The sequence below is a fragment of the Sturnus vulgaris genome, unplaced genomic scaffold (assembly GCF_052056855.1).
Source record: "Sturnus vulgaris isolate bStuVul1 unplaced genomic scaffold, bStuVul1.hap1 Scaffold_194, whole genome shotgun sequence".
NCBI classification, from domain to species: Eukaryota; Metazoa; Chordata; class Aves; order Passeriformes; family Sturnidae; genus Sturnus; species Sturnus vulgaris.
Genome location: NW_028276164.1, coordinates 264176 through 334529, shown reverse-complemented (window position 1 = coordinate 334529; position 70354 = coordinate 264176). Strand labels below are relative to the sequence as shown.

The 70354-nt window shown below is 50.5% G+C and overlaps 2 protein-coding genes across 5 annotated transcripts; both read left to right on the top strand.

The window, feature by feature from the left end:
* The first annotated feature begins 17093 nt into the window (after window positions 1–17093).
* On the top strand, window positions 17094–23166 carry LOC148218168 (class I histocompatibility antigen, F10 alpha chain-like). Of its 3 annotated transcripts, XM_088157977.1 has the most exons (8): window positions 17094–17201; window positions 19201–19464; window positions 19720–19995; window positions 20186–20458; window positions 20551–20658; window positions 20757–20792; window positions 20912–20943; window positions 21954–23166. In XM_088157977.1, the coding sequence occupies exons 1-7, from the start codon at window positions 17126–17128 to the stop codon at window positions 20935–20937; spliced, it is 1059 nt and encodes a 352-aa protein (XP_088014103.1). In that variant the 5' UTR covers window positions 17094–17125; the 3' UTR covers window positions 20938–20943; window positions 21954–23166. The 3 variants fall into 3 exon arrangements, with proteins under 3 accessions (XP_088014103.1, XP_088014102.1, XP_088014101.1); XM_088157976.1 differs by having other exon boundaries at window positions 19838–20458; window positions 21968–23166; XM_088157975.1 differs by having other exon boundaries at window positions 19838–20458.
* Window positions 23167–23565: 399 nt separating this feature from the next.
* On the top strand, window positions 23566–30770 carry LOC148218167 (uncharacterized). Of its 2 annotated transcripts, none has more exons than XM_088157909.1 (2): window positions 23566–23665; window positions 29355–30770. In XM_088157909.1, exon 2 carries the CDS (start codon window positions 29481–29483, stop codon window positions 30135–30137), a length of 657 nt encoding a protein of 218 aa, XP_088014035.1. In that variant the 5' UTR covers window positions 23566–23665; window positions 29355–29480; the 3' UTR covers window positions 30138–30770. The 2 variants fall into 2 exon arrangements, with proteins under 2 accessions (XP_088014035.1, XP_088014036.1); XM_088157910.1 differs by lacking the exon at window positions 23566–23665 and adding an exon at window positions 28896–29263.
* The last annotated feature ends 39584 nt before the right edge of the window (window positions 30771–70354 follow it).

Here is a 70354-nt window from a genome sequence, read left to right as displayed (position 1 = left end):
TTGGGGGGGTCCCTGGTGATAACCGGAGGAGGAGAGGGGGGAACGCAGCGAGCCCCAAGGGACGCCCCCCGGTGCTGGGGACACCCCGGTGCCCCCCCAGCGCACGCCCCCCCCCATTCCCGCTCCTGTTCCCGGGAGAAGTCAAAGGGGAGGGGCGGAATCCCCGGGATGGGCAGGGGGGGGCACAAAGGGGGGTCCGGGCCCTGTGCACCGGAGGGTGGTCGGTACACGAGGGGGGGTCCAGTTCCGGTGCCCGAGGGGGCGTCCCGGTGCCCGGTGATTCGTGAGGGGGTGTCCGGTGATTCCTGGGGAGGTCTCCGGTGGTCCTGGTGCATGACGGGGGGGTCCCGGTGACTCATGGAGGGGTCTCCGGTGATCTCGGTGCCCGAGGCTGGCGATGTTTGAGGGGGGTCCGGCGGTCCCGGTGCACGATGAGGGGGTGTCACTGCTCGATGGTGGGGGGAGTCCCGGTGCACGGTGACGGTGCTGATTGATGGGGGAGGTCCTCTGGTGGTCCCGGTGCCCGGTGATTGATGGAGGGGGTCTCCGGCGATTCCTCGGGAAAGAGGGGGCGGTCCGGTGATGCCGGTGCACGAGGAGGGGAGAGAGGAAACTCGAGGGTCCTGAGGGGTCCCGGTGCACGAGGACGGTTAAATTCGGGGGTCCTGGTGCTCGGAGGGGGGGTCTGGTGTGTGACACAGAGAGAGACCCCGGTGACACTGGGGACCCTGGGACGGGGCTGGTGACACTCAGGGGCTCCCGGTGGCACAGAGACTCTCCCCAAATTCTCTGGCACGAGGTCCTGGTGGCACGAGGGGCTCTCGGTGATACGAGGAGCTGGTGACACTCCAGGGGCTCCTGGTGGCACAAGGAGCTGGGGGCACTTGAGGGGCCCTTGGTGACACAGGGCTCTCGGTGTCACTCGCAGGGCTCTCGGTGACACTAGGATCCCCCAGATTCCTCTGGGTGACACAAAGAGCTCCCCAAACTGGTCTGGGTGACAAAAGGAGACGGTGGCACAAGAGGAGCCCTTTGCACGAGGATCCGTCGCACGAGGATCCCCAAAATTCCTCGAGCGAACCCCCCCGAAATCCTCGCGCGGGACCCCCCACTCAGCGCGAGCCCGACCCCCCCCCCCTCCTGCTCCTCACCCCGGGGGTCTCCGGGTGATCCCGCCCCAGGTCCTCCCCTTTCCCCCTTTCCCCCCAGGACTGGGAAGGTCGGAGGGACTGAAGGGGGGGTGCAGGTGCGGGTTTTTTCGGGGGGGTCCCGGCGGCCCCCGGGGCGGGGTCAGTGCTCAGCAGCGGGGCCGCGCCGCTCGCACCCCTTGGCCGAGATCGAAGGCGGGGGGGGGGCGGGGCGGCCCGGGGACCCCGCTGGGCCCCCAAATCACACCCGGGTCTGCTGCTTTAGTCCTGTGCTCCCAGCGCTGATTTTTCTCCTAATTCAGTCTTTTGTTGTATTTTTTTTGCTAAGGTTTAATAAACCTATATAATTTTATAAAGTGAGCGTCGTTTCTCCCACCCTGCACTGCCGAGGTAGGAGGTACAGCTGGAAGGAGGGAGGCGTGTGGAAAGCTGGTTTGAAGGGTCTCCATTTACTTCTCATGCTCTGAGTTTTTAGAGTTTTCTGCCAGAAATCTCTCCCCTCTCCCACTCATCCATAGGGGTTTGGGGCAGTTTTCCCTTTTTGTGCGGGAAATCAAAGCCATGCACTGATGCTCCTAATTAGGAGGTAGGAGAAGTGAGACTCCTGGGCTTCCCGCTGAGCCGGAGGCAGCGAACACGCGGGGCTGGGAAAGGCGTGCCGGGAACTGCGGAGAACTTTGTTTGTGTTTCCAGGCCAATGGCGGCTCGGGCCCGGGCCCGTTCCAGGGCTGTTCCTCATCTCCGCCTTTGCCCTCGCACAGCCCGGGGGGCCCTGAGAGCGCGGGCCGAGGCTGGGCCGTGTGCAGAGCCCGGCCCTCGCTGCCATTGGCTGATTGTGCCAATGTCACTCCTGGTTGTCGCGCGCTGATTGGGCAGAGCAGCAAAGGCGCCATTGTGGCAGCGTCTGTGCGGGCCCGGCAGCGGCGGCAGCGGCCGGAGCACGGGGAGGCGGCGGCGGCGGCGGAGCTCGGAGGCGGCCCCAGCGCAGGTGGGAGCCGCGCTCGGTTGTGCGGGGGCTCGGGGCTCGCTGCGGGCCGAGGGGGCGGCAGGGGGCTCTGGCGGGTTGGTTGTGCCGGTGCCGGCCCGTGTTGGCGCTGGGCTGAGGGCGCTGCGGGAGCGGCTGCCCGCGGTCTCCTTGCCGCTGGGGCCTCGGCAGGAGCCGGTGCCGGAGCAGCGCTGGCTCGTCCCGGTTGCTGTGGGTGGCACAGAGGTGTCTGCCCTGTGCCCGGGGCTGTGCGGGAAAATTTCCGTGGCCAGAGGTTTGTGTGCCCGCAGGAGACAGAGGAGTCCTGTAAAAGTGACTTTATTGGTGTTATGAATGATGTTCTATTTTTCTCAATTTATCAAGCAACAAGATTAAATTTAATAGTAAGTTTTTAATAGTAACAAAATGAATACAATCAAAGTATTGGAGATGACAATTAAAGTATTGGAGATGAAACAATCAAAGTGCATATATTTAAGAATATACAAAATTTGGCAGTAAGTAATTTAGTATAATTGAGGTTCGTATAAAGCATAAGCAAAACCGACCGGGGAGGGGTCCCCCTCCGACCGGGGATACGGGGAGTGGTTCGCCATTCCTCACGTATCAAAGCATCCAGGCTAACAATCCCACTTATATACTGTAGGCTACAAAAGTTTCTAGAAAGCTCCTCCTAGTTTCTATTCCTAAGATCTACGTAACTATACTGCACGGCGCATGCTCTACTAATGGGTTGGGGGTCTCTTATCCTTTTAAGGGTCTTATTTCCGGTGAAGGCTCATCATCTTCATCAGTGACCGAGGTGTGACCTGCAGGTAGCGCAGGCGCCCTGTGTGACTGAGCAGATGTTTTCCATAACATGACTTTAATTAAGTCCCATGCTTGTGATCATTCCATTTTTGACAACTTCAAGGTTGAAGCTGTATTTCTAGATGCCGCTTATCAGACCTTCGTCCTTCGACTATTCTTATCTGACTTTCTTCCAACCTCCTTCTTCGACTCCCAACATCTGGGAGATGTCTTTTATCCTGTCTCACCCATCTCCCCCTTCTCACTCTGTAACAATTGTCTTCTATTGATCTAAATACAATTTTGTTAATATAGTTACAACTTAATTAGCACGAATCACATTTATCACAATTCCCCCATTTCTCTTTTTGATTATATTGATTCGTGCTCTAAAAAGTTGCTACTTCGTATTGTCTATGTTTTTTTATACTAGCTTTTAATTTTTTTTTAACATTTTTCATGTGGCATCTAGCTCTTCACACTTTTTCTCAAATTTGGTTAACATTTCTCATGCCAGGGTATTCTCTTTGCATTCAGTCACTATTTTCTCGATTTTTCTTCTTCGAGTGCAAGTGGATTGTGCTTTCAGTACCATCAAGGAATTTATTTTTCCTTTTGTTGTTAATTCTGGATCTATAGGTATGGCTGTAAGTTGCATTCCTTGAATTACTGAGTGTATTAGTCTGATTAGACATGGTATCATGCAAGGCAGAAACAATAGACCTAAAACAGAACACAATAGCATGAATCCTAATTTTTTCCACCACACACCCCCAAAAAGATTATTCCACCAGTCAGCTTTCAGGATAGAATTCCATTTTTGAACTGGTACATGTGCCACTTTTTCGCCAGCAAGTTTGGTGATGGCTTCCCCGTGGTCATCCATTTCCACACAGCACTCAGATTCATTAAACCTCCCACAAACTCCTCCTTCTTCTGCCAACAGATAGTCTAGGGCAATTCTGTTTTGATATACAAATGCTCGCATTTGTGAATGCTGTTTGGCCAACAACTTTAAAGCGTCTGCTGTGTGGTTTGAGACGACTTCTACTACGGCCTGGAGCCTTTATCAACCGGTTTAATAGGTAAATTGGAGTTCTATATCCCCAAGACCCATCCTGAGTCCAAGTAGCAGGTTTATAGTATGCTATAATTCTTTTTGCAGGCCATTCTTCATCTTTCCATTTTTGGTTTCCTCCTGCCATCGGAAAGTCGAGATTTAATTTTCTTTTTTTTTTCTTTCTAAGGTTTCATAAAGTGGTGTTCCTAGTACATTGCTCTTAGACCTTGGTATGACAAAGAAGGAGGGTCGTATAATTCATAAGGTACAAGTTGTCTCCCATTTTCAGGGTAGTTCACTGTATGCTCGTTGCCCAAAAACCCAATATATTCCATCAGGGGCTTTCCATCTTTCTTTTGTATTTTCTGGTTGTTCCCAATAAGATTTCAAGTCTTTTATGGATTGGTAGGGGTTAGCTCCAGAACTGTTATGCCAGCACAAATTAGTTTGATTATTCCACTTGCAATTCATTTCTTTTGCTATTCCCCAATATCCAGTAGGACTCTTGGGTTGCCAGGTCTTTGTGTTATTGTCTGAATTTACTACTAAAGTAGATAGGCAAGGAGTATATCCTACCACTTCAGTGTATTTTCTCCCTTCCTGAGTTATACAAACTGTTCCAATGACTTGATGACTCAGGACCCAGCCTTCAGGCCGTCTTAGGGTCTTAGAAATTTGTGTATGATTCCATTTTAAAAATTGTTCTGGAGCCAAACCTTCACCTCTCCATGGCCATCTTTTAGCCATTCTAAGTCCTCCACAAACAAAACATTTAGATAATCCCAATTCTGTGGCAATTTCTTGCATCAGATCTACAAACAAATTTTTGTTTGAAGTTGGCAAATCCCAGTGGCTATAGTGCTGTTTTAATTGTTTATACAGCTCATTCAATTTCCTTAACTCTTTCCTTTTGATCTTTTCCTATCTTTTTTTTTTTGTTTCTTTTTATTTTTCAACTTCCATTATTATATTTTTCAAAACAAAAGAAAATTTTATATCTAGGACAAAGTTGATTATTGTTAGGATAAGGAGTTCACTCATTGAATCCTAAATTTCTTCTTACTCAATAGAATTTTGGACTTTTCACACAATTTTCTAAAAAGCTGGTACAGTCATAACAGGCAGCAGTAACATGTGAATGTGCCACAAAAACTGATTCCATCTTATCCTTGACCCACAGGGATCAGGAATAGTTTGTTTCTTTACTGCTGGCTCTTGCATTGCTTGTCTTCTTGTAATTTGTTCCTGCATGGTCTGTTCTTTTTTGCTCCATGCTGTCTTATGGTTTTAGCCAGTTGCCAGGGGTATTATAGTAAGCACAATGAAAATAATTCTCAGGAATTTTAACTTTCTACCTGTCTCAAGGCTCCTTGGGTTGCAGCCAAGGGCCGAGATGTCAATCTTCTCGGTAGCAAAGTTTTTATCCTGGAATTTGTTTCTTTTTGATACCCTTGGCCTCATAAGGTTCGTATGAACTATTTTAACTTTTTTGTTGTTGTTGTTGTTTCAAAGATGGCACAAAGTATTCGTAGTTCTGCAGCACTGCCTTATCTTTCTTCTTAGATTGATCAGCTATTTTTCCTAATCCACTAAAGCTCTGGAGATATGCCAACTACAAGATTTGTTTTCACATAACTTGTTCTAATAACATTCAAAAAAAATTACAAAAAAATTTTTTTTTTAAAGTTAGCTGTTTACATACACAACTTAAACAAACCAATTATTATTTTTTTTTCACTCTAGTTACTTTTTACTACAAATTAAAACAATAGGTACAAATAACACAAATTTATGGACAACACTTTAAGCCATGGTTAGTACTTTTCCAATGTGTTAATTATGTTTTTGACCCTCTTAATAACAGGTGTTACCAGTCTTTTTTTCTGGAGTTGTAGTTCTTCAAATAAATCAGTTAATGTTGACTGTTGGAGGCTCTTGGAGAAATTTTTCAATCCTCCTGGGCTGTTTTCATTGATCAACGAGGTGTCTGATTCTTTCCCATCAGCGCTGTTCTGCCTTCAGGTTCAATGAGGTTGCAGCTGGCAGCTAATTCAGGATGTCCAGACTTTGATAATGCACCTTTTAAAACAACTTTAAACTGGTATTTCAAACAGCAGTAAAATAATATAAAAATCACATTCTCCCTTGGTCCCAAAGTACAGTGGTTCTATGCTAACTCTATATGGACTGTAGCTTTTGGCACCCAGTACCCTCCTTAGCTTTATTCGATTTATTACAATTTGAGTAATTTGTTTTTTAATAAAATTTTACAAAATGGTCACAAAGTGCTCTCGTGCCCCAGTGAATCCCCCCATGTGAGCTGTCTGGGATCTGTTGGGCCAAAAGTCCTGGCACCGCTCTTTTACTATTGGGCAGAAAAATTCATCCTTTTTTCAGGGTTACCCCCAGCTTTTTCACAGCCTCCACTTCTGCCAAGGAAAAGCATGTTGCCCCACCCTGTGCTTTTGCTTCCCGAAAAGCCACACTCACACTGCCGTTTTCTCCTAGGGCTCCCCCCCTGCTTTATTATCAGCTAAATTGTTTCTTTTTATTTTATGATGCTTGTATCTTTAAATAGTCTGTTCAGTCGGTGTTGAATATTGAATTCTGCAGCTTTAAGACTGATTCCAGGAGTGAAAGAGGAGAGAAAAAGTGCAGAATTAGTTATCAGAAACTACACTGACTCCCCCGCATTCCTGCTCACAGACCTAGTTGTCTGCAGTGGACAGCGGGAGAGAACTCTCTTTTGCTTTTTGGTTAGGTTTTTTTTTTTCTTCTTAACCAATTAAAGTAAAAAATTCCCTGGAGTCTGTTTTTCTTCTTTTTTTCTTGAATTATTCAATTTTGCTCTGGACTGAAAACCCAAGAAAGCACTGGAAGCTCACACCGTAGCCCACCTAGCCTGGCCTGGGCCAAGGCATTTCCCAGCACTGAAGGAACTGATACCAGACTAAGTAAGTTAAGCTGCAACTTACAAAAAAACCTTCTTTTGAATCTGTCATCTTTTTGAAACAATAAGAAGTTTTGTTGTTTAATATTGTTCATTTTTATACTGGAAAGTGTTTTGCCTGTTAAATAGTTATTTTTCCCACTTCTCTCTGAGGAAATATTTTTTCTTTAACTAATTAAAAAAAGATTGCTTAAATTTGTTTCCCAGAAAAATTCTATTCAAAAGTTTCTTGCTAAATTTAAACTAAATTAAACTAAAACAAAGTCCTTGTGTCTACTAAAAATATGATTTCTTCATTTTGAGAATCTACTTTCAGCTTTATCAAGGGGTCTTCTGGTATTTTGGTTCATATTAAATAAATGAGCTCCTGACCCCCCCTTAGTTTTCTTGAATTAATATTTTTTTTGCTGTTGTTTGGGTTTTTTTTTGTGTGTGTGTATGTCCTTTTTTTGTGACAAGAAAAGCACATAGGCCTTGTGTCCTCAGAAGCAGGACCTGATTTTTCTTTCTTCTTTTTATTCTTTTCTGATAAATTCTTTGTGTTTGTGGCTGTTTGTATTTCTTGGATTGCTGTCATTAGAATCCTGGCTTTAATTTTCTTTTCCTCATCTCTCCGAACATACGCTTATTGTGCTTCCTTTAACAACTCCTGAAGCTCCTATCCTGCCAATCTTCCAATTTTTCTAACTTTTTCCTGATGTCCCCCCCTAAGACTTAGCTACAAATTGTGTTTTCAAAAGGACCTGCCCTGCTGGTGTATCGGGGTCTATGCTTGAGTATAACTGCAATTCCTTTTTTTTTTTTTTTTAGTCTCTTTAACCATTCTGCCAGGCATTCATCTTTCCCTTGGTGCTCACTCAGAGATTTCCCTATATTTTGTCCTCTGGGCATTGCTTCCTGAATACCTTGGATAATCATTTACTTGAAATCTCTCATATTTTGCCTATGTTCTACTTCCTGATTATTACAATTTGGATCTGCCATAGGCCATTTCTGATCTTTTTGGTTTGGCTTTTAATGATCTCTATTTTAAGCCTGTATTCCTGACTATCTAATCATTTCTCTCTTCCACTGTAAACAAGATTTCTAAAATAGACTGCAATTCCACTCAGGTGTAAATATTCAGTCCTAATAACTGATTTAGTTTCTTTGCTACCTCAATATGATCTTCTGGCATCCTGCCCATCTCTTTCTTAAATTTCTTAAAGTTCCTAGTATTCAGGGGAACACTCACGTAACCAATAGGTCCCTGTCCTGGGGCCAGATTTGCCATTGGAACCTCTCTAAGAGGGTATAATCTATCTTCCCTTCCTGCTTCTTCATCCTCTTTGTCACTTTCTTCCTCTTGTTCCCTTCTGCCTCTAGTTCTGTCTGCTACTGGCTCGTCCTGAATAGGGGGTGCATCAGGGACCAGGGGCTGGACAGGCTGGCCAGGCTGTCTGTATGGGGGTGGGAGGTGATTTAACGAGTCCCATGGCTTTAGCCAGTCCCTTCTTGCTGCCCGTCCTTTAGTTTGCAAAGGGTATAACGAATAACCTTCTTTTTCTTGCCTTTGAACTATAAATTTACCCCCCACACACTTTTTGGAAGACACAAAGCAGCATATTCACTTTCTTCCTAATTAAAACGTTGTTTTGAACTCATATATAGATTTAAAACCTGACAAATCTAATCTTCAAATGATTTAAACTCTGGCCAGTACAAATTATTTGCACAAATCTTTTCTTTTGTCCACTCAAACATACAGTACTGTATAATTTTCTGCTTACTTTTTCTCTTTGGGATTCCCTTGTACTTTAGTATTGTAACACTATCCTCAGGGGGCTGTCCTGAGGAATCTCGCTCCCCTTCTGGGAAACCCCCTCTCGGTTCCCAGGCACACCGGGTTCTCGTGAACTATTCTCATAATTCACAACCCCTGGGTCAGAGATTTTACTTTTCCTCTGACCCATCTCTGGCGGCAACATTTCCCTTGCTCTCTCTCATTCGTTCTGCGGTTCAACTCCTTCGCTTAATATACCAATCTCACTTCTTTTGCCAAACACTTGTTTCACACCTAATTCCTTCTTTTCCTTTTATTCTCTCCCCAACCTCTCTTTCTGACTATTTTCCACAATCCTTTCTTAATCACGTACTGAAACTTCCATCTATTATCCTCCCAACAGATAGTTGAACCTGACTCATTCACTCCCTTCTTACATCACTTCTCCGAGCATCAGCTCCCTTCTCAAAGACTTTTCTCGTGAGTTCTCGGGCTGGGACTTCCCTCCCAGTCCCTCCCGGGGTATTCACTCGCTCTCCCCTTTCAGACATTCCTCACTCACACACAAGCACACAGCCGCCCCCTTTACCCAACCCCATGGTACTCACACAGCCCATTTTCGCACAGGGTTCTTGTGCACAAGACGTTTTACGGGCACCTTTCCCTTTCTGCCGGCGTTCTCACGGGAGCCTTCTTCTTCTGGCGCGCCTCCTTGTAGCGAGCTTCTTTTGCTTATGCTTTATTTTAATTTGGAACTCCTTTTCCAAGAGAGCCTGGTCTAGCCTTGGGACCACCTTAACAATTGGTGGGGAGCTCCTTCCCAAAACTAGCCACTCTTCACTTGGACTGGAGTTCCCGGGTTTCGGCACCAAATTGTTATGAATGATGTTCTATTTTTCTCAATTTATCAAGCAACAAGATTAAATTTAATAGTAAGTTTTTAATAGTAACAAAATGAATACCATCAAAGTATTGGAGATGACAATTAAAGTATTGGAGATGAAACAATCAAAGTGCATATATTTAAGAATATACAAAATTTGGCAGTAAGTAATTTAGTATAATTGAGGTTCGTATAAAGCATAAGCAAAACCGACCGGGGAGGGGCCCCCTCTGACCGGGGATACGGGGAGTGGCTCCCATTCCTCACGTATCAAAGCATCCAGGCTAACAATCCCACTTATATACTGTAGGCTACGGAAGTTTCTAGAAAGCTCCTCCTAGTTTCTATTCCTAAAATCTACGTAACTATACTGCACGGCGCATGCTCTACTAATGGGTTGGGGGTCTCTTATCCTTTTAAGGGTCTTATTTCCGGTGAAGGCTCATCATCATCATCAGTGACCGAGGTGTGAGCTGCAGGTAGCGCAGGCGCCCTGTGTGACTGAGCAGATGTTTTCCATAACATGACTTTAATTAAGTCCCATGCTTGTGATCATTCCATTTTTGACAGCTTCAAGGTTGAAGCTGTATTTCTAGATGCCGCTTATCAGACCTTCGTCCTTCGACTATTCTTATCTGACTTTCTTCCAACCTCCTTCTTCGACTCCCAACATCTGGGAGATGTCTTTTATCCTGTCTCACCCATCTCCCCCTTCTCACTCTGTAACAATTGTCTTCTATTGATCTAAATACAATTTTGTTAATATAGTTACAACTTAATTAGCACGAATCACATTTATCACAGTTTCTCTGGCAGCGGTGCAGTTACTGGGAGCAAAGGCAGGATCTTAGAGACTTCTGGCAACAATGCAGCTTTGCGAGTTTCTTCATCAGCCAGTCGGTTTCCTATTGCCTCCTCCCACCATCCTGCCTGATGCCCCTTAATGTGGATTATCGCCACCCTTTTTGGTAAATTCACTGCCTCCAATAGGCGAGAGATTAAGTTCTCGTGAGCTAACGTCTTTACTCTGCAGCTTAATAAACCTCTTTCTTCCCATCGTTTTCCAAATGCATGTATTACCGCATATGCATATTTAGAATCAGTAAATATATTTACTATCTTGTCCTGGTATAATTCACAGGCTCTCACAAGCCCGTACAGCTCTGCTGTCTGAGCTGACCAGGTGTGTGGTAACCTCCCCCCTTCCTTTAATTGCTTCCCATTCACGATAGAGTATCCTGTAAATCGTTTCCCTTCTACCACCTTGGAGGACCCATCAATGAACACATTCTCTCCCTCAGGCCAGGGAATATCCCGTAGATCTTCCCTAGCCCGTGTCTGGAGGTCTATAACCTGGATACAATCATGGATTTCTTCCTGGCCCCCCTTTTCTCTAGGGCCATTTAAATAAGAGGCTGGATTAAAATCTTCTCCACTTTTGAATTTTAAATCCTCCTGTTCCATTAAACAAGATTCTTACTGTAATAATCGAGCACTCGTCATCCACTTAGAGGCTCTCTCAGTTAACAAAGCTTTAATCTGATGTGGGACTTTAACAATGAGATTCCCTCCCCTTGTCAGCTTTCGGGCCTCAGCCACCATCAGAGCTGTGGCTGCACAGTTCTGCAGACAATGGGGCCGCCTCTGGCCACCGGGTCTAAGAACTTAGAAAAACAGGCAACAGGCCTCCGTGTTCCCCCATGCTCTTGCACCAAAATTCCTTTAGCATGACCCTGTTTGACATCCACATATAGCTGAAATTCTTTTTCTGCGTCTGGAAGAGCCAAGACTGGGGCCTTAACCAATTTGTCTTTTAATTTCTTAAAGCTTTTCTCTCCTTCTGGTGTCCACACCACGACATTAGGACTGTTTTGGGTTAAAAGTTATATAAAGGTCTGACCACCACAGAAAAATCCTCGATCCATGCTCTGCAGTACCCCACCAACCCTAAAAACTGCCGTAACTCCTTTTTAGTCTGGGGTAATGGTACCTGTAAAATCCCTTGTATCCTTTCTGGATCAATACACCGTAACCCTTCAGACAGAATGTGTCCCAAATATTTGACCTTCTTTTCTACCAACTGTGCTTTCTTTTTGGATACTCTAAGTCCCTTTTTTGCAAGAAAATTAAGCAGCTTTACAGTAGCCTCTTCAACCACCTTTTCCTGTTCCCCTGATAAGAGCAAATCATCTACATACTGCAACAACTTGACTCCTGAGGGTGGAGTAAACTCTCTTAATATTTTCTGCAAAGCTTGCCCAAACAGAACTGGTGATTCTGTATATCCTTGAGGGAGTACTGTCCATGGCAATTGTTGTTTTATCATTTTCCCTCCTTCCTCCTGTTCCCACTCAAAAGCAAAATACTGTTTACTATCTTCTGTGATTGGACACCCCAGAAAGCATCCTTCAAATCCAGTACAGAATAATACTGATGTGAAGAAGGGATTTGATTCAGGATTGTGTATGGATCTGGAACCGTGGGATGCCTTGGTTTGACAATATCATTTATTATTCTTAAATCCTGCACCATTCTGTAGGTTCCATCTGGTTTCTTAACCGGCAGGATAGGAGTGTTATAGGGAGACACACACGGGTCTAAAAGACCTGCTTTTAGCAGGGACTCAATAACAGGCTGTAACCCCTTCTTTCCCTCCCTTGAAAGAGGGTATTGCTTTTTAGACACCACTTGTCCTGGTTGCTTCAAAGTAATTTGGAGAGGCTCTATGTCCAGTTTCCCATATTTCCCTGGAGCTGCCCATACTTCCGGATTTATTTTAGCATAAGCCTTTTCAGACATTTTACACAAAGATATCACAGTTTCAGACTCCGTGTCACTTCGTACAATACTAATTTGCATTCCCATTCTAGCCATCAAATCTCTTCCCAGTAAATTACAATCACAATTAGGAACAAACAAGAATTCATGCAGTTCAAATCTGTCCCCCACATCTATTAACAGCGGTTGAATAAAATGCACTCGCTCATCCTTCCCGCTTACTCCTTGAATAACCAAGGATCTTTTTGACAATTTCCCCCCCTTAGGTATAAAATTTAAGGTGGACCGAGACGCCCCCGTGTCTACCAAAAAAACACACCTCCTCTCGATCCGGACCCACCTTAAAAGTTACCAAGGGCTCCTGAGTGGTGGGTCTTTGGTATAATAGGAGTCCCTGACACCCCTAACAATCCATTTCTATTATTCTCTGGACTTCCTCCTCCTGAGGGTCCAGTTGTTTCTGCAGACACTCGTTTTTCCAATGCCCTTCTGCCCTGCAGACAGCACTCTGGTTATTCCCCAGCCGCTGTTTGGGTCGGCTGTCCCCTGCCGAGGAGGGAATCCCTCTGCCACTTCCTTGTGGCCGACCCCGTCCCCTCTGTCCCTGGGACCCCTTGGACCCTGCGGTTTATTCCTCCGGGGCTGCAAAAACTCTGCCATCATCCTTGCTTTAGCTTCTGCCTTTTCCTCATCCCTTCTTACACATATCTGCTGTGTTTTTCTAACCAATTCCTCTAGAGGCTTATTCTGCCACTCTTCATCCTTCTGTACTCCTTTCCTTATATCAGGCCAGGCCTTAGTAACAAATTGTACTTTAAGCAATGTGTTGAAGGCTGGCCCTTCAGGATCCATCCCCCCGTGCTTCCTCAAGGCATCCCTAATCTTCTCCAACCAATGAGGGCTTTCCTGTTTCTCCTGTTCTAACGACAGAGCCTTAGCTATGTTGTTAGTTCTGGGAGCCACTGACTTGATTGCCCTGATCAAATAAGCACGGCAATCACGGTGAGCCAGACTGGCCTGGTTATTTGGGTCCCACTGGGGGTCTGCCTGGGGGATGGCATCACCCACCGTAGGTGCATTGGGTCCAGCCCCCCCTGCTGCTTGTGGGTGTTCATCCTCCCACAGCTGCCGAGCTTTCTGCAAAATCATTCGTTTCTCTGATGACCCAAACAAAATTCCCAAAAGAAAATCCCAATCCTTCCATGTATAATCCGCATTTCCCAAATATTCCTCTATCTTTTCCCCCACCCCTATGGGATCATCCAAATATGGGGGTAATTCTTTTTTCAACCCTCTTATATCCTGGGTAGTAAGTGGTACAATTACAAACCCAAATCCTCCCCCTTGACCCCCCAAAGGAACTTGACAGAGTGGCATCTGGTGTACCCCTGTCTCTTGGGGGGCTTCTGATGCCCTAAACTGAGTTCCTCTTCTAGTTCTGGGGGGTGATACAACATGCTGCTCCCCTCCCCCTACACCATTATCCTTCTCAGGTGGGGCTGTAGGAATAACATTTCCCTGATCCCCTTGCTCTGGAAGTTGAGGATACAGAAGACCTGCAGCTGGCCCTGGGTCAGCTGGCAACACTGGAGGACAAGACGGGGGAAGGAGCTGAAAAACATCCCAATCCTCACTACTTTCCTCTTCCTCCTCTTTTTTCTTAACATATACATTTCTCTTGTTTCTTGTCTGACCCATATTAATCCACATTCCCTTTCAATCCATCCTTTCCAATTCTCCTCTAGATACCTCCACAAAATTCGACACAAATGAATTTTATCTGTTCCATAAGTAGCCATATAAGTCCCCTTGCCAGCTTATACTCTGGCCACACAAAATAACAATATTTTACCATAATTTCCACAGTTACTTCTGGGTGAATATACAATCTCTCCCAAGACCTCAGCATTCACCCCAAGGGACTCTCCGGGGGTATTATGGGATCGTCATCCCTTTTGCCGGGGCCCCTTCGCGGCTTCACCCTTCCAACCCTCTCTGGGTGCCCCGTTTTACCTGTGCTGCCCTCCCTGGGTGCCCTCCCAGGTTTGCTCCCCGAAGATCCCATTTTACTCACCGGTGAGATTTTCAGTGGTCCTTCCCTGCGGACTCTTCACGGACCCCCCTGGTCCGCCACTCGTCTGTCTCCTGGACAGTCTCGGGAACCCAATGGATCGCCCGGTACCGGCCGGCACCAAGGGGAGCTGATCACCCAAACTGGGTGAGGCGCCTTCAGCTCCACTCGCTGCCCCGGATGGTGGAAAGATCCCGGACGAGACCCCAAATTGTCAGGAAAATTAATCCACAAACACCAGAGGTTTATGTCCAAAAAGGAGACAGAGGAGTCCTTTTTGCTTTATTCGAATAAAGGGAGAGGCCATGGGACATTCCCCTGGCATCTCTCCAATTTTCGGAGGACGCAGCCTCCTTTTTATCCTATTTTCCCGGCCGCATTTCCCTCTCTCTTTCCCCATTGGCTTAGGTACTTGAGAGGCACAGACTTCCCGGAACGCCTGATAGCTGAAATTCCCCTCTAATGTATAACCCTCCCTTTTAATTTTTAATTCTTATAGAATTCATAGTTTTCCCCCCGTTGCTTCTTTCATCTTTCGATATCCAATTTCATTTATCAGCAGCCCTACAGTTGTTTGTAAAGGCAAATATCTCTTTCCATTCATCAATCAGTGGAATCCATCCCATTGTTTCTTTTATCTCTCAGTGCTAGCCTTATCTACAGGCTGATCCACAACTCATTTGTAAAGACAAATTCAACATTCCTCTCAGCTTTTTACCATGCACGACATCTTGCGCCAAAGAGGACACAGGAAAAGAGTTTGAGTCAATGGAAATCATGAGTTTGTAAAGGCAATTCTTGAGTAAATGAGAAAAGGAAGGATTGAAATCAGTAAGATTAATATCGTAGTAGGAGTGCATATTAAGAGGGACATGCAGTAGGCGGATCGGGAAGTCTGAACCTTCCAAAAACGTCAGCCAGAGGGGAATGGGAGAGGGAGATGCAGACGGGAAAATGAGGATAAAAAGGAGGCGGCGCTTTAGAGACCGCATGGCAAATGCCGCATGGCCTGTCCCTTTGTCCATCAATAAAGTCACTTTTACAGGACTCCTCTGTCTTCTGCGGGCACACAAACCTCTGGCCACGGGAATTTTCCCGCACGGCCCCGGGCACAGGGCAGACACCTCTGTGCCACCCACAGCAACCGGGACGAGCCAGCGCTGCTCCGGCACCGGCTCCTGCCGAGGCCCCAGCGGGAAGGAGACCGCGGGCAGCCGCTCCCGCAGCGCCCTCAGCCCAGCGCCAACACGGGCCGGCACCGGCACAACCAACCCGCCAGAGCCCCCTGCCGCCCCCGAGGCCCGCAGCGAGCCCCGAGCCCCCGCACAACCGAGCGCGGCTCCCACCTGCGCTGGGGCCGCCTCCGAGCTCCGCCGCCGCCTCCCCGGTGGTTCCCAGTCTCCCCCTGTATGATCCTGGGCATTCCCAATATGCTCCAAATCACTCCCAGTAGGATCCCAGTCGCCCCCAGTCATTCCCAGTATGGTTCCTTTCACTCTCAGTCCCTCTCCATAAGAGTTCAGTGTCGCCCCGGTTCCAGTATGAACCCAGTCACACCTTCTATGAAGCCTTTTCCCCCCCCCCGATGGTTTCAGTTGCTCCCAGTATAAGCCTAGTCACCCCAGTATGATCCCAGTATCTCCCAGAGACTTCCACTATGAGTCCGGTTTGATCCCTGCCACCTCCAGTATGATCCCAGTTACTCCCAGATACTTCCAGTGTTATTCCAGCCACTCCAAGTTGGACGCCGTCAGTCCCAGTATGACCCCAGCCTGGGCCAGCTGCTCCCAGTATGATCCCAGTTACAACTGCATTATTCCAGTTTCTCTTAATCACCCCTGCTACAGATCTGATCACTCCCAGTATGATTCCAGTCAATCCTAGGATGATCCATGCCACTGCCAGTCTCTGCCAGTATATATCAGTTGTCCCCTGCGTGCTCCCAGTAGCCCTCAGTGTGGTCCCAGCATGATCCTGGTGCCCCAGTTCTGCTCCCAGTGGGTTCTCGTCCCAGTCCTGGTGTACCTCGGTGTCGCAGTCTGTCCCAGTACCTTCCCAGCAGCCGTCGTCGTTTCCCAGATCCTGCCCTGCCCTATTCCCGGGCACTGAGACCCCCCCTGCACCCCCTTTCCCGGGAATCCTCCTCTGCCAGTCCCTGGCTCCCCTGTTTCCGTGTCCCCGGGGACCCCCAGACCCCCATTCCCGGCCAGCCCGGGGCACCTCACCCCCAGGCCTCCTTTTCCTGGGAAAATCTGAACTGGGCACGGGGCTCTCCAGCTGCTCTGGGATGTATGATCATCCAAAGGAAAAATAGAGAACAGGAGAGGGATAGAGAGAAGGAGACTGGGAATCAGGGATCGGGGTCACTGCGCCCAGTCCTGCTCCGCCAGGGGTGGGACCAGCACCCGCAGGAAAAATTGGATCGCGGAGCTCCCCCCGCTCCGGGCCGAACCCGGCGGGTTCCGGGCAGAGTTCGAGCGCAGGGTCCGGGAGCGCAGCACAGCCCGGCCCGGGGGTCCCGCAGTGCGGGGCTGTGAAGGGTCCCAGGTGGATCCCTGAGGGATCCAGAGAGGTCCCAGGTGCGGATCCGGGTGAATTTCCTGGAATTCCCCCTTTTCCCCTCCCCCCCGCGCTCCCTCGGGCACTTTCACTTTCGCATCTCTCGAGCTGCGCCACAGCAGCGACCGCCGACGGCAGCGATGGCTCCAGCGCTGGGTCTGGGGCTGCTCTTGGGGCTTCTGGGGCTCCTGGGGGGCCCGGGGGGCGCGACAAAAGGTGAGTGAGACCCTCCGAAACCGGGACCCCCCTGAACCGCAATTCCTGGGCACCAGGATCCCCCTAAATTTCCATTTTCGGGCACCGGGAGCCCCCTAAAACTCCGTTCCCTAGCACGAGATCCCCCGGAATCCCCATTTTAGGTCGTGTGACCCCCAAAAATCCCCTTCCCCAGCACCGGGACCCACCTGTACCTCCTTCCCCAGGACAGGGACACCCCGTAGCCCCTCTTCTGGCACGGAGAGCCCCTTGAACCCCAATTTCTGGTCACCGGCACCCCTTGAACCCCCATTTTCGGTAACCAGAACCCCCTTGAGCCCTGAATTCCGGGAAGGAAACTCCCCCTTAACACGCATTCCCCAGCACGGGAACCCCTGAACCCTCGGTTTTGGGTACGGGGACTCCCCCGTACTCCCTTCCCCAGCACCGGGACCCCCCTGCACCCCTATACCCGGGACTGGGATCCCCCCGCACCCCCTGCAGTGCCCTGGGAGCCCCCTGCACTCCCATTCCCAGATCCGCCATTTTCCTCGGCTTTTGGACCCCCAGATCTCCCAAATTTCTGCGTCTCCCCATTTCTCCATTCCCGGCGTTTCCTGGAACGGGGTTCCAAGGGGTCCCCCGGGGTCCTAGGGGGTCTCAGCGGGGTTCCAGTGGGATCAAGATGAATTCCCTGGAATTCCCCTTTACTCCCATCTCGTTTTCGCGTCTCCCAAACTGCGTCCCCAGGATCCGCCCGCCTCTCCCTGCCCCAGCTCCCCCTTTTCCGTGACCCAGGGACCCCCTGGACCCCCATTCTTGTGCACAGGGACTCCTGGATCCCCCATCCCGCCTCTCCCAGTCCCTTCCTTGAAACTTGGACCCTTCCTGAATCTACCAGTTCTGCTCCTGACACTTGGACGCCCCCAGACCCCCCCAGTCTCTGCGTACACCCCAGTTCTCCACCCCCTGCTCGTCCTGCGGGGGGTCCTGGGAGGTCCCAGGGGGAATTCAGGGGAATTCCCAAGGTTTTCTTTGTCCCCTCCTCGCGTTCCCCCAATCACTTTCGCGTCTCCCAAGCTGCGGCTTCGGGATCCGCCCGAGAACCGGTGACCGCCCCCGGCACCGGGACCCTCCTGAACCCCCGTTCCTGGGAACGGGGACCCCCTTGAGCGCCAATTACCGGGCATCAGGACCTCCCTGTACCCCCTTCCCCAGCACCGCAAAACCCCTGCACCCCCTTATCTGCCATTGGGACCCCACTCATTTCCCATTCTTTGACATCCAGATCCCTTTGAACCTCGAATCGCAGCACGGGAACCCCCCTGAACCCCCATTCCTGGGCACTGGGACACCCGTGAATCTCCATTTCCGGGCCTGGGACCCCCCTGCACCCCCTTTTCGTGCATCCCGCTTTTCCCAGACCCCAGTCCCGCCCTTTGGACCCCCCGGACTTCCCAACTTTCTGTGTCCCCCCCGTTTTCCACTCCCGCCGCTTCCCGAAACGGGGTCCCAGAGAGTCCCGGGCATCCCAGGGGTCTCAGGGGGGTCGCAGCTGGGATCCAATGGGATCCAGATGAACTCCCTGGAATTTTCCCTTTCCCCTCGTCCCCTCCCCAACCGCATCCCCTCGATCTCTTTCCCGTCTCCCAGGCTGATCCTTCGGGATCCACTCGCCTCTCCCAGCCCCAGACCCCTTTTCCAATGACCCTGCGACCCCATGGACCCCCATTCCTGCTTTTCTCAGTCCCCCTTTTTCTCTGCATCAAGGGCCCCCGAGCCCCCCATTCCAGTTATCCTGGGTCTCCCCACCTTGTGACCCCTCTTTCTTGGGCACCTTTCCTGGAACCCCCATCCCACCTCTCCCAGTCCTTGTATCCTCCTTTCCTTGGCACTGGGAGTCCCCTGAGCCCCCATTGCTGGACACTGGGACCCCATGCACCCCCTTTCCATCTCTCCCAGTTCCCCTTTCATTGATCCATAACTCTCTCAACGCGCCCAAATCTCCATGTCCCCCCAGTTCTCTACTCCCTGCATTTCCTGCACGTGGCTGTGTCGGAGCCCAGCCCAGGGATCCCCCAGTACATGGTCACGGGGTTTGTGGATGGGATCCCCTTCGAGCGCTACGACAGCGAGCGGGGCCGGGCGGTGCCACTGGCACAGTGGATGGAGGATGGAGCCGAGCCGGAATATTGGGATAGGAAGACCCAGAACTACGTGAAGGACCAGGATGTGGATGCCTGGAACCTGGATACACTACGGGACCGGTACAATCAGAGCAGAGGTGAGTGGGGGGATCCATGGGGCTGGAATGGGATCGCTGGGGCTTGATTGTGGATTCACAGGGCGCCAAGGGGATGAGATGGGGATCCATTTGGCTGGTATGGATATCTTGTGATCCATGGGTTGGGATGTGGATCCATGGGGCTGGCATGAGGCTCTGTGGGTCTCCATCAGATTCTGGGGCTCCATCGGGCTGGAATGGGGCTCTGGGACTGGGACATAATTCCATGGGTCTCTGTGGGTGCAATCCCCTCAGGTCTCCACACCGTACAGTGGCTTTATGGCTGTGAACTTGTATCCGATGGGAGTGTCCGTGGATCCTATCGGAGTGGCTATGACGGGGGGGAATTTGTCTCCTTTGACCTGGGATCCAGGAGATTCGTGGCGGCCGACAGCGCTGCTGAGATCACCAGGAGGCGCTGGGAAGGTGAAGAGAACGAGGCTGAGGAGTGGACAAATTACCTGGGGCAAGAATGCCCAGAATGGCTCCAGAAATACGTCAGATACGGGCAGAAGGAGCTGGACCACAAAGGTGGGAGCAGAATTCCTGTGGGAATGTGGGACTTGGGAACGGAGGACTTGGGAATGCAGTAATTCCAGTGGGAATTCCATGGGCAGATCTCACCCCTGTCCCATTCAAGTGGGAATTCCATGGGCAGATCTCACCCCCATCCCATTCCCATGGAATTCCATGCATGTCTCTCACCGTAATCCCATTCCAGAGCCCCCTGATGTCCATGTGTCTGGAAAAGAGGAACACGGGACGCTGATCTTGTCCTGCCACGCGTACGGATTCTACCCCAGCTCCATCGCAGTCAACTGGATGAAGGGGGATGAAATCTGGGATCAGGAGACGGAGTGGGGCGGGATCGTTCCCAACAGCGACGGCACCTTCCACACCTGGGCCAGGATCGAGGCGCGGCCGGAGGAGCGGGAGCAGTACCGGTGCCGGGTGGAGCATCCTGGAATGTCGGGGCCCGGGATCTACGCTTGGGGTGAGGCTGGGAATGTGGAATGTGGGAATTGGGAATTTGGAATGCCCAAATGGGGATTCCCCTCCCCCTGCTCACCATCCCTCGTTTCCCAGATCCAACATCTGGCAGGAATCTCACTGTGGTGGTCGCTGTGTCCATCATCGCTGCCGTCCTCATCCTCATTGTCCTCATTGGATTCGTTGTCTGGAAGCACCAATCCGGTAACGCACGGGATGGGGGCCGGGAAGGGGCATGGATCCACTTGGCACTGTTCTGGAAATCCTGTGCCACCAACGCTGATCCCACTGTTTTTCCACAGGGAAGAGGGACAGGAATGAATACAGCATGGCAGCCAGTGAGTACCAGTGGTGGATCCAGCTCTGGATCCCCTCTGTGCAGATCTCAGGTTGGATCCTGGGGTTAATCCTGGTGTGTGATCCGTGCTAGAATCTCATGGATTTTCTCTTTCTGCAGGAAATGATGTGGGAACAACGGCTTGACTGCAGGTACGGAGAGGGATGAGGGTGGGATTCCAGAGAGGGATCAGGGCAGGATTGGATAGATTGGGATCAGGGAGGGACTCTGGATCAGAGCAGGGGTCCAGAGCAGGATCAGATGGAATTGTGGAGTGGGATCGGGCTGGATTCTGGAGCGGGATCAGCTGGGATGGATGGAACAGGATTGGTTGGAATTCCAGAAAGGAATTGGGGCAGGATGGGTAGGGCGAGATTGCGTGGAATAGATGGAGCAGGATTGGTGTGGGATGGATGAAGTGGGATCAGGGAGGTGTTCCAGAGCAGGATGAGTTGGATGGATGGAGCAAGTTTGGGACAGGATCAGGTGGAATTCCGGAGCAGCTCCCGCTCTCCATGGGCTCCAGCCAGGTCCATCCTGTGGGATGGGGACAGGGAAAGGGTGACACCATGACCCTCTCTCATCCCGGCAGGAATCACTGCCTGAGCGATCCACAGAGCTGGATCCAGCCCCTTCCTGTGGTAGTCGATTTGGCTGAGATGGACTGGGATTTAGCCCAAATTCCCTATAAAGAAAGCACAAATTTAAGACCTTGGGAGGCAGGCTGTTAAAAAGCAAGGCCTTAGACATTAGGTCTGGTCCCTGCCCTGCAGATGCAGAGGCTTTAGCCTAAAACCATGGGCTTTGTAAGGACATGTCAGGCATGCCTAGGCACGTTCCTAATTCTCATTTGTCTTTGGACCTTTGCCCTCGGGTATCCCTGTGTATATCCCTCCCCCTGGTCTTTGGATGCAGCCTCTCAGATCACATGTTCACAGATGGATTAAAAGGATATCACAGGCACACCATCATTCCCATCCCATTTATTATTATTATTATTATTATTACTAGCCACGCCGTAACCCGGTCAGGCTGGTGAAGTTGTCACAAAGGGAAAAACCCCCATTGCATTACAACAGGCAGCCATATCAGATTCCACATGTTCCAGGTTAAATTCACGTGAAGGGGAAACTGGATTTACAGAGATATCTAATGGCTTTAGGTTCCATGTTGCAGAAGCTCCAGAATTACATCCTGCTATCCAGACCCATAGGACTGGACATACCTGCACATCCCTTCCAGCCTGGACACTGGGTCTATGTGAAGTGGTGGGACAGTGATCCTCTACAAGCCAAGTGGAGAGGACCATTCCAAGTCCTGCCGACCACCCTCACCTCAGTCAAAGTTGCTGGCAAAGGACCTTGGATTCACTGCTCCAGAGTTAAGGGTTCTGTTCCTGAAACAACTGAAAATAGAGACTGATGCAGATGAAAACATTTTTTAAATTAATCCTGTGCCTAAAGAACTGTTCATAATAATCCTGATTCTTCTTTGCATGATAGCCAACTGTGCAAGACATTACTACTGTTAAGATATTTACTGTTAGATATTTATATATTATTAGATATTTATCTGTTGTTAGATGTTTACTGTTGTTTGATATTTATCTATTAGATATTTATTTACTGTTAGATATTTACTGTTGTTACATATTTACCTATTTATTGGGGGTTAGGTTTCTTTTCTTTTGTTCCTTCTTACCTATAGAATTTTTCCCATGAATTGCTAGAAAATTCTAACTGCAGCTACTGGTTAGTGCTTTAGAAAACAAAAGGTTGGCCTGGCCCAGGTAAAAAGGAGGGCGGGGGTGGGCAGCTACTCAAGGCTTTGGGTTTTGGAAGACACGTTTGGAGCTGCTCTTGCTCAAGGAGAGGAAGTCCCCATGACCCAGCACAGAGCTGCTGCTCCTTCTCCTCTGGGGTGAGCCTCTGCTCGTAAGAGCAGCCACTGACCTAAGGCCTTATTAACCCCTTCCTCACTAAAAGAGGCACCGATCACCCTCTGCTCACACCCAGCTGCCGCTGCCCGCTGCTCCTTCAGCGCTGCTCTGAGTTTCTCTGCGCTGAAGCCCCGCCCTGCCCTGCCCTGCTGGGACGTCCTGCAGTTCCAACTCCTGCCGAAAAATTCTCTGATACATCTCGTCCACCAGCCTAACATCTTTTGTTCATTCCTGCTGTTCTAGCTTAGTGCTTTTCAGTCCTGCAGGGGCACTGGGATTGACTGCCCCAGGGCTTTGAGAAGCAAATCCTCTCCTCCATCCTTTCCCAGCTCGGCCAGAAATGCTGTCACAGGCTCCCTGGTTCTGTTTATTATTAATTCCACAGTTGTTGTTTTCTTGCCTTGTTATACATACCAGTAAGAAACTGTTATTCCTATCTCATATCTTCAATTAAAACCCCCTTAATTTCAAAATTATAGTAATTCAGAGGGAGGGGGATTTACATTCTCCAGTCCGAGGGAGAGTCCTGCCTTCCCTAGCAAACACATGTCTTTCAAACTGAAAGAAATTTTGGTGCCCAATATTCTCTGCGGAGAACTTTGTTTGTGTTTCCAGGCCAATGGCGGCTCGGGCCCGGGCCCCTTCCAGGGCTGTTCCTCATCTCCGCCTTTGCCCTCCCACAGCCCGGGGGGCCCTGAGAGCGCGGGGCGAGGCTGGGCCGTGTGCAGAGCCCGGCCCTCGCTGCCATTGGCTGATTGTGCCAATGTCACTCCTGGTTCTCGCGCGCTGATTGGGCAGAGCGGGGACAAGCCCCGCCCATTAGGCGGGGTGCAGCAAAGGCGCCATTGTCGGACAGTTTGTGCGGGCCCGGCAGCGGCGGCAGCTGCCGAAGTCCGGTGAAGCCGCGGTGGAGCTCGGAGGCGGCCCCAGCGCAGGTGGGAGCCGCGCTCGGTTGTGCGGGGGCTCGGGGCTCGCTGCGGGCCTCGGGGGCGGCAGGGGGCTCTGGCGGGTTGGTTGTGCCGGTGCCGGCCCGTGTTGGCGCTGGGCTGAGGGCGCTGCGGGAGCGGCTGCCCGCGGTCTCCTTCCCGCTGGGGCCTCGGCAGGAGCCGGTGCCGGAGCAGCGCTGGCTCGTCCCGGTTGCTGTGGGTGGCACAGAGGTGTCTGCCCTGTGCCCGGGGCTGTGCGGGAAAATTCCCGTGGCCAGAGGTTTGTGTGCATAAAGGAGACAGAGGAGTCCTGTAAAAGTGACTTCGTTCATGAACAAAGAGAGAGGCCATGCGGCATTTGCCATGCGGTCTCTCCAGTTGTTGTAGTACGCAGTCTCCTTTTTATTCTCATTTTCCCGGCTGCATTCCCCGTCTCCCTTTCGCCACCGACTGAGGTACTTTGAAGGCTCAGACTTCCCGATCCGACTACTGCATGTCCTCGTTAATATGTACCTCTCCTTTTGTATAACATCCGATATTCATGGCTTTGTTAAGTGTTTCTCCTTCTCGAAGGTCAGGCACTGAGCAGGATCTTGGCTGAGCAGCTGTCTCTGGAAATTAGTAACAGTTTCTGAAAACGATGGTTTCTCCCATTACTTCCTTTTATACAAATCCCTGGCCCTATCTCCAGGCATATTCATCTTACTCTACTCAAATCCTCTTCTTATTTTCTCAGTAATTATCTTTACTGACTTTAATGTCCATTGGCTTAGTCTCTTTTCCTGGATCCTCTTTGGTTTGGGATTATTCTCAGTGACCTCACTGCCTGTCCTTTTGTAGCCGTTTCAGGATCAGGAGGCCTGGCTGCCACCTGCATCCCCTTGCTCACCTGCTGAACGAGCTGCACTCAGCGAGGTGTCGTGCATGGTAAAAAGAAGAGTTGCTGCAACACATCAGAGGAGGAACTGCATTCGTTTAACCCATGGCGCCCCAAAAACTTGTCTAATTCTCATCCTTTCTACATTTCTACCAGAATATGAGCTACTTTCTACTTTCCTTTGTTATCTATTTCACCAGTTTTCCGTTATTATCTGTTTGCAAATAGCAGTTTGAATAATCTAATTTTCCACAAATGTCGCCTTCATCTTTGGCGTGGTTTGGTTGTCATGAAGGTCAGGAGCTGGGTCTGCCTGCTTCATTATTATTTCGAGGACATCTTGTAATCTAATGATGTAGTACAAATGATAAATGGGTACTTGTCCCCAGCAGTGTTAATCTGCGTTTCTAAAGCTCTTCTGACTGCCTGGAACCAAAGGTTCTCTTCCAGAGCAGGCATTTCCTGACTCACATGTGGCCCCCCACAATCTGCTTTTTACTTGATATCTTTAGTGTTAGAGAGTCAAGGCATTACTTGATTCTGGGCAGGATGTGCAACAGAAATAATTTCATCCACACATAAGTGCCCGGGTGTGCAGAGAAAATCATTCCATGACACGTGAGTTTTACTGGATTTTTCCTGAACTTTATACAGTCTTAAACCCTTTGGAATCCGTTGGTTTAGTGTTCATTGCTTCTACGTTGGATAGTTCTTAATATCTGGTATCCTATTGGCCCCGTATTACTTTTCCTCTGATGTTAATTAGGTCCACATTTCTGGATTTCCTTCTCAGCCTTTTCCAGACCAGGTGCCTCCATGTATGCCGGGGGCAGTGTCTGGGGTGGGTGTTCCTTGATGTTTGCTGGTGTTTCCTTGATGTTTGTTAGCCTTGTGGGTATCTTTTGGGCTATTCCCAGTCTGTTGAGATGTTAAACTCACGTTCATTTAGTGTAACATCCCTTTAAAAACACACTTAATAATTCCTTTCTCCAAGACAAATGCAAATCAAGCCTGCCTAGAGAAATAATTCTGAAAACATTTTTCAACTTGGTGTATTTTCTGACCATGGAATCCCCGGCAGCCCAGTGTGTGAGTGTAACTGAGGGGCAGAGTGGAATTGTGCCGTTGTCTTCCCCAGCAGCTGTGGCAGTGCAGGCACAGAAAGCAGCGAAGCTCCAGCAGTGGCAGCAAGGATTGGCCCCAGTGTGTGGAGATGCCAAAGGAGGGTGCCCAGGCAGAGGATTTCAGCAGAGGATCTGTGGGCAGGCCCAGGGGCTTGGCCCGATGTGGAGCCCTGGCTGCTGCTGCGTTGCCTTCAGTGCAGGGTCAGTGGTGCCCTCCCATGCTGCTCCTGCAGCCGGGAATTCCAAATCTCCGGGGCTTGAGAGCCCCTGAGCCCAGGATGAGGGGTCCCCCCGTGTTGAGCTGTGCTGGCGGCTGTTTCTGTGCTCAGGGACTCTTGGAATGGGCCACGGCACTTGGCCACCAGTTGTGCTTCTTTGCACTCCTTAGGCAGGACCCAATGTCCTGGGTGGATGTTGTGAACAGCAAAGTGCCAAGGCAGGCTCTGTGCCAGCCCAGCTTCCTGTGGCAGAGATTTCACAAGAGACAGGATTCTGGCCACAGACTGCTTGAAATATACATCCCTTATCTCCACCCCGCACTAGGTGGAGAATTCCCAGGGTAAGGAATTGCAAAGATCACTTCCAAGGGAGATAATTGAATATCTGCCCTGGGTCTGGCTCTTATTCTTGCCCAAGCCAATGGCAAAAGCTGTATCCATTGCATCTTGGTTTCTATCACCAGCTTCCAAAGGAGTTTCTTTATTTCCCCATTCATTCTTTCTACCTGCCCTGAGCTCTGGGGGTGCCAGGGCTTGTGGAGGTCCCATTGTATTCCTAAAGTAGCCATAACCCCCTGAAGGATCTTTGCTGTAAAAAGAGTTCCCCATCTGAGAGTCTGTTTTTTCCACAATCCTTTATCTTGGAGTTGTTTTAGAAATACCTTAATAAACGATCCAGTGGTTGCTGAAGAATGTTACAGTGTTAGCTGGCTTACACTGGGCAGTGAATTTGGCCACTGCTAAGAGAAGTGGCCTGGCATAATAGACAGGCCCCCAGAGAGCAGAGATAGGCTGGAACTCATTGGGTTACATCCTTGTCTATCTTCAATTCTGTCCTAAGCTGAGGGGCTATTGCTCAGAGGGCTGAGCAGCCTAAACTTGGAACCAATCACAGGCGCTTACCTGGGAACATTAAGAAAGATATTTAAGAAAAAGTCAGAAAAATAAAGAGGACTTTTTCATAAGGATCAGAGAGTGCTGTGTTTTCTCTCTCAAGTACAGCAGCAGTCGACTCAACAGAAGAAGTCAGAATTGCGTTTGCCACCCTGTTAGCTGCCATGCTGTCACCAGCAGATATTTGAGCCTTCCTGCTCAGGGCATTTCAGTGCCAGGCTCTTCCAAGCACACCCAGCTCTGCCGGTTGAGCTGACCATGCAGGCGGTAACCTGAGCTTGGTCTAATTCCCTTTCCTTCATCAGAGCATGTCTTGGAACTCTTTTCCCTTCTCCTGCCCTTGCAGACCCATCCATAAACACATTTTATCCCGCAGGCCGGGGAATGTCTCTTAAATCTCTCCCAGCCTGGCTCTGGAGCTCTGTCACTTGAATGCAGTCATGGGTTTGTTCCCAGCCCCCTGTGCAGGCTGTTCAAACAGGAGCCTGGGTTAAACCCTTGCCCTGTCCTCAATTCTAAATCCTCCTGTGCCACTGAACAAGTTTCATTCTGTAATCACCGAGCACTGCTCATCCATGTAGAGGCTCCTTTGGTTATCAAAGCTTTCACTTGGTGCCAGACTTGAACAACAGGAGATCTTTCTGCCATCAGTTTTTGGGCCTCAGGTCGCATTAAAGCTGTGGCTGCACAATTCTGCAGACAATGAGACCACTCTGGCCACTGGGCTAAACATTTTAGCATGAGAATTCCTTTGGCATCCACATCCAATTCAAATTTTTTTTCTGAGTCTGGTAGAGCCATGGCTGCAGCATCAATCATTTGTTTATTTCATTATCTTAAGTTTTGTTCCATTTCTTGTATCCATACCACAGCATTGAGGCTATCTGGTGTTTAAAAGTCACAAAGTGTTCTGGCTAGAACAGAGAATCCTCAATCCAGATCCTGCAATTTCCTATTAGTCGTCATACTTCTTGCAACTCCTTTTTAATCCTGGGTTATTTCTGAGCTTCCCTGGTCTCTCTCTGGGTCAATACACCAGAAGCCTGCAGTCAAAATATGTCCCAAATATTTTACCTTTTTCTCCACCATTTGCCCTTTTATCAAATATTTAAAGATGCCTTTTATCCTGAACATTCAGCCATTTCACAGAGGCTTCTTCTACCACTTCTTGTCCTCCTGATTGCAGCAAGTCATCCACATCCTGCATGAACCCAATCCCTGGGGTGGGGTAAATTCTTGTGATATTTTCTGCAAGGCTTGCCCCAATAAGGCTGGTGCTTCCGTGCATCCCTGCAGAAGGACCGTCCATGTCTTTCTCATTTTCCCTTCTATCTCTTGTTCCCACTCAAAGGCAAAATCCAGTTTACCATCCTGTGTCAGTGGGCATCCCCAGAAAGCATCTTTGCCATCAAGTCCTGAATGGTGGCAGTGTGAGGAGGGCACCTGGTTCAAGATGGTATAAGGATGTGAGAGCCCCTAGGTGCTTGGGTCTTAATATGCACTCCACTTTTGTACAGCTAGTGATATTCATGGCTCTGTTAAGTCTTTGTTCTTCTGGGAGTTCATGAATTGAGCAGGAGCTTGGCTGAGCAGCAGTCTGTGTGGTCAATTAATAACATTTTCTGACCCTGGTGGCTTCTGCTGTCCCTTCCTTATGTCCACGTCGCTGGCCCCGTGTCCAAGCGGATTCGCAGCATGTGTTTGTAGAGACCCTTTGCTGTTGTTCCTTGCATGGGGGTCCCCCGTTTTGGGGCCATCCCCCCTGGAGCAGGGTGTCCCGGCTTGGTGCAGCCCCGCCCCTCGGGCAGCGCTGAGCCAATGAGAGCGCGCGGCGGTGATGACGCAGCAGTGTCCAGGCAGAGCCGCAGCTCCCAGCGTTGCCCACCTGGAGCCACCTGCGCCCGGCCCGGGCCCCAGCGCCCCCCGGCAGGGGAATTTGGGGAGGTGGGAGGGGGGGAGCGCCAAGGCCGGGCCCCCCCGCGCTGTGGTGGCGGCAGCGGCTGCAGTGGGGAGCGAGTGCGGGCGGGAGCGGCCGAGAGCCCAGCGCTGCCCCAGCCCGAGCTGCCCCAGCTCCATCGCTGCCCCTGCGCTGGGATGCTGTGGGTTTGGGGGGAAGAGGGAGCCGGCAATGGAGCAGGAGAAGGGAAGGCGAAGCAGGGTTGAAGAACAAGATGATCAAACGCTGCACGTGGGAGGAGAAGTTGGGATTGTGGAGGGGAAAGAGGAATAATGGGAGGAAGAGGAGTGTGAGGAAGAGCAAGGATACAGGAAGAGGAGGAACAGAAACAGGAAGCACCACAAGTTTCCACCCCTCCCTGTGTCTGGAGCCTCTCCCCCAGTCCCAGGAGCATTGCTCCCCCCCCACATTCAGCAGGTGGCCGAAGAGGGGGATTCATGATTTTCAGAGGGGCGAATTTTGGCGTTTATCAGCTTTAGTGGGCTAAATGTTGGTGCCTTGGTTTCTTTGCGGGGCCTGAATCTTTTTATTTTGGAGGTATTTTTGGCTAAATCTTGCTTTTGGGAGAGTTTTTGATTTGTGTCTTTATGCTTGGATAATTTTTGGATTGCATTGTTGTATTTTGCAGGGTCTTACAGACAGAAGATGCTCAATGACTTCCTGAATTGCACTTTGGAAGGAGGAACCGTCAGCCCAAGGTGCTCTCTTGTGTTTTCCCCCAAACCAGGATTTGTCATTCCCAAGGCGTGGGTGGATGGAGGAGGTAGAAAAGCCCTGTAGATCCCTCTCGAGGAGGGGCTGCAAACTGAGCCCAGGGAGCTGCGAGGAGGAAAGACCCTCCCTGAGCCGGGAAGGCGGCCGGAGATCCAGGCAGAGCTCAGAGCTGGTGGAGAAGCCTCCTGGAGGGGAGAAGCCCCACAAGTGCTTGGAATGTGGGAAGGGTTTCAGGTGGAGCTCTGAGCTGATCCGACACCAGAGGATCCACACTGGGGAGAAGCCCTATGAGTGTGGGAAATGCGGGAAGAGCTTCAGGACTATTTCAACTCTGATGAAGCACCAGGTGATCCACACAGGGGAACGGCCCTACACCTGCTTGGAATGTGGGAAGAGCTTTGGATGGATGTCCTACCTGAGAAACCACCAGCGCATCCACACTGGGGAGAGGCCCTACGAGTGTCCCAAGTGTGGGAAGAGGTTTCAGACCAGCTCCCATCTCCTCCTACATGAGCGGATTCACACAGAGGAGAGGCCCTTCCGCTGTCCCGACTGCGGGAAGGGATTCAACCGCAACTCCCATCTCACTGACCACCGGCGCATCCACACTGGGGAGAGGCCCTACGAGTGTCCTGAGTGTGGGAAGAGCTTCTCAGACAGCTCTAACTTGACCAAACACCAACGGAGGCTCCACTAAGGGAAGCCCTGTGAGTGCCCCGAGTGTGGGAAGAGCTTCGTGCTCTGCTCCAGCTCCATCCCCCATGGGAGGATCGGTGTTGGATGATCCCCAGTGACCCCCGTTGGGCAGAGCCCTGGTGATCCGTGGTCCTGGTGATCCGTGTTGGGAAGACACCTGGCTGAGGGGACTCTGCCTCATCCTGTCTCCCTGTGGGTACCTGGATGAACACAGGGGCAGGAACGTCCATCAGGATCCAAACTGAGATTGGGAATTTCTTGGGGAGAGTGAACTTGTTGACTTTCAACCCTAGGAAATCTTCTTTGTTCAATCCTATCTTCTGGTGGCATTCAGGAATACTGAATGGTCTTGAAGGTCCTTTCCAACCTCAATGAACGTGCAATTTTGATTTTTTATTACTAAAGCGTGTCTTCTGCAGCCAAATCATGATGAACTGGGGCAAAGACCAAGATTTTGGAGACAGTGCAGTGGAAACCCCTCCAGAAAAGGTTCTTCCCTCCCACCCAAGCACATGGATCCTCAGCCAGCATGGACACAGAAATAATTTTCTTTTGGCCTTGATTTGCTTTTCATTTCTCTTCATCCCTTTAAAACATCCAACACTGGCTTGAAAATAAAGACACTGAACTGAGACATGGGTGGGGACAGGGAGACAATGACATGGTGGGGACACAGACATGAAGAGTGACATGGGGACACATGGACATGGAGAGGGACGTGGCCATTCCTGGGGACATGGGGGGACACAGGTATGGATGGAGATGTGGGGGACAGTGACAGGGATGGAAACATGGTGGGGACACAGCCATGGGTGAGGACATGGTGGGATGTGGCCAGTGACATGTGGGGACACGGCCACGGCCGGTGCCATGGGGGGAACTTGCAGGGGCTGTGGGGGATGCTGGCTTGGAGGGAGTTGAGGGTTCCTGGCAGGGACTTGGGGCTCGCTGAGGCCTTTGGGGACCCCAGGCCGAGCGGCTCCGGCTGCGCTGGGAGACCCTGGCGGAGGTTCTGGGGCAGCTGCTCAAGGACCCCCTGCCCTGGAGCCCCAGCCGGGCATTGGGCTCCTGGAAGGGAATGAACGTCCTTGTCCCCAGCAGGGAAATCCCAGCACACCCAGGGTGTCGGGGGCAGCTGAGAGGCCACAACAGGGAGGGGAAAGCCAGACAGAGCTGTCCCCCTCCAAAACTGCACTATGAATCACAATACTTTGGGATTCCACCAGAAAGAAGATTTCAAGAGGTGCCTGAATTGAGGGAAAGGGGGATGGGACCCCCAGAGGTAGCAGGAGGGGCCTGGAAGCCTCAGAAAGAAGCATGAGGTCGGGGTGGTTGAGTGGGGGGCAGTGTAAAAGGGCTGGAAGAGCATGGGAAAAGAGGGGGCTCGTACCCCTAAAGAATTGGTCAGGGCCCTGGGACCGCCAAATTGCATTTAGAGATGTCCCACTCCTCCTCCTTTCTAGTCCTACCTCCTCTCCAGTCCTTCTCCGTCCTTCCTCAGCCCTCCTCCTTCTCCATCCCTTTTCCTCCTCCCCCTGGGCCCAGCACACACCCTTCATCCCCCGGTTTTCCCAACACCATCACATCCTGTGGTAGGAGCTGGGATGGAGCCAGGGCAGGTCGGGCTGGGGCAGCACCGGGCTCTTGGGCCAGCCTGGGCACCCCCCCATGCACCCCCTCCCCAAATTCCCCTGTTTGTTTATTGGGGTCCTGGCACCTTTGGGGTTGGGGCGGTGCCATGTTGGGGTTCAGGGTCCCCCCAGGGTCCCCCAGAGTAGGGTGAGAATGGGGAGACACGACCATTCCTTGGGGTCCCCATTCCTGATCCATGCTGGGGCCAGTTTTGCGACCCCCCCCCCAATCATGGCTCCCCCTGCGGGGTCCCTCCAAGTCCTTCCCCACTGGCTCCCAATAAACAGGACCAGGCAAACTGGGAAGCTTTATTGGGAATACTGGGAGCAGCCGTTCGGGGGCAGAGTGACACCGGGCTGGGGGTCCCCGGGGGGAGCACACACGTTCACCCGAGTCCCGCTGGCCCCAGACAGGTGAGCTCCCAGCAGCACCAGTAGCACCAGTAGGGCCCCAGCTCCCCCGACACGCCCCATGCCCAGCGCCGGGCGGTGCCGCCAGCCCCAAAGCAGCCGCGCTGTGCCCTGGGGGGGTCCCCGCGGCCCCGCCCCACGCGGCACTGGGAGCACCAGTCCAGACCAGTTGGAAGCGTGGGCGGGCGGCACCAGAACCTACGGAAGTGAGTCCACCACAAGGCGTTTAGAACCCCCAAAATTGGCGGAAAGCATCAGGATTCTCCCAAAAAAGGGATCACATCTGCCCATAAACTAACTGGGAAATCCCCCAAAGTGTTTATGACCCTCTAAAACTGGTGGAAAGCACCAGGATCTTCCCTAATATCAACTTCTGTGCTAGTTACACCTGGGGAGAAGAAACTCAAGAGAGAAATTCTCTCTATGAGAACTCCCTCTGGGAGTTGATGGGACCAATTGGAGGCTGGTTTGGTTATTGACAGCCTGAATAACCAACTGGAGAAAGTTAGTTCGCTCGGTGAGCACACATTTTGAAGGCGGTAACCCGGGAAAAAACTCTCATTTATTTCCGGTGGCTGAGCAGGTAACAACGGCCCAGCCCGGGCTCCCTCCCATGTGGGGGGAGCTCGGGAGGCCGCTGGGCCCCGTTTGCAAACCAGGGAACCCGATGGCCGGGGGGAGGAAAGGCTCATTGATGAGACCTTAGCCCGGCTTCCTCCCCTACGAGCCCGCGGCTCTGGGGGGGCCCGGCTCCTGCTGCTGGCCCGGAGCAGCTTTGGAGGGGCCGAGCCCGCCCAGCCCCCGCACGGCCTGGGGGAGGCAGCCGGGCCCTGTCTGGAAGCAGGGGTGGCCATGGGCAGTGCGGGGCTGCAGCAAGCTCCAGAAAAGCTGATTAACATCTCAGCCGCCCCCGCACCCAGCGCCGTGACTTCTGTGTGAAACTTTAACTCTTTAGTGCTCAGGTAAGATTTTGCAGACCTCCGGCTTTCCTTTGAATATGAGAGGGGAAAAGGAGATGCTCCAAAGTCGGTGAAGCAAGAGCTAAGTTTCTTTAGATGAAAGGAGAATGAGGAGATGCTGTGAAGATGGCTGAAAATCCTTTTGTAAGATTGTAGGGATGAACTGATGTACTGAATATTCCTATAAACCATGGAGAAAGACACGGGGACGTTGGAGATGTTCCATTTGATGGATTGTTAATCAAAGGCATCTGTGTTGAGAATCCTTCGCCCCGAGGAAAAAAGGGGATCTCTTTTTCTGGAGATGGAGCATGAACAGAGAGAAAGAGTGATGAAGAAAATGTTTGGTTTGGAACAGTTAATTCTTAAAAGTAAATACCTCATGGGATTTACATGGCCCATAAGCACAGCTTTGGGAAACGACTTTGCAAGTTTTTTCCAGGGCAGATGCAAATCGTGAAAGTGAAGCCACGAGGGGACTGTTTTTTTCCCTTCTTGTGGTGAAGTCCCTATGGCCTGACAAGAGGAAACTTCTCTCTCCAACATGAACTGAAAAGGACTATTTAACTTGGGAACTGACTGAAGTAGTTTTTTCTGTCTTTGTTTTGTTGTTATGAAGGTTGGGAGAGGGAAGGAAGGAGTGGTCTGAAGATCTTCTTCTGAATTTGCTTTTCTTTCTCTTTTTTTGTGTAGATAATAAAGTTTTTTATACCCTTTTTAAGTTTTAGTCCTGCCTTGCTCTTTTGCTCCTGGTTCTGTCTCACAACAGAAAAATGAGTATATTTAAATTGCAAGTCAAAACTATAACAATGGAGGAGAGTGTCAGCAGCTGCAGCTAAGGGCTCGTGTCCCATCAGAGTCTCTAACAATGGCACCAACGCTGCTGCCTTGCAACAGCCGACTCTGGAAGGCGAGTGTGCCCTCGAGCAGAGCCGCTGAGGTCAGTCAGGGGGACAGGCTGCAGCTGAAGCTGCCAAGCGTTGCTGTGATTCTGTCAAGTCAAGAGAAAACCATGGTGACCACTTTCCCTTACACCCTTTGCCAAGCCACAAAAAATTGTGCCCATAGCATCCCCTCTTTTGGCATCCTGTCTGGTGTGCATGTCTTCCTGAGGAGGTACAAGCCTTCTGGGTGCTGCTGTTCCTGTGCACACTCTGGTCATTTTTCTCCGGTGTCCACAGCCACGTTGACAGCAGGAGCTCCACAGGCCAGTTCCAGGAGACATCGTTCTTGCCATGGTGGCAGCAGCGCTGTGGGTCCCGAGCTCAGTGTCAGGGGAGTCTTGGCCACACAGCACAGTGGCCTGGACAGCTCTGGGGACCCGGGCTGATCGCCAGCGCTGCCACTTCCCACTGCTCCTCGCCTGCAGCAGCCAGTGGCCGTGATCCAGCAGGGCCTGCATGCGGTCCTTGTCCCTCCTTGTCCCTCCGTGTCCCTGGCCAAAGCAGCTTGGGCACCTCGGGGCTGTCCCCACCGTCCTGCTGAGGCCAGGCCTCGAGGGCTTCTGCCACAGGCACCAGAGACGTGTCGGGGAAGCGCCAGAGCAGCCGGCTGGCAGGAAGAAGGTGGCTGTCTGGGGGCTGCTGATGGCCTCTGCCACCCAGTTCCTCAGGGCTTCCCACCAACCCATCCACACAAGTCCTCCTGGCCCATCACAGCCTCCCGCCACCCAGCGCCACACGCATCCCCCTCACGCCTTCCCACTGCCTTCTCCGGGCAGGCCTTGGCAGCACCGCAGCCCTTCATGGCCTCCCACTGTCCCGTGCCCTCCACGCCTCCCCCAGGCCTGCCTGGCTGCTGAAGGAGCTCCAGAGGAGCCGCATCAAGAGGCACCTCAGAGCCCTCAGCAATCCAGCCAGCAACACACGGGCAGGACACAGATGGCGCTTCCAGGCTGGCAGAGGGGTGCTGGCCATCTCCAGGGACCGGTCTCTCAGGGATCCCCGCCGCAGCTCCGGCCTCTGCCCGCCCGCTCTGTCAGAAGCCTTAAGGCTTCCACAGAACCACCAAAGGCCAAGGGCCTTTTGGCCACTTTCCCTTCCACTCCGCACGCTTGGCCAACTTGGCGAGCACAAGCACCCTTTGTGCCCTCTTCCCCATTGGCCTGAAGACTCTGGGCACCAAAAGAAAGCTCCTGGACCTCTGTGTATGACAACAGCAATTTACTAATCCTGCAGTGGGGTGAAACAAAGTGCTTGCAGAGCAGAGGTGTTCCCTGCAGGCTCAGGTGGCCCCAGCAGACGCAGCCTCACAGATCAGTTCTCCATGGTGCTCATGCAGGACAACCAGCCCCTGCGACACAGGGAAGGCCGTGACTTCCAGAGCCGGCGGAATCCATCTCGCATCTGCTGGAGTCGGGAGGAGGGAATGCTCTGTACAACTCTGTTGATGTACAGAGTCTGAAGAGCCAGGCATGAGATGGCAGGGCTGGTGTCATCTGTCATGTCCTGAAGGGCTGGAAGAGAGAGGAACAGAGCCACAGTCAGAGCCTGCATCTGCAGGGACCTGGGGAGACCCTCCTGCCCCATCCATCCCACACGGCAGCTCTTGCCATGGCCTGGAGGAAGCAGGAGACAGCAAGGATCAGCTGGAAGGCGCTGGCCACGAATGTCCCTCCCGCAGGCCCCTGGAAGGTCTCTGTGCTCTGCCCACGCCGCCCCTCGTGCGCGCAGGGAGCAGAGCCCTCCCAGCCGGGGCAGGGAACGCAGCTGCCAGCGCCAGCCCCCGCTGACAGCCCGCTGGCCTCACTCACCCCTGCACATGAGCTGCAACTCTCGCTGCTGCTCTCTCAGGAACCGCCCGGCCATCCCTGCCAACACAGAGCCTGTCACGGCCCCAGCCGCACAGCTGCCCCGCAGCGGCGCTGCCAGCCCTGCGGCCACAGCAGCGCCTTCCCCTGCAGGGCTCAGGCCCGGCCCTCGCCGCATCCTGACGCCCAAGGACACGGCTGCGAGAGGGCGGCAGCGGCGCCGAGGGCAGGCGGGGCTCCAGAGCCCCGGCCCGGATGGCGCTGCCGGGGCAGCAGGCGGGGCTGGGGCCGAGCTGCGGCGGGGCGGGGAGGGAGCCGGGCTTGTGGCTCACCAAGAAACCTGACGGCCGCCTCTCGCAGGGGCTCCTGTGGGCTCCGCAGGTACGGCAGCGCCTGGCGCAGCAGCTCGGCCGCTCGGCTCCTGTCCTGTGCCAGCTGGAGAGAGCGGCAGGGCACGGAGGGAAGGGTTGGCGCGGGCTCTGTCCCTTGGCCCCGGCCTGCCCTGCCCGCACAGCCCTGAGCGGGGCAGAGGGCCCGGCAAGGCGCGGGCTTGATGGAGCTCGGGGCTCCATCAGCTCCGGCCCCGGGGCCAGAGGAGCCTGGAGAAGAGCCCGCGTGGGCAGCCCAGGGAAGGGAGCAGCGTTCTTACCAAGCACTCGCCAAACCTCCACATCTGATCCGCCATCAGCAGGTGCTCAAGATCTCTCCTCTTCAGGAAGCTTAGTGCAGAAAGCAGCGTTTCACAAGAGGCCTGCAGAGCAGCAGAGACCCAGAGATGGCACCGCAGCCCAGGGCACAGGAGCTGCCTCCCTGTGCCAAGGCCAGGAGGAGGCTGGAGCCCATGAGGTGCCCGGGTGCAGGGAGACAGCTGAGCCCCCTGCCCGGAGGACAGCAGCGCCCAGGAGTCCTCACCTCTGCCACACGCATGTTCTCATGGTGGCAGTTGAAGAAGAGTGGCAGCAGGCTCTTGCTCACAAGCATCTTGAGGGGCTTTTTACCCTTGGCCGCTACCAACCTCATCACCTCTTGGAAGAGGCGAATGGAGAGCAGCTGCACATGGCGGTTGTCCTGTTGGAAAGGAAGCAAAAGCCCTCCACATCAGCTGCTCCAGACCCCTCTGTGCACAGGCCCAAAAATCCACGGGGCACCACACTTGGGGACAGCACCCAGTGGCCGTGGCTGGGGGCACAGAGCCTTACGTTGTCCAGCAGTGGCCAGAGCACGCCAGCCAGCCGCAGGGCGATGGGGCTGGGTATTGCGAGGTGTCTGTGCGAGAGCAGAAAGCTGAGCACCGCGACGGTCATCTCAACGATGTCTTCATCTGCATCCCGCAACAGGTCCGCAAGGCTTTCTGTCAGGCTGTACATTCTAATGCTCTGCATGGAAGACAAGGCAGGGCAAGCCCACGCTGCTGCTGCTGCTGCCGTGGAGCCCAGGGGCCGAAGGCCTGTCCTGAAGCACTCGGGCAGCTGAACAGCAATGCAGGAGAGCTGGGAGCAGCTGCCACAGCTCCCAAAGCCCAGCCAAGCCCAAGGGGCTGCTTTCCCCAGCCCCACGCTGCCAGCACAGCTTCAGCCGCTGCTGTCTTCTCACCATCGAGGGGTCCTTGCTGAGCTGCACGAGGCCTCTGAGCACCAGGCGACGCATCTCCCTGGACGTGCTCTGCAGGCGCCTTGCCATGATCTCCAGGAGGCTGTCACCCCATTCTTTGATGTCCAGGAAGTCCAGGACCTGAAAGGCACAAAGCAGTGACCGGGGTGCCCAGCTGGCAGGAGCTCAGAACTGCACAGGGCTGAGCCAAGGCAGCAGCACAGGGCACGGGCACCGTCCCAGGCAGCTGCGGCTGTGAGAGGGCAGAGAGGTGGGAGGCAGCTCAGCTGTGCTGCCCATGGGGCTCACCTCCACAAGGAACGCCATGGCGGGCAGCTGCCAGTCTGAAATGTCTTGGCTGAGGAGCTCCAAGAGGCAGGAGATGAAGCTGCAACACCAGATCCTGGAGACACAGCGCATCTCCCTGGTGGGGGGGAAAAGGCATCATTGCCCCTGAGCCGGGAGGGCAAAGCTCTCCCAGGAGTGACCCACGGAGCTCTGGTCTTTTCCCAAGCACCCCGTGGGCGCTTTGGGAAGCGGCTGTTCCCGGGCACCCTCCTGTGCCAGCCTTTTCCAGTCTGCTCGTCCGTCTCTTTGTGACAAAGCCCTCTCACCCCTGCCCATGGGAACTGTGTGGAGCACCCTGGGCACAAGTGCCGGGGGCAGCAGGGAGAAGGGGGTCTCACCTGGCCAGGAGTCCCACTGCATAGTGGTGGGTGTCAGTACAGAGCAGCGTGTCCCAGCCAGCCTTGCCTTCCATGGCTACCACAACACGCTCACACTGCACTCGGCAGAGCAGGACCTTCAGGGTCTGCACTGCAAACCTGTGTGCAGAGCAAAGCCCAGGTCATGCTGGCAGCCCTGGCTCCTGCCTTGGAAGGGATGGGGAGACTGGGAGGACTGGGATGGAGCACCTTTGGGGGTTGGTGGCAAGGCCTAGTTGCTCCTGGCACCCCTTCCAGAAGGTATCAACCTCCTCTGGCGTATCCAGTGCGCTGATGTAAACTTGGAAGAGCAGACACAGAAAGAGACGGGGAAAATACTCCAACACTATAGGTGGGCACCAGGTCAGGTTGAAGACCCTCCACAGTGTCACGGTTGCCTGCAAAAAATGAACCACCCAGAGACAACACTCAGTGCCAAGACATCCGTGTGGCAGGGCCCGAGCATGCCAGGGAGAGGCCGGGGGAGACACCTCGGGGTCACCCAGCCTGGTGCCCCTGAACCTTGCCCCTAAGGCAGGTTTCAGCGCAGTGCCTGAGGCAGAGAGATGCAGCTGGGGGGAGGACAGAGAGCTAGCTGCTGGAGAGGTGGCCTAGGGGCAAGCCAAGGTCAGTTGCAGGAACTCACAGCCAGGGCAAAGACTCCTGTGCTGTCCCCATCGGAGGTGTACACACTGTCCACTGGCCAGGCGTTCAGCACATTGAGGAGTATCTGCAGCGCCGGCTCCGCAGTCCCAGTGGAGGACATGATCACTCCCCACATGGCCGTAGCAGCTCTGTGGGGTCAGAGCTCTGTGTCAGGGGGGTCTGGGCCACAGCACTGTGGCCTGGGCTGCTGCAGGGGCCCGCGCTGGCCGTCAGCCCTGCCTCTGCCCACCGGCCCTCGCTGGCAGCACCCAGCCAGCCCACGGGGGTGCAGGCATCTTGAGGGGCAGGGAGGGAGCGTGGCAGCACGCTCAGGGGCTGACATGGCAGCACTGGCAAACGGAGGAGCCAGAGGCTCCTGGAACTGTCCCCCTGTCTGGCAGTCACCAGGGACAGGCTCTGCAGGGTAACGGGCCGGGGAACCCTAAACCCTCAAGGCAGGTGGGGCTGCCGTACCTGTCACCCGATGGGGCCCAGCGCAAGAGAGTCATCAGCACATCGCAGGGGTATTCCCTGGTCAGCTCCAGAAGGGCCTTGTCCAGCCTGTGCCCAGCAGACTCATTGGCCGTGAGCCACTTGTGGATGTACCTCACCATGGCTGGCACCTGCAGAAGGCCCGGGGAGACTTGGACACCTGCCCGAGCAGCAGGTTCCCCAGCTTCCCCTGAGAAGTGCTGCCCTTCCCACCCTATTGGTCTGGGCCTCAAAGACTGAAGGAACCCAGCAGAGCTGGCTTGAGGCGCCACAGAATTCCTGGCCACAGGCTGCTTACTTGCTTTGGATTGGAGACACCCTTCTCCACAAGCAAATCCAGCATGGCAGCCCCGGTCTCAGCAGTGAAGAGGGGAAAGTTTGCCAAGAGCCCAGTGCCCACACCGGTGGTCTCTTCCCGCCAAATGCACATGATGAATTCATAGATCATCTGCAGGAGAAGGGCAGGAAGAGAGGGAGAATCCATGGAGTGCTCCAAGCACGGTGCTGGGCTGAGCAGTGACAGCAGGCCCAGCCCAGGTGGGGATGGCTGCAGTACCTGCGCTGTTCTGCGGAAGCGGCCACGGGCAGGGTCCTGCTCTTGTGTCGGGTCCATGGCAGCACCTGGCAAAGAGCGAGCGCAGCCAGGGCTGAGGGGCTGTGGGAGAGGCCGGAGAACACAGGCCAGCCCTGCATTCCCAGGCAGGGACAGCCCTGGGATGCCCCAGGGATGGGGTGTGGCTGCCAGGGGGTTCAGCCCCAGCCCCTCTTCTGTCCTATTCATGGGCATGTTGGATGGGATGGGATGGGATGGGATGGGATGGGATGGGATGGGATGGGATGGGATGGGATGGGATGGGATGGGATGGGGCTAAGCTGGCTGCAGGCACCAGCCCTGTGGCCCAGCTCTGGTACTCACCCTCCTGCAGCAGCTGGATCTGCTCCAGCTCTTCAGGCTGCTGTGCTGAGGGAGCTGCAGCCTCCTCCTCCTCCTTCACCCAGGCCAGCTTGGGCACTCTGGGTGGTGTCTGCTCCATGTCAGTGTATGGAGTTGGGACTGCTTGCAGGAGAGATGTCTTGGAAAAGCTCCAGATGAGCAAGTGCTGCAGTTGTGCCTTGTAGGCAGCTGCAACAGAGAAGCCTTGGGAAGGCTACAGGACACCGTGTCCTGCAGTCTGTCCTCGAGGCCACCTGCAGAGGAAACGCTTTGGAAAATCTCCGGGTCAGTAGGGAACAAGCTGGCTGTGTGGGGGCTTCTCACAGCACCGCTCTCTCCGTCCTGTCCCGACGAGTGCACCGAGCACTGTGGTGTGGCCGTGTCACCACCAGCACCTATGTCACGACGTGTCACAAAGGGTCACCCTTGTACGCTCGGTCCCTTTCCTATTGCACGGTGACCACGGTGCACTGTGTCACAAAGAGCCCTAGGACACACCTCCACGTGCCCTGGGGACACCCCCGCCCCTCCCCCCCCCCCCCCCCCCGAAGTGGCCCAGCTTGCAAGGAAGACGTTCCCCCAAGGTTCGAGGACGGCCCAACAGGAATTTTAGGAATGGCTCAAACAACAAGCAGATGCTCCTCTGCTCTGCCTGCTCAGGGCAGCAGAAGGAGCCCCCACGGTTGCCGATGCAGCTGCAGCAGGAAGGGCATCGGGGCCTTCCCGAGCAGCTGCCAGGGCCTCTTTGGGACAAGACCCGGTGCTGGGTGGCCGTCACACACACAGGAGTGTGACACAGACACGGGACGTATGGCCCAGGGCACGAATGCTGCTCTGAGTCCTGGGAGCAGTGAAATCAGCAGGTGTGGCAGAGTCCCTGCCAAAGGAAACCTGCCGCCCCCAAGGCCTGCCAATGCTGGTGCCTGCTCCTGCCACAGAGACCTGTGTCCCCAGGGGACTTCTCTGCCAGAGGACAGCCAAAGCCCACGTGCATTGGTGTGTGTGCTCCTTTCTGCAGGCGGCTGTTGGCAGGAGCACCTGGTGGCAACACTTGGTCTCTGTCAGAAGCTGTTGCTCCTTCCTGGAATGATTTTTGCTTGGAAGTGATTATGTGCAGTGTCCACGCATCTCCCCAGCCCATCACTGCCTCACACACGAGGTGACCACCAAGCCACTCTCCGGCCATCTGACCCGCAGCTGAGCCATTCCCAGAGTGCCCGCACCCACAGGGAGCGCAGGGCTGGATTTGGCCGCCAGAGAGTTGGTGACCCTCGTGAGATCCTCGGTGCATTTAGTTCCTACAGGAGTGCGGGCACCGCTGGGAAATGATCTGCATGCCTTGTTAATTGGATGTTCTTCCACCGCTAGCCTGGGGCAGGATCTCTCCCGGTCCTCCTCTCAACTCCCGGGCCTCTCCTCAGCCAATCAGAGAAGGCACCAAAATAATTGAGCCAATCAGAGCGCGCGGCGCTGATGACTCCTCAGGCAGTCCCAGAGCGCCCAGAGCTCCTCACCTGGACTCCACCCGCGCCCCGCCCCCAGCGCCCCCCGCCAGGAGAATTTGGGGAGGGGGGTATCGCGTTTAATCTTCTTTTGTGTTTTTCTAGAGTCAGGATTAAATGCTCGAGAGACGGAATTTCGTGTTTGGACTCAGATATTTTATTCTTATCTATATTTCAGTAAGTTCTACAGCACTTCTAGCTAACAGGTCAAAAATGGACACGTATCTCTCTCTACAAGGCCTTTTAAGGGCCAATCTGTCCACTTAAGAACACACAGCTAAATTCTTTTTACGTTTAACCCAACAACCAATCACCTGTGACCTGCACTGTGGAATTTTCTATCCAATTACAAAAGTACCAGCAAGACCCGTGAAGAAGGTGAAAAAGAAAGAAAACTCCACCCTAAAACCTCCATCTTGTTTTATATGTATTAATATAGTCTAAAACCACAAATTCTAAATTTTCCACCATGGGACATTACACACGTCTATTCAAACTACACACCAGTGATCCCAGTTCTATCACACAATTCTGGAAAGCTTCTTCACAGCCTCAGGTCAAAAGCAGTGTTTTCCTGGGGGTCAGTGCCTGTCAGCACAGAAAGCCTAAACCCCTCAGTTTCCAGGGTTCCAGCAGGGGGGAGGTGTCAGACCCTGCCCGGCGCTGGCTATGGGGCGTGTGGCGGGGGCCCGGAGCTCTTGGCTACTGTGGGCTGCTGGGGGGCTGCTGGGGGGACACCCCCGGACCTGTGTCCTGCACACACAGCGCTGTTCCAGGACATGGTTTAGTCCGAGTGTCACTTCATTCACGGCACCGACCGGCTGAGGTTCGTGGAGAGGAACATCTCCAAGCGGGAGCAGTTCCTGCACTTGGGCAGCGATGTGGGGCTGCACGTGGGGACACCTCCTTTGGGGACAAGGCTGCCAGGCACTGGAACAGCGACCCGCAATGGATGGAGTACAGACGGGCTGCGCTGGACAGGCACTGCCGGCACAACTACGAGTTGTCCAGCCCGTTCCTCGTGGAGCGCAGAGGTGAGCGTGGGGCAGAGCGTGTCCCCTCGGGCCCTGCCCTGGGAATGACCCTGGAGCCCCTCAAAACCTCCTTGGGAATCACCTGAGACACGTCAGCCCTTCTTGTTCCCACCCTCGGGCCTCCTGCCCCTCACCCCAAGTGACTCCGGTTGCTCTCCCAGTTCATCCCAGTCTCTCCTGCTGTCCTTACAGTCCGTGTCACCAGAGTATCTCCCATTTCCTCTCAGTCCACAGCCATTCCATTCCCTGTCCACTCTCCGAGCAGAAAAATCTCTCCAACCCCTTGCCCCCACCCAATGGGGATCACCAGGACCACGGATCACCAGGGCTCTGCCCAACGGGGGTCACTGGGGATCATCCAACACCGATCCTCCCATGGGGGATGGAGCTGGAGCAGAGCACGAAGCTCTTCCCACACTCGGGGCCCTCACAGGGCTTCCCTTAGTGGAGCCTCCGTTGGTGATGGGTCAAGTGAGAGCTCTGTGAGAAGCTCTTCCCACACTCAGGACACTCGTAGGGCCTCTCCCCAGTGTGGATGCGCCGGTGGACAGTGAGATGGGAGTTGCGGTTGAATCCCTTCCCGCAGTCGGGGCAGCGGAAGGGCCTCTCCTCTGTGTGAATCCGCTCATGTCTGAGGAGAGTGGAGCTTCTCTGAAACCTCTTCCCACACTTGGGACACTCGTAGGGCCTCTCCCCAGTGTGGATGTGCTGGTGTTGTCTCAAGTCGGACCTCCACCCAAAACTCTTCCCACATTCCAAGCAGGTGTAGGGCCGTTCCCCAGTGTGGCTCACCTTGTGCCGCATCAGGCTGGAGCGCTGGCGGAAGCTCTTCCCGCATTCCCCACATTCATAGGGCTTTTCCCCAGTGTGGACCAGCACATGCTGCATCAGATTAAAGATCGTCATGAATCCCTTCTCACATTCCCCACATTTGTAGGGCCGTTCCCCAGTGTGGATCCTCTGGTGCCGGATCAGCGCGGAGCTCCAGCTGAAACCCTTCCCACATTCCAAGCACTTGTGGGGCTTCTCTCCTCCAGGAGACTTCTCCACCAGCTCTGAGCTCCGCCTGCATCTCCAGCCTCCTTCCTGGCTCGAGGAGGGTCTTTGCTCCTCACAGCTCACTAGGCTGGGTTTGCAGCCCCTCGTCCCACGGGATCTCCGGGGCTTTTCTTCCTCCTCCATCTGTTCACACCTTGGGAACGTAAAATTCTGGTTTGGGGAAAAAAACAAGAGGGGAGTGCCTTGAGTTGCGGGTCCCTCCTTGCCCAAATGTAAACCAGGAAATTATTGGGCATATGATGCCTGCAAGAACCTACAAAATACCAAGATTCAGCCTAAAAATCCTCCAAAACATCATGACACAGATAAGAAACTCCGCATAACAGCAAGATTTACCCAAAACCTCCTCCAAAATATAAGCATTCAGCCCCTGCAAAAAATCCAAAGCACCAACATTTAACCCAGTAATGCCCAGAAACACCAAGATGCACCCCTGTGGAAATCGTGGATCCCCCTCCCCGGTCACCTGCTGAATGTGGCGAGGGCAATGCTCCTGGGGCTGGGGGTTCCTCCTTTCAAAGTGCAACTCAGGAAGTCATTGGGCATCTTGTGTCTGTAAGAACCTCCAAAACACAACGATTCAGCACAAAAATTATCCAAACATCAAGACACAGATCAAAAACTCCCCAAAAAGCAAGTTTCAGCCCAAATCCCTTCCAAAATGTAAAGATTCAGCCCCAGCAAAAAATCAAAGCACCAGCATTTAGCCCAATAAAGCTCACAAACACCAAGATTCAGCCCTGTGAAAATCATGGATGGTCCTCTTCAGTCACCTGCTGCATGTGGGGGGAGCAACGCTCCTGGGGCTGGGGCAGAGGCTGCAGATACAGGGAGGAGTGGAACATTGTGCTGCTTCCCGTTTCTGCTCCTCCTCTGGTATCCCTACTCTTCCTCACAGGCCTCTTCCTCCCATTATTCATCTTTCTCCTGCACAATCCCACCTGCTCCTTCCACAGGCATCCTTTGACCATTTTGTTCTTCAATTCTGCTTCTCCTTTCCTTCTCCTGCTGCCCCCAGGCCCAGCACCCACTGCCGGCTCCCTCTTCCCCCCAAACCCACAGCATCCCAGCGCAGGGGCAGCGATGGAGCTGGGGCAGCTCGGGCTGGGGCAGCGCTGGGCTCTCGGCCGCTCCCGCCCGCACTCGCTCCCCACTGCAGCCGCTGCCGCCACCACAGCGCGGGGGGGCCCGGCCTTGGCGCTCCCCCCCTCCCACCTCCCCAAATTCCCCTGCCGGGGGGCGCTGGGGCCAGGAGACAGACGAGTGACAGATCAGGGGGGCTGGGAAGAGTCGGCAGCCAGAGAGCACTGAAAATCTCAGCAGGGACTACAGTGGCATCTTCGGGGACTAAACATGGCAGGGCACCCATGGAGGGTAGAAAGGGAAAGCCAGGAAGGGCTCCTGGCTAAAGGGATGATGATCCCAAAATATCTCTGAAGGGTCCCAGGGGAGCATCTTGAGGAAGTTTGAACATTCTCCCAGAGGTAATCAAGGACCGGGACACCCAGGGGGGCAATAAGGGAATTCGAGAAGGGATTTAGACAACAGGGGATGGAGGTGTTGGTGTGCTGGGAAGGGATTGGGTGAAGGGGAGTGTGCAGGAATATGGTTCAGGCAAGAAGAAGCAGCAGGAGCAATCTATGTGGGAAGAGAAAGGATGATGGAAAAGAGGAGGAAGAGAAAAATACTGAGGATGGGGATGTGTTTCAGCAGGCTCTCATCCTCAAAAGTTGCCAGCTGCTGCAGATCCTTTGTATCCCCGGTTGCCAAGACAGGCACACAAGGAGGTCAGGATTGCAGGGGGTTTCTCTGTGCTGGGCAGCGGCAGGAGCGGGCGCAGAGGGGCGGCACCGGGAGCACGGGCTGGGGGCCTGTGGGGAGCTGCGGGGCCGGGCCGGGGCTGTGGGGCAGCCGGGGCTCAGCGCCGGGCGCTGCCTGAGCCCAGCACCCCCCGGCAATTGCAGGCCCGGCAGTGGCCCCCGGCCCCCAGGAGGCTGCGGGACGCCCCGGCCGCTGCCCGGCCCCGTGGAGCTGCCGGCCCTGCCCGCCGGGGGGGCCGCGTTTGGACACTGCGGCAGGACAGGCACCGGCTCTGGGATACGGGCTGGCCACGGCAGCCACAGCACAAGGAGCAGCAGCACAAAGGAACAGCTGGGAAATGGGGATTGGACGTGCAAGCATCCAGATCAGCTTTTAAGGACTTTCTCAGGGTCAGTGCAGAAAGGAATGATTTAGCAGAAAGCTCAGCAGCTGTCAGAGGATGAGCACCCCCAGGCACTGAGGGGGCTGCAGGAGGGGCAGAAGAAGCCCCTGGAGCACTTGGTCACAAAGGCACAGCAGGGGAGTGCAAGAAGGGAGGAGGAAAAGGCCAAGGGGAAGGCAAAGGCCATGGCAGAGTTTCTACAGCCCCTGAGGGATGAACCCCAGGGCCCAAGGGGGCCCCAGCACCCAGGGGACTGAGTTTGAAATGCAAGAATTTTTAATTTGCACCTAACTTTGATTATAATGTACTAAGAACGGATTTGATGGCCAAAATTCGAATGCAAATGAACATTGTAAAAGGTGGTACAGAGTCAAGTTCTGTTTTGCCTTTGTGTCAATTGTCTGGCAAGGCCTAAGCTGAAGTGAACTCAGAAGTTTGGGCAGCTCCAGGAAAATAGGGAAAATTAGATATGGAGCCTCTCCAAAGCTCTTTGAAGCAACCAGGACAAGCGGTGTCTATAAGCAATACCCTATTCCAAGGGAGGGAAGGAAAGGCTTACAGCCTCTTATTGAGTCCCTGCTAAAGGCAGGACTTTTGAAGCCAGGGATCTCTCCCTATAATGCTCCTATCCTGCCAGTCAAAAAATCAGATGGAATCGAAAGAATGGTGCAGGACATAAGAATAATAAATGAAATTACTAAACCCAGGCACTCCACAGTCTCAGATCCTTACACTACGTTGAACCTGGTTCCCTGCTTACACTGACACCATTCAGTCCTTGATGGCAAAGATGCTTTCTGGGGATGCCCACTTACACAGGATGGTAAACTGCATTTTGCCTTTGAGTGGGAACAAGAGATAGAAGGGATAATGAGAAAGACATGGACGGTCCTTCTGCAGGGATGCACGGAAGCACCAGCCTTATTGGGGCAAGCCTTGCAGAAAATATCACAAGAATTTACCCCACCCCCAGGGATTGGGTTAATGCAGGATGTGGATGACTTGCTGCAATCAGGAGGACAGGAAGTGGTAGAAGAAGCCTCTGTGAAATGGCTGAATGTTCAGCCTAAAAATAATCTTTCAGTATTTGAAAAAAAAAAAAAAAGAGCAGATACTAGAGAAAAGAGATAAATATTTGGGACATATTTTGTCTGAAGGTTTTGGCATCTTGAACTAGAGAGGGTCTGGGGAGTCTGAGAAGTAATCCAGGACTGAAAAGGAGGTGCAAGAATTCTGAGCATTACTAGGAAATTGCAGGATCTGGACTGAGGATTCTCTGTTCCAGCCAGAACATTGTATCACTTTCTAAACCCCAATAGCTTCAAGGTTGGGGTACGGACAGAAGAAAGGGAACAAAAGCTGAGAAAATGAAAAATAACAAAATGATTGGTGCCGCAGCTATGACTATTCCAGACTCAGGAAAGAAATTTGGATTCTACGTGTGTATAAGTACATATTATATTATTGTCTTTTTGCAAATGTTAAAATGAATGCTATATGTTGGAAAACTTTGCTTTATGAATATAGTTTATTTTAGTTCTGCAATTAATAAAACTTATTAACAGTTGTGTGATAAATATATTTTTCTTGGAGTATAATGTAAAAATATTTTGTTCATGTAACAAACTTGGAGAATGGTAAAAAAGATAATCAGGAAATTCTTCACATTCCCGGGTTATGGGACACCAAAACCGCAGGGAAGGCAAAAATAGTGATTTACAGGTTGGAGGAGAAGGATTCTGAATAATGCATGAAGGTCTATGAATATGCAACATGTTGCTGCATTTAGGAAGTGTTTTCTGAGTCAGTGTGTGCCCTTGGCTGAAGGCCAAGCATCCGGCCATTATAACCTTTGGCCAGAGCCAGGGCAGATATTCAATTATCTTCCTTGGAATTGATCTTTGCAATTCCTTACCCTGGGAATTCTCCACCTAGTGCGGGCTGGAGATAAGGGATGTATATTTCAAGCAGTCTGTGGCCAGAATCCTGTCTCTTGTGAAATCTCTGCCACAGGAAGCTGGGCTGGCACAGAGCCTGCCTTGGCACTTTGCTGTTCACAGCATCCACCCAGGACTCTGCCTCTCAATTACACTCACACACTGGGCTGCCTGCGATTCCACTGTTGGAAAGTATACCAAATTTAAAATGTTTTACATTCCATTTTACTAGTCAGGCTCAGTTTGCCTTTCTCTCAGGAAAGAAATTTTAAAACGCTTTTTTTAAGGGATGTTGCACCACTCAACAGAGATGAGTTTAACATCTCAATAGACTGGGAATAGCCCAAAAGATACCAACAAAGAGAACAAACATCAATAAAACATCAAAGTCCATCAGCAAACATAAAGGAACACCCACCCCAGACACTGCCCCGGCATAGATGGAGACACCTGGTCTGGAAAAGACTGAGAAGGAAATCCAGGAATGTGGATCTAATTAACATCAGAAGAGGAGAAATCCGTGTGCAATAGGAAACCAAACTCTAAGAACTACACAACCTGGAAGCAATGAACACAAAACCAATGGATTTCAATGGATTCGGACAGTAAAAAGTTTAGGAAAAATCTAGTAAAATTCACATCTCATGGAATGATTTTCTCTGCACACCCGGGCTATGTGTGGATGAAATTATTTCTGCTGCACACCCTGACCAGGATCAAGTAATGCCTTAACTCTCTAACATTAAGATATTGTTGGAGAGTTTTTGTTTTTCCTGCAGTTTCAGTGACAAGATTACACCATTAGAAAAATTTTCATAATAATCCTACTTTCATATTCTGAGTTGGGTTTGGACCAAGAGTGTGAGAATCAATTTTTACTCCTAGGAGAAGAAGTAGAAAAATCTAGATTGCATTGGATTTTCTTTGTGTATATTTGTGGGTGGCTCTTAATGATGGCAGAATTTCAGAATGGGTTTTTTGATGCTCACCTTTATGTTGCATTTTGCAAAACTAGAAGAGTATTAATGGTGAGGCTTCAACACATAAACAGTTAAAACAAAATTGTTAAAAAAAGAGAAAAGAAAAAAAAACCAGATTGTGGGGGTGCACTTGTGGATCACCTAAGGGCTGCTCCAGAATAGAAGCATTGGATCCAGGCACAGCCAGGAGAGGAGCTTTAGAAATGCAAATTAACACTGATAGGGCAATGTGTGCACAATGAATCAGGATGATCTTCATGCCTGGGGGAGGAATTTCGGTGATTGCCTCCGTCTCTCACCCCAAGCTCTGCCTGCTTGCACAGATGGAATTTGCACAACTAAAGGCAGAGCCCATAGTGAGGATATCTGACTGCAACAGAAATTGGTTAAGCTGCAAAAGGAAACAGCAAACGGAGAATGTTGAGAAAGCTTTACTAAAAAAAGTGGGGGGGAATCATCCCTCTCCCTGCTCCAACCTGTGCTGTCACTGTCCAGGTTATATAGGGTGTATTGGGGCACTGGGGTGTTTTTGGTGCCACAAGTTCAGGGAAATGAGTTGGTAATCCAAGTATGTGGTGATTTAATTAGAGAAAAGTGGTCAATTGATGCAGCCCTGGATGGAGGGAGCACCCAAAAACGCAAAAAAGATGAACAGACACCAGAGCCAATCCTACAACACCATGGACCAGCCCCTGGGAACCCTAACGAATTCATATCAGGACACAGAAAATCCATCCATAATTTGAGTGGCAGAATTAGGATAAAAAGTGTCCTCAAAATAATAACCAACCAGACAGCTCCAGCTTCTGACCTTCCTGACGACCAATCCACTGAAATAAGGAAGGAGACATTTCCCATGGGATAGGATCAGATTATCTATTAACAGAAGGAGGAGGAGTTTGTGGAAAATTAAGTGACGCAAACGGCGGTTTGCAAACAGATGATAACCGAAAAGTGGTTAAACAGATAGCAAAGGAAATATGAAAATAGCTCGTATTCCGGAGAAAGGATGGGAATGGGACACGTTTTCGTGGTTCCCTGGGAGACCGTGGCTTAAACGAATGCTGCTCCTCCTCTGACGTGCTGCAGCAACTCTCAGCTTTTTACCATGCACGACACCTTGCGCCAAAGAGGACACAGGAAAAGAAATCGAGTCAATGGAAATTAAAAGTTAGTAAAGGCAATTCTTGAGAAAATGAAAAAAGGAAGGATTGAAAGCAGTAAGATTAATATCGTAGGAGGAGTGAATATTAACGAGGACATGCAGTAGGCGGATCGGGAAATCTGAACCTTCCAAAAACATCAGCCAGAGGGGAAAGGGACAGGGAGACGCAGCCGGGAAAATGAGGATAAAAAGGAGGCTGCGTTTTAGAGACCGCATGGCAAATGCCGCATGGCGTCTCCCTTTGTCCATCAATAAAGTCACTTTTACAGGACTCCTCCGTCTCCTTTGGGCACACAAACCTCTGGCCACGGGAATTTTCCCGCACAGCCCCGGGCACAGGGCAGACACCTCTGTGCCACCCACAGCAACCGGGACGAGCCAGCGCTGCTCCGGCACCGGCTCCTGCCGAGGCCCCAGCGGGAAGGAGACCGCGGGCAGCCGCTCCCGCAGCGCCCTCAGCCCAGCGCCAACACGGGCCGGCACCGGCACAACCAACCCGCCAGAGCCCCCTGCCGCCCCCGAGGCCCGCAGCGAGCCCCGAGCCCCCGCACAACCGAGCGCGGCTCCCACCTGCGCTGGGGCCGCCTCCGAGCTCCGCCGCCGCCTGTGGCTGAGGAATTCGATGGGATGTGTTGCCTTAACCTTTCTGACCACTCCCAGCCCATCTATGCCAGCACTCAAGCCCTGAAAGAAGGTGGGAATAAACTTCGGGTAGATAATGGGTACGACTGGCTGAACTGGCTCTTAGGGCACTGGGGACTCACTGGCTGGGTCAGGAATTTAGTTAAAATAGGTTTGTATGTATTAGGCATCATATTATGCATTGTAGTAGTTATTCCTTGTATTTTACAGTGTGTTAAGAATTTAATTGACAAATCGCTGAAGAGTGTATTTTTAGTTAAAAGAAACGGGGGAGGTGTGGATATGGGTAATGCAAATGAGACTGATAGTACTGCAGATTGAATCAGCAAATGCAGCCTGACAACGAGGATGCCTGGCAAGAGCAAACAGAGACCTGACTGCAAGAGGACTGGATCAAGTCTGGGTTATGGGAAATAAGATTTTACTAAGTCCACACGTAAAGTTTGTCTATGTGAGAGTTTGTCTATGTAAGGTTTGTCTATGTGATTGCAGGAAAATATTACCAGCCTTCCTGTAAATGGTATATAAGCACATGTAGTGCTCAGTAAAAATTGGATTTTGATCACCATTCAGTGTCCCCGTCTCTCTCTCATCGTCGATAGTTCAAGTACTCCCAGTGGGTTCCTGGAAAGAGAATGGTGGCAACATCTACTGCCTGCTACCCCCCTCTAGGCAATATTCAACTGTTTAGTTCACAGACTCATCTTCCAGCACTCTTAGTGGGGTCAGCAGAGCCACTTCCCACTGGTGGGGGCAAAGAGCACCCTCTGTGCCTTTGTGGTGGGAGCAGACAGTGTTGTCTCAAAGGAAAGGTCAGAGAGAGACCAAGCTGGACCTCTGCCTCCTGTCCCTCACCCCACAAGGGAAGAAGGGCACAAAACTGAACACTTTTAAATTTTTTTTTCTGTCCTGTCATTTCCAGGAGCTTGACGAGCTCGAAGGAGAGGATTAGAAGGATTTCTTGAGGATCAGTGCCAGTGCACAGCACACATGGCATCCCTCACCCCTTACATCATCCTGGGATGGAGGGGTAGGAACCAACAACAGCCCTACCCCACTGCTCCAGAAGCCAAAACCCCCATGCAAGCATTTAGTTATGGCCTTCTTAGAGAACCACATTGAGAGGAATGTTGAATTTTTTCTTTACAAATGAGCTGTGGATCTGCTTGTAGATAAGGCTAGCACTGAGAGATAAAAGAAACAATGGGATGGATTCCACTGATTGATGAATGGAAAAAGATATTTGCCTTTACAAACAAACTGTAGGGCTGCTGATAAATGAAATTGGATATTGAAAGATGAAAGAAGCAACGGGGGAGAAAACTATGAATTCTGTAAGAATTAAAAATGAAAAGGGAGGGTTATACATTAGAGGGGAATTTCAGGTATCAGGCGTTCCGGGAAGTCTGTGCCTCTCAAGTACCTCAGCCAATGGGGAAAGAGAGAGGGAAATGCGGCCGGGAAAATAGGATAAAAAGGAGGCTGCGTCCTCCAAAAATTGGAGAGATCCCAGGGGAATGTCCCATGGCCTCTCCCTTTATTCCAATAAAGTCTCCTTTTTGGACATAAAACTCTGGTGTTTGAGGATTAATTTTCCTGACAGAAAGCACTTTGGGATTGTTACCTGCACAAGCACGTGCAGTGCCTCAGTCATAAGTGCCTCAGAAATATCAGAAGTGTGTCTTCTTCAGAGTGTGGTCACAAGGGTTCAGAGTTGGAGCCAGTTCTGCGGGCAGGCTGATGAATAGTCTGGGGCTCCTCTGCAGAGCCCCATTCATTCTGGGGCTGCTTTCTGCTGGTTCTGCTGGACTGGCTCGAGTGAAACACACACCCAATTAACAGCAGTTAAATTACTCTGGCATGAAACAGTGGGGAACAGGCAGAGCACTGAAGGGCAGCATGGACCAGTTGTTCTGGCAGGTCTGACGAGGTCTGGTTTGATACAGCGCTCACAGAACTCTGCTCCACCTGTGACACTTCCACTTGCAGTAGATGACTGTTCTTCTTCACAATATCCAGCAAGGCAGGTCAAAGACACTTTTACCATTTTCATCTTCAAAAGGGAGAGGAAATCAGCAGCAAACATGAAGTAACCAGTCAGAGGTCCCAGGAAGAAACAAAAGAACAAAGAGTGGTGGAAAAAAACAGGTGGAGCAGTGATCCTTATCTCTGTGGGAGATATCCTGTGCTAATGGGCCATCTGTTAAAACCAGGTGGGGCAGTGTTCTTTATCTTTTCCACAACCCATCCTTCCTCCAGGAAGATATCTTCTGTTCATGGGCCATTGAGTCCCACTGCATGACTGATAAAATTCCATCATTCCATTGGGAGATGCTCCAGCCAGGGGGAGGAGCCAAGCCTTTCCTACCTAGATAAAATCTGAGATTTGGAACACCAAGGCAGCCCTTACCCACTGGTTTCCAGAGGACAAGAGCTACCAGACCTTTCTACAGCATCACTACTACAACAAGACCACTTCATCGGGACTGCTACCACCACCCTAACTAGCGGGGTGTCAGGTTGTATTCTGATTCTGTCAGTTGTTTTCTTTTGTACTATTGCATGGATTTTTTTTCTCTTATCATTTTTCCTATCAAATTGTATTTCTGACTTGGAGTCTCTCACTGGTTTTACTTTTAAACCTGCAAAATTTTGGAGGGGATTTTGGCTGAAGCTTTTTATTTAGGGAGATTTGATCCGTGTCTTAAAGTCTGGAGGATTTTGGGCAGGAATCTTGGTGTTTGGGAGGTTATTACAGACACAAGATGCTCAATGACTTCCAGAGATGAACTTGGGCAAGGAGGAACACCCAGTTTATGGAGCTCTCTTCTTGTTATTTCCCCCTAAACCAGGATTTTTCATTCCCCAGGTGTGCGTGGATGGAGGAGGCAGAAAAGCCCCAGAGATCTCTCACGAGGAGGGGCTGCAAACCCAGCCCAGGGAGCTGCGAGGAGGAAAGACCCTCCCTGAGCCGGGGAGGCGGCCGGAGATCCAGGCAGAGCTCAGAGCTGGTGGAGAAGCGTCCTGGAGGGGAGAAGCCCCACGAGTGCTTGGAATGTGGGAAGAGTTTCAGCTACAGGTCCCAGCTGATCCGGCACCAGAGGATCCACACTGGGGAGAAGCCCTATGAGTGTGGGAAATGTGGGAAGAGTTTCAGGACCATTTTTCATCTGATGCAACACCAGGTGATCCACACAGGGGACCGGCCCTACACCTGCTTGGAATGTGGGAAGAGCTTTGGGCACAGTTCTCACCTGAGAAGGCACCAGCGCATCCACGCTGGGGAGAGGCCCTACGAGTGTCCCAAGTGTGGGAAGAGGTTTCAGACCAGCTCCCATGTCCTTTTACATGAGCGGATTCACACAGAGGAGAGGCCCTTCCGCTGCCCCGACTGCGGGAAGGGATTCAAACGCGACGACATCCTCACTGTCCACCGGCGCATCCACACTGGGGAGAGGCCCTACGAGTGTCCTGAGTGTGGGAAGAGCTTCTCACAGAGCTCTCACTTGACCCGACACCAACGGAGGCTCCACTAATGGAAGCCCTGTGAGTGTCCCGAGTGTGGGAAGAGCTTCGTGCTCTGCTCCAGCTCCATCCCCCATGGGAGGATTGGTGTTGGATGGTCCCCAGTGACCCCCGTTGGGCAGAGCCCTGGTGATCCATGGTCCTGGTGATCCGTGTTGGGAAGTCATCTGGCTGGGGGGACTCTGCATGATCCTGTCTCCCTGTGGGCACCTGGATGAACACAGGGGCAGGAACGTCTATCAGGGCTCAAACTGACATTGGGAATTCCTTGAGGAGAGCAGATTTGTTGACTTTGATCCCCAGAAAATCTTCTGTGTTTAATCCTATCTCCTGCTGGCATCCAGGAATGCTGAACAATCTTGGAGATCTTTTCCAACCTCACTGATTCCAGGATTTTTATTTCCTATTGCCCAAGGTTGTCTTCCGCAGCCAAATGGTGATGGACTGAGGCAAAAAATCAAGATTTTGGAGACAGTGGGGTGGAAAGTCCTCCAAAAAATATTTTTCCCTCCCACTCAAGCACATAGGTCCTCAGCTCACACAGACAAGGAAATCCTTTTCTTTTAGCCTCGATTTGCTTTACATTTCTCTTCATCCTTTTAAAACAAGTAACACAGTTGAAAATAAAGACACTGAACTGAGACATGGGTGTGGATACGGAGGGACAAAGACATGGTGGGGCACAGACATGGAGAGTTGAATCATGGCTTTAAAGAGTTAAGATTTTTGCTAAGGGTAGAAGGAGTTTCCATGACCAAGATGTGAGTTAGGTAGGTAATTACTTGATGCTTAGGCAGGAGCTAATTGGTATAATTATCTGCTTTTATGAACTTAGGTATAGAAGAACATAAAATAATAAACCGTTATTTATGAAGCACGAGGCCTTGGATCGTGCCAGAGGTTCACTGAGACCTGATGAAGACTCTCCTGACTTCATCCATCGAGACCACTGACCCATTTCGAGACCACCGACCCAATTCAAGAGAAGAACTGCGCACGTGTGAAGGACGAATGGGCTCATTTTAATATGGGATGGGGATGGGAGGTGCTGGGGTTATGCACATGTATTGTATGTAAGATCTTGGGCAATAAATAGAGAGCAAAGAACCTTGTTCGGGGCGGTCACGCCTTTGGGAGGTGACTCCCGTGCCGGTGAATAAACACACCACTTTGTAACTTTAATTAGTTACAGCGCCTTTGTCCGTGATTATTCCGGTTTTTAAGGATTCAGGGGGACAAACTGCGGTCACGTGGGGACACTGCAGGGACATCGTAGTGACCCAAAACAGGACAGGCAACCGCAGGGTGGCCCTGATGTCCCCAAGGCAAGGACACCACGGTGTCCCCAATGTCCCCAGTGTCCCTCAGGGTGACAGTGCCACCCCCGTGGTCCCACCCTGTCCCTACCCCTGCCCTGTCGCCGCGTCCTGGGCCGCCTCCAGCTTTCGCGTCACCTCCTTGTGTCCCTCCACCGATGTCCCCAAGGCCACCACAATGTCCCCGATGGCCTGGGCAGCTCTGGGGAACCCCTGTTGCCATGTCCCACATGTGTCACCACCATGTCCCGGTTAACAGCATCCACCAAGTACCCCAGGTGCCATGTCACCGTGTCCAGCCACCCCTGGACATTGCGGTGACCTTGCTGGTGGCCGTAGTGGCCTCGGCGCTGGCCCTGGCGGTTGCCACCCGCTGGGTGCAGTCACGCAGGCGCTGGGCCATGGCCCAGCGCTCATGGGCGGTGGTGGCCAGGTGTCACCACGATGTCACTGAGGCCTGCAGGATCACCTGGCAGGACACGGCCACCGTGCCCAGGGCCAGCAGCAGGTGACTGTCCTTGGCCACCCCCAGGGCAGAGCGCGCCGAGTCCAGGGACACTGCGGGGACATGGGGACACTGCACAGGTGGCACCGGGGACACAGCAGCAGGGCAACCAGCACAGTGGCACTTGAGCAGTGGCACCAGGGACACCCCAGAGCCACCAGCCCAGTGTCCCTAGTTCCATCCCAGTGCCGCCAGTTCTATCCCACTGTCACCAGCCCAGTGTCACCAACCCAGTGCTACCAAGCCACTTCCATCCCAGTGTCCCCAGTCCTGTCTCAGTGTCACCAGCCCAGTGCTCCCGCTTTCTTCCCAGTGGTCCCAGTGCCAGCCCAGTGTCACTGCCCCATTGCCACCATACCAATATCACCATCCCAGTGCTCCCAGTTCCCTCCCAGTGTCTCCAGTCCCATCCCAATGTCCCCCATCCTGTCCCAGAGTCCCTGTCCCAGTGCTCCTAGTTGTCCCAGTGCCACCAGTTGTGTCCCAGTGTCACCATCCCAGTGCTCCCAGTTCAATCCCAGTGTCCCCAGTTCCTTCCCAGTGCCACCACCCCATTGTCCCCATACCAATGTCACCATCTCAATGTCTCCAAACCAGTTCCCTCCCAGTGCTCCCAGTGCCAGCCCAGTGTCCCCCATCCTGTTCCAGTGTTTTTGTCTCTGTGCTCCCAGTTGTGTCCCAGTGCCACTGCTCCATTGTCACAATACCAGTGTCACCAACCCAGTGCCACCAGTTCTGTCACCACCCAAGTGCCACCAGCCTGGTGTCACTAACCCAGTTCCAGCCCAGTGTCCCCAGTCCTATCCCAGTGCCACCAGTCCTGTCCCAGTACCACATCCCCAGTGTCCCCATACCAATGTCATCACCAGCCCAGTGTCCCCAGTGCTATCCCAGTGTCCCCCATCCTGACCCAGTGTTCTTGTCCCAGTGCTCCCAGTTGCGTCCCCGTGCCAGCCCAGTGCCACCCTGTCATTGACCCATACCAGTGTCACCAGCCCAGTGCCACCAGTCCTGTCCTAGTGCCACTAGCCCAGTGCTCCCAGTGCCAGCTCAGTGTCACCATCCCAGTGCCACCAGTTCTGTCCCAGTATCATCAATCCAGTGTCACTGGTCCTGTCCCAGTGCCCCCAGTGCCATCCCGGTGTCACCACCCCAGTGTCACCTGTCCCTTCCTAATGTCCCCATCCCAACGTCCCCTCCCAGTGTTCCCAGTTTCATCCCAGTGTCCCCAGTACCATCCCAGCGTCACCAGTGCCACCCATGGCACCACCCCAGTGTCCCCGTTCCCTCTGCCCCTTCGAGCCATTTCGTCCCTGGACCCTTCGAGAAGGAACAAACTCCGCCTTGGATCACCACACGTGGCTCCCGTCCCTCTCTCCACCGTCGGCAGAAGCGGGGCTCACACAAGAGAGCTGAAATCCCTCTCGTCCCGAGAGCGGGAACGTGCCTGTAACCCCCAGGCCGTCTTTCTAAAGAGGCTTCTCTGGAAGGTCTCGGCACCAGCGCTCGCCCCTCGCCCACCGGCTCCTTCCAGCCGGTGCCGCCGCGATAACCGGAGCCCAAAGACCGGGACCTCCGCGAAAGAGTTCCTGGAGAAGCGTCTCCTGCAGCACCAACTGCGGACACAAGCCGCTTTTCGGGACGGCCAGCTCCCCGAGCACAGCTCTCCGCGTTCTAGTGGAAGCCGTCTGAGGGGTGACTGGGACCTTCTGTGGAACATCTCTGGAGACCAATCGCCGGCCCGACGGCCTCCCCAGCAGCTTTTCTGTTGACCCAGTGGGCTTTGCTTAGCCCGAAGAAAAGAGTGAGTTAAGAAATACCGGGGTCTTCTTCTTTTAGTTTTTTCTTTTACTGCTGGGTGGGAGATTGGAGTTTTGAGGATGGGCAATTTGATCAGTAGTGCTAAGTTCAGCCCTCCTCAAAAGGACATTTATTACCAAGTTGTGAACACTCTTAAGTTATCAAAAGCGGAACTTAAAAGGTTTTTCTTTGTGTGATAATTGATAAAAGATTCGTGTTAAACACAAAAGCATTGGGGTTTGTATAAACCAGAATACTAAGCTCTGAAGTGAAGCATGGACACTAGATAATGGAAATTATATGATAAAATCATTCTGTTTAAAACCACCTTGTTATGTTATATTATGTTGTATTATGTTACATTATATTATGTTATATTATGTTGTGTTTTCCAAATAAGTTGTATCGGCTACCAGCTTGCAAAATCAGACTTCCCCGTAGGCCTTCCTGCCTTTGTCTAATCAATGCTGCCTATCTCAAGGACCAGACTCCCAGAACTTCTCTGGTGCTTATCTACAAGGACCGGATGGCTATCTGTGACTGATTATCACCCAAAGGCTTTGTGAATCTGTGTAAGGATGTTTATTCAACCACCACTGCTTATGACATCAAAAATCAAAAAAATTATTGATTACAACGAGAACCCACAGTATAAGAAGAGGCTGCAAACCAAGGTTGGGTGGAGCGTGGAGTGGGCGGTGACCCCTCACATTCCCCAGCGCTGCTTGCTCTTTCTATATGAAATAAAGCAATCTAAATTTTGCTGAATATCGAGACTTTTTTCTCTCATTTATAACAATTTGGTGCCGAAACCCGGGACGTCCTTGGAGCCCTGAGAGGCACTGCGATTTCGGGGAGGCGCCCCACTGCTGTGGCCCCGGTTCGTCAGTGATTCTCGGGACCCATCGACGTCCCGCACCATAGAGACTGAGCAAGGAAAATCTCCCCGGAAGACCGCGGCAAAATCACCTGGAATTCTCGTGCACGAAGAGCCAGACAGGAGCATCGGACTGTGAGTATCTGTGTGGTTTGGTGGGGATGACTGTGTGCTTGCCTGAATGAGACGTGGCCTTTGCTGCGAAGCGAGAGTGGAGTCCTTCTATCCGCGTTTCCAGCATCCCGCGAGGGACCTGGCCGGTGACCGGACGAAGCGAGTGAGCACAAAGGGAGAGACTGCTTTTCTTGTCCTAGCCCAGGTAGAGGCTGGGTCCTTCCCATCCTATCCCAGGTAGAGGCAGGACCCGGGGATGGGGGAAGGGGGAGGAAAAGAAAAGCAGATGGCAACACACCAGTCACGGAGGGAGAAGGGAAAAGCTGCTTTTCCCATCCCAGCCCAGGTAGAGGCGGGTTCCAGTCCATCCTGACCCAAGGAGAGGCAGGGGTTCAAGCAGAACACATCGGGGAGTACAAACACCTCAAGACAGTCCCTTGAGGTAAAAATGGGACAAAGAAAGAGTAAAATTCTGAGTCCCAGGGACCCACGAAGAGGTTCAAGTTCATTTGGTCCACAAAGGGACCGGGAAAATAAAGACAAGACAAGTAGGTTGCCAGAAATAGCACCAGGCAGCCCTTTGGGAGTAATATTAAAATGTTGGGACACAGGGGTGATATACAGAGGAAAAAGTAAAGAAAAATTGATTCAATATTGCATGGTGGAACGGACCAAAGAAATAATCCATAAAGATAACCTATACTGGCCCATGTTCGGATCATTTGAGGGTTGGATTTGTCGGGCATTAAACACATATGTGGCTTGTAAAGAACCATTTAACAGAGAGGAATTTGAGTATGCTGCCCTGTGGGCAAAACAGTCCGAGCCATCCTTGATATATACTTTAAAAGAAAAAGAGAATGAGGATAAAAAAAAGGTTACCTGGGAACCCCTCGATAATCTCCCACCTCCGTATAATACAGAAAATACAGGAGACCCCCCCACGCACCCACTTCTCCTCCTGGTACTCCCATAGCTCTAAGAACTGGCTCCAGTCAAAGGAATACCAGGAGAGATGGTATCACCAGAGAGGAGGGAGATAACGACACAAAGGCTCGCCTTTACCCCCTGAGGGAAGTGCCATTAGCAGGACAACAGGCTGGATTAATTGGATTTGTAAATGTTCCCTTGAACACAGGGGAAGAGAGAAACTTTAAAAAAGAAATGGGAAAACTATTAGAAGATCCTATAGGGGTATCAGAGAGACTAGATCAATTCCTCGGACCAAGTATGTATACTTGGATGAAATTACAATCTATATTAAGTATCCTATTCACCACGGAAGAACGGGAAATGATCAGACAGGCTGGAATGAGGGTATGGGACCGGGAGCATCAGATTGGACCTAGGGGAGATCAGAAATGGCCATTAAATAATCCTAACTGGGATAATCAGAATGATGTCCATCGCCAGAATATGATGGACTTAAGATGGATACTCGTTAAAGGTATCTGAGAATCAGTTCCTAAAGGACAAAATATTAATAAAGCCTTTAGTGAACAACAAAAAAAGGACGAATCCCCGACTGACTGGTTGGAGCGGCTGAGGAAAGATCTCCAAATGTACTCCGGGATAGACCCTGACACACAAGTGGGTCAGGCACTCCTCAAAACCCAATTTGTTGCTCAGTCATGGGGAGATATTAGAAAGAAATTAGAAAAGTTAGATGATTGGCAAGATCGGGGGTTACAAGAATTGCTAAGAGAAGCAGAAAGCAAAAGCAAAATCTTTATAGCTGCAGTTCGTGAAACACAGAAAGAAACCCAGCAGAAAGGGGGAGGGAAACCACGAAAACCCCCACCAAAACAAGGAAATGAAGCAGGAAATAATTCACCAAGGCAAACCTGATTTTATTGTAACAAAAAAGGTCATATAGAGAAAAATTGTAAAGAGTCGATACAGGATGAAAAAAAAAATGTTCCAGGAAGACAACTAGGGGTGGCAAGGGCTGTATGTATTAAGGGCCATACCATCCAAAGAGCCCTTGATAAATTTAAAGATTGGTCCCCAGGGAGAGGAGGTGGAATTTTTAGTAGATACAGGAGCTGAAAAATCCACAATTAAAGACCTACCAAAAGGGTGTAAACCGAGTAGAGAAACGGCACTCGTGGCTGGAGCAAAAGTTGAACCATTTCGGATCCCTATTGTTAAAAATGTGCAAATTGAGACCCGGAACAAAATTGAATTAAAAGATCTGCTGTTACTGCCAGAGGCAGAAAATAATTTATTGGGGAGGGATTTCATAATAGCATAGGATTTGAAAATTGAAGTATCCCAAGGTCAGCTTAAAATTTTTGCTTTAACCCAAAAGGATGAGGAGCAAATATGTCCTGAGGTGTGGTACACCCCTGGAAAAATAGGGAAGTTAAAAATGAAACCTATCAAAGTGAAAATCACTGATCCCGATTTACCTATCCGAGTTCATCAATATCCAATATCTCTGGAAGGGAGACGGGGCCTTAAGCCTCTCATAGAAAACCTTTTGCAACAGGCGGCTTTGGAACCATGTATGTCCCCACATAATACTCCTATTCTGCCTGTCAGAAAGACAGACGGGAATTACAGATTGGTACAGGATTTGAGAGCTATAAATCAGCGAACTGTTACCAAATTTCCTGTAGTAGCAAACCCTTACACTCTCTTAAAACAGTTGTCCCCTGACTACACTTGGTATAGTGTAATAGATCCAAAAGATGCCTTCTGGGCATGCCCATTAGAGGAAAGTAGCAGAGATTGCCTTTGAATGAAAAAATCCTCATAAGGGCAGGAAACAACAACTACATTGGACACTATTGCCTCAGGGCTTTACAGAATCTCCCAATCTCTTTGGACAAGCCCTAGAAGAATTAATGCAATCTTTTGAGTCACCAAAAGGAGTGCAATTGTAGCCTGTTCCTTAAAAAAAACCAAAAAAAACCAAAAAGGGAGTCCATATTGTACTGAGTTGTGGTGGTGTCATTCCTATGGTGGGTATCCCCCATTCCCATTATGTATCCAGTGTAGAAGAAATGAATGTAAGGAAACTATTAAGGTACCTAATACCCTATCAGCACAAGGAGAAATCGAAATTGATGATCATAACGGGTGGGAGTTATTCAAGAATGGAACGAGGTAAAAAAAGAAAGCCAGAGCAGAGGTATTGGCAATAGAGTGTCAGAAGGGTTGTGTATACCGAGCTGTTACTGCTGTACCTCGTACTGGAATGTTAAAGCTAAATTTGGGACAAAATTAAGAAACACTACCAAAAGAGAAAGACAAAGTGGGAGACCCCAGGACATATTCCCTACTGCTGAGAAGATCAAACAAACCTCGGCTACTGGCAGCAACCCCGTAGGCCTTGAGGGAGGCAGAGGGATGAAAATGGTCATGGGAGTCATCCTATTGCTAATGATGATAAAAGGAAATAATGCTGATGCTTGTTCCAAGTGTCACCAGACAATTGGGTACGGGGATGCACGGTATCCACCCTTGCCTTCCACACACACATCAATTCGGCCTGCTGTAATAAACACATTATGGACTATTATGGAAAAAATTGGGTAGCCACCAATTGGGGAAAAGGAGGGTGGGCTCCATCTCATACCAAAGTTGCCCAGTAGGAGAGACACACCTCTGCTTCCCAAAAGAAGGTATGTGGGGATATTCAGATCAGGGAGGAGTGCAAGATCACTACAAGCAGGAATTCATAAAAAAAATTATAACTAAAATGTTCAAAGGAACAAGGACAAACCGTGGAGGAAGTTTTAACTTGTAGGAGAAAATAAAACAACTCAGAGAACGGGACTTACCCACCTTGGGAAAAAAATTATTTGTAGAATTAATGAAAGAAATTACTAGTGAACTTAACTCACTGTTGGATCTGTAGAGGAATGCAGATGACTGAACAATGGCCATGGAGGGGGGGAGGGATTAGGGCCAGAACAGTTGTTACAGTGAAATCAAACAGAAATATCGAGGAATGTGTGGAATGTTTAATAATTCTGAATGCTGATTAGAAATTGATGATAATGGTCAAGTAATTACTAAAATTGCAGAAAAAATTAAAACGAATAGCCCATGTACCTGTACAAACCTGGAACTCTATGCTTAATGATAATTAGTGGAATAACCTGTTGGGGGGAGCTTAGTGGAAAAAAATTAAGGTTTGTGTTAACATGTGCATTATTGGAACTACTGTTCATCCCTTGTCTTGTTCCACGCTTCATTCGACTAATCCAGTCGGTGGTTCAAGGAATGCAAGTGGCAACAATATCAATAGACCCTGAGAAGGCAACGAAATTAATGGCAGTAGATGTATTAAATCTAGTACAAGAAGTACTGACAAAATTTGAAACCAGAACACGAATCAATGGGATAAAAAAAGAGAAGTGGGGAAATTGTGACAAATAATAAAAGATTCGTGTTAATCACAAAAGCATTGGGGTTTGTATAAACCAGAATACTAAGCTCTGAAATGAAGCATGGGCACTAGATAAAGGAAATTATATGATAAAATAATTCTGTTTAAAATCACCTTGTTATGTTATATTATGTTGTATTATCTTACATTATAATATGTTATGTTATGTTTTTCAAATAAGTTGTATCGGCTACCCGCTTGCAAAATCAGACTTCCCAAAAAGCCCTTCCTGCCTTTGTCTAATCAATGCTGCCTATCTCAAGGACCAGACTCCAAGAACTTCTCTGGTGATTATCTACAAGGACCGGATGGCTATCTGTGACTGATTATCACCCAAAGGCTTTGTGAATTTGTGTACAACGAGAACCCACAGTATAAGAAGAGGCTGCAAACCAAGGTTGGGTGGAGCGTGGAGTGGGCGGTGACCCCTCACGTTCCCCAGCGCTGCTTGCTCTTTCTATATCAAATAAAGCAATCTACATTTTGCTGAATATCGAGACTTTTGTCTCTCATTTATAACAGGGTTCACCTTTTCCTCCTCCATGTGTAACGTCGTCTGGAGCACAGAGGTCCCAGGAGCTGCTTCCTCCTGAGCCAGTGGCACTCCTGGCCCTGGGCAGCGCAGGGCCCTGTGCCCCGTATATACCCCTGCAGGGCGGGGCTGTGCCATGTCACCAGGACAACAGAATGGCCAACAGCACCCAGGAACCCGATAGAACGGCCCTGTGTCACAAAGGGCCCAGCCCAGCAGCCCTTCAGCAGCCCAAGCCCCTGGAAGTGTCATGGAGCAGGTGCCCAGCAGGTGCTGGCTTTGCAGGCTGGGCTGTGCGGGGCCAGAGGAATTGGCCGGATGGACGCAGGCAGGGAGTTGTGGTCAGCGGCTCCATGGGCAGCTGCAGGCCGGGGATGAGGGGTGTCCCTCAGGGAGGGCTCTGCCTCGGCCCCGGGGGGGCCCAATGCGAGGGCGAGGGGCTGGGGGGGCCATGGGGGCGTTCGATCAATGGGGAGGGCCCGGGGAGTGCTGATGTTATGAATGGTGTTCTATTTTTCCCAATTTATTAAGCAACAAGATTAAATTTAATAGTATGTTTTTTAAAAGTAACAAAATGAATACAATCAAAGTATTGGAGATGACAATTAAAGTATTGGAGATGAAACAATCAAAGTGCATATATTTAAGAATATACAAAATTTGGCAGTAAGTAATTTAGTATAATTGAGGTTCGTATAAAGCATAAGCAAAACCGACCGGGGAGGGGCCCCCCTCCGACCGGGGGTACGGGGAGTGGCTCCCATTCCTCACGTATCAAAGCATCCAGGCTAACAATCCCACTTACATACTGTAGGCTACAGAAGTTTCTAGAAAGCTCCTCCTAGTTTCTATTCCTAAGATCTACGTAACTATACTGCACGGCGCATGCTCTACTAATGGGTTGGGGGTCTCTTATCCTTTTAAGGGTCTTATTTCCGGTGAAGGCTCATCATCATCATCAGTGACCGAGGTGTGACCTGCAGGTAGCGCAGGCGCCCTGTGTGACTGAGCAGATGTTTTCCATAACATGACTTTAATTAAGTCCCATGCTTGTGATCATTCCATTTTTGACAGCTTCAAGGTTGAAGCTGTATTTCTAGATGCTGCTTATCAGACCTCCGTCCTTCGACTATTCTTATCTGACTTTCTTCCAACCTCCTTCTTCGACTCCCAACATCTGTAAGATGTCTTTTATCCTGTCTCACCCATCTCCCCCTTCTCACTCTGTAACAATTGTCTTCTATTGATCTAAATACAATTTTGTTAATATAGTTACAACTTAATTAGCACGAATCACATTTATCACAATTCCCCCATTTCTCTTTTTGATTATATTGATTCGTGCTCTAAAAAGTTGCTACTTCGTATTGTCTATGTTCCTTTATACTAGCTTTTAATTTTTTTAACATTTTTCATGTGGCATCTAGCTCTTCACACTTCTTCTCAAATTTGGTTAACATTTCTCATGCCAGGGTATTCTCTTTGCATTCAATCACTATTTTCTCGATTTTTCTTCTTCGAGTGCAAGTGGATTGCGCTTTCAGTACCATCAAGGAGTTTATTTTTCCTTTTGTTGTTAATTCTGGATCTATAGGTATGGCTGTAAGTTGCATTCCTTGAATTACTGAGTGTATTAGTCTGATTAGACATGGTATCATGCAAGGCAGAAACAATAGACCTAAAACAGAACACAATAGCATGAATCCTAATTTTTTCCACCACACACCCCCAAAAAGATTATTCCACCAGTCAGCTTTCAGGATAGAATTCCATTTTTGAACTGGTACATGTGCCACTCTTTTAATTTCGTCAGCAAGTTTGGTGATGGCTTCCCCGTGGTCATCCATTTCCACACAACACTCAGATTCATTAAACCTCCCACAAACTCCTCCTTCTTCTGCCAACAGATAATCTAGGGCAATTCTGTTTTGATATACAAATGCTCGCATTTGTGAATGCTGTTTGGCCAACAACTTTAAAGCGTCTGCTGTGTGGTTTGAGACGACTTCCACTACGGCCTGGAGCCTTATCAACCGGTTTAATAGGTAAATTGGAGTTCTATATCCCTAAGACCCATCCTGAGTCCAAGTAGCAGGTTCATAGTATGCTATAATTTTTTCTGCAGGCCATTCTTCATCTTTCCATTTTTGGTTTCCTCCTGCCATCGGAAAGTCGAGATTTAATTTTCTTTTTTTTTTCTTTCTAAGGTTTCATAAAGTGGTGTTCCTAGTATATTGCTCTTAGACCTTGGTATGACAAAGAAGGAGGGTCGTATAATTCATAAGGTACAAGTTGTCTCCCATTTTCAGGGTAGTTCACTGTATGCTCGTTGCCCAAAAATCCAATATATTCCATCAGGGGCTTTCCATCTTTCTTTTGTATTTTCTGGTTGTTCCTAATAAGATTTTAAGTCTTTTATGGATTGGTAGGGGTTAGCTCCAGAACTGTTATGCCAGCACAAATTAGTTTGATTATTCCACTCGCAATTCATTTCTTTTGCTATTCCCCAATATCCAGTAGGACTCTTGGGTCGCCAGGTCTTTGTGTTATTGTCTGAATTTACTACTAAAGTAGATAGGCAAGGAGTATATCCTACCACTTCAGTGTATTTTCTCCCTTCCCGAGTTATACAAACTGTTCCAATGACTTGATGACTCAGGACCCAGCCTTCAGGCCGTCTTAGGGTCTTAGAAATTTGTGTATGATTCCATTTTAAAAATTGTTCTGGAGCCAAACCCTCACCTCTCCATGGCCATCTTTCAGCCATCCTAAGTCCTCCACAAACAAAACATTTAGATAACCCTAATTCGGTGGCAATTTCTTGCATCAGATCTACAAACAAATTTTTGTTTGAAGTTGGCAAATCCCAGTCGCTATAGTGCTGTTTTAATTGTTTATACAGCTCATCCAGTTCTTCTAACTCTTTCCTTTTGATTATTTCCCTATCCTTCATTGTTTCTTTTTGTTTTCCAATTAGTTTTTTCTTTGGCCCTTTTCCTTTTTCATCCTTTTCAAAACACAAAAAATGTTCGTATCTAGGACCGAGTTGATTATCATTAGGGTAAGGAGCTCGTCCCCTGAATCCCAAATTTTTTCTTACCCAATACAATTTTGAACTTTTTACACAAATTTCTAAGAAGCTGTTATGATCATAACAAGCTGCACTAATATATGGGTGTGCCACAAATACTGATTCCATCTTATTCTTGACCCACATGGATTGATTGCATTTGTCACAGGGATCAAGAAGGGTTCGTGTCTTTATTTCTGCTTCTTGAATGGTTTGTCGTCTTGTAATTTGTTCCTTCATGGCCTGTTCTTTTCCATTCCATGCAGTCTTACGGCTCTGGCCAGCTGCTAGGGGTATTATTGTAAGCACCATGAAAAGAATCCTCAGGAATTTTAACTTTCTACCTGTCTCAAGGCCCCTTGGGTTGCAGCCAAGGGCCGAGATGTCCATCTTCTCGGTAGCAAAGTGTTTATCCTGGGATTTCTTTTTCTTTGGTACCCTTGGCCTCATAAGGCTCGCACGATCTATTTTAACTTTTTCTGTTCCAAAGATGGCACAAAATATTTATAGTTCTGCAGCACTGCCTTATCTCTTTCCCTAGATTGATTAGCTAATAATTTTTTTTTTTTTTCCCAATTTAGTAAAGCTCCGGAGATATGCCAACCACAACAAAATTACACTATTTCAATTAAATAATTCTTCTTTTTGGTTTTCTAAACCTTCTTTTCCACCAATAGATATACTCGCGATGCCAATTTGCTGGTGAGACGTATTTACTACGTGGCACATAGACTTCTTCTCCACAGCAATTGCCAGTTATGATACTCTGATTTATAATATTTTGGATTGCTTGTTCTTTAGCCTGCACAAAAGTTAATATGGCAAGGAGTAGTTGGTCCTGATTCTCTATTAGTTGTATTGCGGCATAAAAGGTCCCGTTTTCATGTCTTAATGGTTTCCCATAGAAGTCACTAAAAAATCTTTCTGTTGTTAGCTGATCATGCATACGCCCTGAACAACTGAAACAAAGCAATTGTCTCTCTTTTTCTTTTGCCCTAGTTACTCTCCACCATGAATTAAAACAGCAAATGCAAAGAATACAAATCCATGGGCGGCATTCTAAGCCATGAGTACGACATTGCCAATGTTCTAATTGTTTTTGGGCCTCCTCAATAATAGGTGTTACCAGTCTCTTTCTCTTGAGTGGTAGTTCTTCAAATAAATCAGTTAATGTTGACTGTTGGAGGCTTTTGGAGAAATTTTTCAATCCTCCTGGGCTGTTTTCATTGATCAACGAGGTGTCTGATTCTTTCTCATCAGCGCTGTTCTGCCTTCAGGTTCAATGAGGTTGCAGCAGGCAGTTAATTCAGGATGTCCAGACTTTGATAATGCACCTTTTAAAACAACTTTAAACTGGTATTTCAAACAGCAGTAAAATAATATTTTTTTTCACTGCACATACAAAAATCACATTCTCCCTTGGTCCCAAAGTACAGTGGTTCTATGCTAACCCTATATGGACTGTAGCTTTTGGCACCCAGTACTCTCCTTAGTTTCATTTGATTTATTACAATTTTTTTTTTGAGTAATTTGTTTTGTTTTGTTTTGTTTTGTTTTTAATAAAATTTTACAAAATGGTCACAAAGTGCTCTCGTGCCCCAGTGAATCCCCCCATGTGAGCTGTCTGGGATCTGTTGGGCCAAAAGTCCTGGCACCGCTCTTTTACTATTGGGCAGAAAAATTCATCCTTTTTTCAGGGTTACCCCCAGCTTCTTCACAGCTTCCACTTCTGCCAAGGAAAAGCATGTTGCCCCACCCTGTGCTTTTGCTTCCCGAAAAGCCACACTCACACTGCCGTTTTTTCCTAGGGCTCCCCCCTGCTTTATTATCAGCCAAATTGTTTCTTTTTATTTTATGATGCTTGTATCTTTAAATAGTCTGTTCAGTTGGTGTTGAATATTGAATTCTGCAGCTTTAAGACTGATTCCAGGAGTGAAAGAGGAGAGAAAAAGTGCAGAATTAGTTATCAGAAACTACACTGACTCCCCCGCATTCCTGCTCACAGACCTAGTTGTCTGCAGTGGACAGCGGGAGAGAACTCTCTTTTGCTTTTTGGTTAGGTGTTTTTTTTTTTTTTTTTTTTCTTAACCAATTAAAGTAAAAAATTCCCTGGAGTGTGTTTTTCTTCTTTTTTTTTCTTGAATTATTTAAATTTGCTCTGGACTGAAAACCCAAGAAAGCACTGGAAGCTCACACCGTAGCCCACCTAGCCTGGCCTGGGCCAAGGCATTTCCCAGCACTGAAGGAACTGATACCAGACTAAGTAAGTTAAGCTGCAACTTACAAAAAAACCTTCTTTTGAATCTGTCATCTTTTTGAAACAATAAGAAGTTTTGTTGTTTAATATTGTTCATTTTTATACTGAAAAGTGTTTTGCCTGTTAAATAAATAGTTATTTTTTCCACTTCTCTCTGAGGAAATATTTTTTTTCTTTAACTAATTAAAAAAAGATTGCTTAAATTTGTTTCTCAGAAAAATTCTATTCAAAAGTTTCTTTCTAAATTTACCTTAAACTAAAACAAAGTCCTTGTGTCTACTAAAAATATGATTTCTTCATTTTGAGAATCTACTTTCAGCTTTATCAAGGGGTCTTCTGGTATTTTGGTTCATATTAAATAAATGAGCTCCTGACCCCCCCTTAGTTTTCTTGAATTAATATTTTTTTCCTGATAAATTCTTTGTGTTTGTGGCTGTTTGTATTTCTTGGATTGCTGGCTTTATTAGAATCCTGGCTTTAATTTTCTTTTCCTCATCTCTCCGAACATACGCTTATTGTGCTTTCTTTAACAACTCCTGAAGCTCCTATCCTGCTAATTTTTCAATTTTTCTAACTTTTTCCTGATGTCCCCCCACTAAGACTTAGCTACAAATTGTGTTTTCAAAAGGACCTGCCCTGCTGGTGTATCGGGGTCTATGCTTGAGTATAACTGCAAATCCTTTTCTTTTTAGTCTCTTTAACCATTCTGCCAGGCATTCATCTTTCTCTTGGTGCTCACTCAGACATTTCCCTATATTTTGTCCTCTGGGCATTGCTTCCTGAATACCTTGGATAATCATTTACCTGAAATCTCTCATATTTTGCCTATGTTCTACCTCCTGATTATTACAATTTGGATCTGCCATAGGCCATTTCTGATCTCTTTGGTTTGGCTTCTAATGATCTCTATTCTAAGCCTGTATTCCTGACTATCTAATCATTTCTCTCTTCCACTGTAAACAAGATTTCTAAAATAGACTGCAATTCCACTCAGGTGTAAATATTCAGTCCTAATAACTGATCTAGTTTCTTTGCTACCTCAATATGATCTTCTGGCATCCTGCCCATCTCTTTCTTAAATTTCTTAAAGTTCCTAGTATTCAGGGGAACACTCATGTAACCAATAGGTCCCTGTCCTGGGGCCAGATTTGCCATTGGAACCTCTCTAAGAGGGTATAATCTATCT

Excerpts from the sequence above, each read along its gene's own strand:
- LOC148218168 (XM_088157976.1), top strand. The coding sequence starts at position 17,126 with ATGGCTCCAGCGCTGGGTCTGGGGCTGCTCTTGGGGCTTCTGGGGCTC. Across the intron at positions 19,465-19,837 it reads CCGGTACAATCAGAGCAGAG|GAGATTCGTGGCGGCCGACA; the intron begins GTGAGTGGGGGG and ends CCTGGGATCCAG. Across the intron at positions 20,793-20,911 it reads TGAATACAGCATGGCAGCCA|GAAATGATGTGGGAACAACG; the intron begins GTGAGTACCAGT and ends CTCTTTCTGCAG.
- LOC148218167 (XM_088157909.1), top strand. The coding sequence starts at position 29,481 with ATGGAGGAGGTAGAAAAGCCCTGTAGATCCCTCTCGAGGAGGGGCTGC.